Here is a 72,089-nt window from a genome sequence, read left to right on the forward strand (position 1 = left end):
ACATGCTGGAGGAAACTTAATGGTTTTAGTTCACTGAGGCCAAACATATCTCCCCTCCAGCACTTTACCAGTGACTTTGTCACAGTGTTTAATACAGAACGAAGAATCCATAGGAATATTGTAAACATCAAATGGAGAATTTGTAGTACTTGCGATTCATGGCATATCAATTTACTGCATTTCAAATTGTAAGGAAAAATTTAGCAAAGCTGGTGAATGTGAGTTTCAAAAGATTTCAACATTTCCACATAAGACATAATCAATATCCTCTAATTGCTGGTTCTGCACTGAGTCATGCATAATGATATACATATAAGGATATACAATATACAGTTTTTTCATTGCCCAAGATACATTGACACAAATTGATGAAATCCCATATATATTATTTTTTCAGCACATTTGAGCCCTGTAACATCCATAGAATAAAGTAGGTAACATAAAGGACACCGGTGTTATTTCTGCATAAGAACGAGAGGTCAATACAAAGATTTGCCTAATGAGCTTTACACACATATAACTGTGAAGGTGACAAGGAACATTCTGATAAGAAGGAAGACAGAAGCCGCACAGATGAGGATAGTCAGATTATCAGTGAAGAACTTTCATGTAAGAAATTGTATGACCATCACTAAATAGTAATATTTATTTATCCCCTTAACGACGATACGCATTAAAATGACGGCCGCTAAGGGGGTTTAATCCCTTGAGAATAAGGGTATGGCACCCACCAGAGTCCAACAACACGATCAGGGGTTTTTTTTTTACTGGTCCCCGATAACATGATCGCTGTTATTCATTGAATAACATAAAAACAAGTATGATCCATTATTAAAATAATTTCTCTTTCTTCTGACATTCTGACATGATATAACATGTCGGAGGAGAGAGAAATGGTGTCCCCGAGCCCCCCACGGTACCTCTGCCATCCCTTGGCCCTCTTGCATCATCCCGCGACCCTACGCCTCGTCCTCATGAAGAAAAATGGCAGGTGAATGAACAGGGATTTCAATGCGCAGGCACGAGATTACAGTGCCGCAACAGGACACTGTGACATGCCGGGGAGTGGGTACTATCATAATAAAGAGACGAGGCGGGGATTCCTTATGGGCCTAGGGCCTGGAACAACCATTACCATAAAGGTATAATATAAGATTTCAAAACATCAAAACTATTAATATGAGGCACACAGGTATGAATAGATTTACATTTCTAGCACCTGTATGCCCATATTAATAGTTAGTTACGTTCCAGGGGGTGACAGATTCCATTCAACCTTTGTGTTGGGCTTAGGGTTAAGGGTTGGGCTTAGGGTTGTTTTTTTTTTAAAAGTTAAAAAAAAAATGATGACGATATGATGACATATTCAATATGACGACCTAGTGTTATCAAATTCTGTGTAGTACCTTTGGGCTCAAAATGCTCACTGTACCCCTTGATAAAATCCTTGAGGGGTGTAGTTTCCAAAATGGGATCAGTGGTGGGGGATTTCGGCAGTTTGGGCACCTTAGGGGCCCAGCTAATTTGTGTTCCAAAATTCAAATATTGCCATTTGTCCAAACAGAACTTTTTGACTACATGTGGGGTATCGCTGTGCTCAAAAGAAAGTGGGTAATAAACTGTAGGGTCTACTTTTTGGTGTTACCTCATGCAAAAGTGAAAAAAATTGAGGCTAAATCAAAGTTTTAGAGGTAAAATGTATTTATTTTTTTCATTCTACTTTGCATTAATTCTTGTGTAGCCAGTGAAGGGTTAAACAATTTCCTGACAGCAGTTTTGAAGTATTTGAGGGGTGCGTTTTTTTTAAAGGGCATCACTTTTGAGGAGTTTCCAATATATAGGCCAATAAAATCTGAATAGAAACATGTTTTATAAATTTGTTGAAAAAAATGAGAAATTGCTGCTCAACTTTTTTACAGCTCTAACATCCTAACATAATAAAATGACATTTAAAAAGTATGCATCACTCTATCCTTACCTGAGAGTGAGATACCACACCTCTGGGTGAGATGCAGTACCTCTGTGGCGACTGAACCCGCAGGGGCACCACAGAATCTACTCGAAAAAGGCGTTGCGTGGACATACACTAAACCCACTGGTGGGAAACAAAAACTCCTCCAAAATCTCTTCAAAACAGGGATGTTTCCTGAACTGTTCCTGAACTTACCATGAAAAAATCACTGTGAGCATAGCCTTAGATAACTCAATTCTATAACTCTAACAACAATAACAAAAACTATGTTAAAACCTTACAACCCCTGAATTGTAGTGAATGTGGATTACTTTGCAGAATTCTCTTTCCACTTTGACAGGAAAAGTTGATGTAGAAAAATAAACCTAAGCAAATGCATTGTGTTTTATTTGTCTTTTTTTTACAGCAAAACATGTCCGGAAAGAGGAGATGGTGAATACTTCTTATGGGGCATGTATTTTCCAAAGATATGTACTTACAGATCATATTTTATGTTATAAATAGAGATGAGCGTTGTTCTACTCGAACTGTTCGCCAATCTCAAATTCGAGCTGTTTTGGGCGGTGTTCGAGCCGTTCGGCGAACACGAACAATTTGAGAAAAATTCGGCAGTTCGAGGTTATGTTCGATAACTGTTAGTGCACCAAAATCATAACTGGATTTTTTCTCAGTAATGATGAAAATTAATGTTAATACGCAGTTTGAGTGTACAGCGGGGTGGGGGGAGGGGCAGGGGATGGATCTCTGCAGGAACAATGAAGATCTCCATTTTTTTTTCTCTTTCCTGCATTTACAGTGGGGAGGTGCAATCTGTCAGCCTATCAGCAGCGCACACACGGAGCGAAGTGCTTTTTTTCACACAAGCAAGGGCATGTGTCATTGGCAGTGTATGTCACATGTCCTTGCCCTATAAGACCAAGCCATTTTCCCCGTCGCCACCATTTTCTCACTGCTGCAGCTGCGTGTTAGACGGCACCGCTGTTGCTGTGTGCGCTATACCTTGTTAATTTCAAGCCAATTTTCGCACAAATATACAGATAGCTTGGGAGTAGGGAATAGTTGTGATTGCAGTCCTTTTAAGGACTAGGTTACAGCATTTCCTAAGACTTTTATCAGGCAGGTCTGTGCTCTTAAATAGATAGGTTGTGGGAGTAAAGACTAATTGTAATTGGAGTCCTTTTCAGGACTAGGTTACATCAGTTCCTATCAGTTTTTGCCAGGCAGGTCTGTGCCAGTGCTGTGCAAGTTTGTTTCACAGCATTTGGCTGAATCTAGCAAAGCTAATCCTTTTTGGCCTATTGCAGAGTGTGTTAGTCAGTGGAGTAGCCTATCTGTGTTGCAAGATATACCACCTGTGTATAGAATACCATTTTTTTTACTGCACCTAGTGAAGTAAAATCTTTTGGGCATAGCATCATTCTATTAGTCCATCTATACTGACCTCCATCAGGTTGCAAACTGAATCTAATTTTTTTCTGCATCTAGATCTGAAAAAATATTGGGCTTCTAGCTGTGTGTGGGTCTTGTTCTATTAATCCATCTATACTGACCTCCATCAGGTTGCAAACTGAATATAATTTTTTTCTGCATCTAGCTCTGAAAAAATATTGGGCTTCTAGCTGTGTGTGGGTCTTGTTCTATTAATCCATCTATACTGACCTCCATCAGGTTGCAAACTGAATATAATTTTTTTCTGCATCTAGCTCTGAAAAAATATTGGGCTTCTAGCTGTGTGTGGGTCTTGTTCTATTAATCCATCTATACTGACCTCCATCAGGTTGCAAACTGAATATAATTTTTTTCTGCATCTAGCTCTGAAAAAATATTGGGCCTTCTAGCTGTGTGTGGGACTTGTTCTATTAGTCCACCTATACTGACCTCCATCAGGTTGCAAACTGAATATATTTTTTTCTGCATCTACCTCTGAAAAAATATTGGGCTTCTAGCTGTGTGTGGGACTTGTTGTATTAGTCCATCTATACTGACCTCCATCAGGTTGCAAACTGAATATAATTTTTTTCTGCATCTAGCTCTGAAAAAATATTGGGCTTCTAGCTGTGTGTGGGTCTTGTTCTATTAATCCATCTATACTGACCTCCATCAGGTTGCAAACTGAATATAATTTTTTTCTGCATCTAGCTCTGAAAAAATATTGGGCTTCTAGCTGTGTGTGGGTCTTGTTCTATTAATCCATCTATACTGACCTCCATCAGGTTGCAAACTGAATATAATTTTTTTCTGCATCTAGCTCTGAAAAAATATTGGGCCTTCTAGCAGTGTGTGGGACTTGTTCTATTAGTCCACCTATACTGACCTCCATCAGGTTGCAAACTGAATATATTTTTTTCTGCATCTACCTCTGAAAAAATATTGGGCTTCTAGCTGTGTGTGGGACTTGTTGTATTAGTCCATCTATACTGACCTCCATCAGGTTGCAAACTGAATATAATTTTTTTCTGCATCTAGCTCTGAAAAAATATTGGGCCTTCTAGCAGTGTGTGGGACTTGTTCTATTAGTCCACCTATACTGACCTCCATCAGGTTGCAAACTGAATATATTTTTTTCTGCATCTACCTCTGAAAAAATATTGGGCTTCTAGCTGTGTGTGGGACTTGTTGTATTAGTCCATCTATACTGACCTCCATCAGGTTGCAAACTGAATATAATTTTTTTCTGCATCTAGCTCTGAAAAAATATTGGGCCTTCTAGCAGTGTGTGGGACTTGTTCTATTAGTACACCTATACTGACCTCCATCAGGTTGCAAACTGAATATATTTTTTTCTGCATCTACCTCTGAAAAAATATTGGGCTTCTAGCTGTGTGTGGGACTTGTTGTATTAGTCCATCTATACTGACCTCCATCAGGTTGCAAATTGAATATAATTTTTTTCTGCATCTAACCCAGCCAATAGTTTTGGCCTAATACCACAGTTTGGCCACTCAGCTCTGCTCGGTTACCATCCATTGTTTTTTTGTGAAAACAACTCCAGAGTTGTGAATTAGTTAACCACCAAAATGAGTGGAAAAAGGCCTGCTGCTGGTGGAAAGGGGAATAGGCGTGTTGGGAAGGGGAAAAAAGGTTGTGTCTGTGGGGTAGGTGTTAAAGCAACAGTAACATCTGCAGAAGAAAGACCATCTTCCAGCCAAACTAAAATGTCTACTTCTTTTAGCGGACAATGTGATAAGATCCCTTTCTTACGGCCACGCCAATCGCTACAAATTCCAGATGAGGCACAAAAACAGCAGGTGCTTCAACGGATATCAAGTGCTCCTTTAAGTGGGCTCTCCTCCACATCAACTTCAACATCACAAATACTCCAGTTCTCAAGGGTGTCACCCAAATCGCACTTGCTTCCTCACAGCTCCCAAATCTCCAGCTGCCCGTCTGAGTATGAGGTAGAACAGATGGTTGAGTCTGCAGAGCTGTTTACTCATACTATAGCCTGGGAATCAGAGGTCGACTCCAGCGCTTCTGTGAATCCAGACGAGGAAATGATCTGCACTGATGCCCAGAATCTTTATGAGTCGGATCCAGGACCAGACGCAGAAGGTTCTGACCATAATGTAGACCCTCATTCCCAAACTGTAACTCCTGTTGGTGGAGACAATGAGGAAGACGATGATAAGACTCAAATACCTGATTGGAGCGACAACTTTAGTTTTTTGTCAGGGCAGGAACAGGTTGGCTCTGAGGACGACGGGTGTGATAACACACAGGGTGATGATGATGAGGTTGGAGATCCCACTTACTGTCAACCCACAGTCAGCCAAGAGATGAGGTCAGCAGAGGAGGTGGAGGAAGATGCTAGTGACGACGAGGTCAGGTTGCGCCTTCCTGGACAGAGACGTAGTACTGGAAGCACGTCAACAACTGCATCCTCAAACACAACTCTGCCTCTCACCACAAGTCGTGGTGGCTCTTCAGGTCGCATGGGTGCTAAGCCTTGCATAGCCTGGGCATTTTTTCAGATCGATAAAGATGACCCAACTCGTGTTATCTGTAACATTTGTCAGCAAAAGCTAAGTAGAGGCCAAAAAATACAGAGTTTGAGTACTTCATGCATGAACCGGCACATGGACATGAAGCATAAGTTGCAGTGGGAAGCTCAGTGTGCTACAATGCGGCCTAGCCGGCCGGGCCAACCACCGTCTGCCATAACTTGTGCATCCGCGGCCTCTTCATCCTCTGTGACTGGGGGGACAGCAGTCACACCTGTTTTGGGGCGCAGACCTGCCACCTCTTTACCCGCAACAGCCAGCGTGATTGGCAGGTCATCATTTTCTTTGGAGGTGGTAACACCAGCTGGTCTTGAGCGCTGTCCGACATCGATAGCACCACCTTTGGATCAAGGCAACCTAACATGTCCGCCTGCATCTTCCTCACAGACCGGCAGTTTGCCGGGGACACCCTTATCAACCCCGTCTAAGCACAATAGCCAGCCCTCGGTCCCTCAGATGTGTACAAGTAAAAGACCATTTCCTCCTAGCCATGAGAAAGCTAAGAGGTTGAATTTCACCATCTGCAAGCTCTTGGCTACAGAAATGCTGCCTTTCCGCCTGGTGGACACAGAGGATTTTCGAGACCTTATGTCCGTCGCAGTGCCCCAGTACCAGATGCCCAGTCGGCACTACTTCTCAAAGAAAGGTGTGCCTGCGCTCCACCAGCATGTCGCACACAACATCACCGCTTCTTTGAGAAACTCTGTGTGTGACAGGGTGCATTTCACCACAGACACTTGGACGAGTAGGCATGGACAGGGGCGTTACATGTCGCTGACTGGGCACTGGGTAACTATGGTGACAGCAGGACAAGGGGCTGCTGTCCAAGTCTTGCCGTCCCCACGAGTTGTGCGTCAATCCTCTTTATGTCAAAGTTCCTCCACTGCTTCTGCCTCCTCAACCTCCTCTCGGTCTTCCACCTGCACCCAAAGCCTGTCTGGTCATGCCACAAGCTTTCTAACTGCGCAGAAGGGATCCTGCACACCTCCTTACTATGCTGGCAGTAGGGCTCAACGTCATCAGGCGGTTTTTACATTGAAATGTCTGGGAAATGTGAGTCACACAGCTGAGGAGTTGTGGTCAGCTCTGGAGAACCAATTTCATGAATGGTTGTCTCCACTGGACCTGAAACCAGGGAAGGCCGTGTGCGACAATGCTGCAAACCTGAGTGCGGCCCTTCGCCGGGGCAATGTCACACACGTGCCTTGTATGGCTCACGTGTTGAACCTGGTTGTCCAGCAATTTTTAGCCCACTATCCCAGACTAGATGGCCTTCTGCAGAGGGCACGGTCGCTGTGTGCTCACTTCCGCCGTTCGCATCCCGCAGCTCAGCGACTTACATCTCTACAGAAGTCGTTGGGCCTGCCACTTCACCGGCTAAAATGCGATGTGCCTACCCGGTGGAATTCAACTCTGCACATGTTGCAGCGACTGTGGCAGCACCGACAAGCCCTGGTGCAATACGTTCTGACGTATAGCCTGGGCCAACGAGATTCAGAGGTGGGGCAAATCACGCTGGAGGAGTGGTCTCAGATCAGGGACCTATGCACCCTTCTGCACAGTTTTGAAATGGCGACGAAGATGTTTAGTGCTGACGATGCCATTATCAGCATGACTATTCCGGTGATTTACATGCTGGAGCACATGTTAAACAGAATTCGGAGTCAGGTGGTGGCACAAGAGGAGGTGGAGGAAGTAGAGGAGGAGGAGTTGTATGCGGAAGGGCTAACATCTGCAAGGTCCAGACGGTCGGCAGCACCAAGGTGGCAGGCATGTGAGGGTGGGGGAGATGGTTTTACCAGGGTGCATGGTAGCAGCCAAACTAGTGAGGAAGGTGCAGAAGCCCAGGAAGAAGTGGAGGACGAACTGATGGAAGACTCATCAGATGAGGGAGACCTTGATCACATTTCTGTTGTGTGAGGTTGGGGGGAGAGGACAGAGGAAGGAAGCATGATTGTTACCTCGCCACCAACACAACAGGGACTTGGTGCTCCTGGATGCGCAACACACATGAGTGCCTTCTTGCTGCACTACCTGCAACATGACCCTCGAATTGTGAGAATTAGAAATAATCCTGACTACTGGGTTGCCACACTGTTAGATCCCCGGTACAAAAGTAAATTTGCAGAAATTATTCCTGCCATAGAAAGGGATGCACGCATGCAGGAGTATCAGCAGAGACTGTTGCAGAATCTTACATGTGCTTTTCCACAAAATACCAGTGGTGCACGTAGTGAATCTCACAGTTCCAACTTGCCAACCGTGGGACCGTCAAGTGTTCAGCACTCAAACCGTAACAGAACCACAGTATCTGCTGGTAACATCAATTTTGCGGAATAATTTCACCACTTTTTTAGCCCATCCTTTGCAAGGCCACAGGAGACAAGAAGTCTGACACATAGTCAACGCCTAGAGACGATGGTACAGGAGTATCTCCAAGTAAACATTGAAGCCACGACTGTGTCACTGGACCCATGCTCTTTTTGGACTTCCAATCTGGATAAATGGCCGGAGCTAGCCACTTACGCCTTGGAGATCTTGTCATGCCCCGCAGCCAGCGTTCTGTCTGAACGTGTGTTCAGCGCTGCTGGTGGTGTGCTGACAGATAAGCGCACGCGGCTCTCCACTGATAATGTAGACAGACTCACGTTCATAAAGATGAACAAATCATGGATCCGAAACGACTTTTCTACCCCTGTGTCATCCTGGGGAGAGTAAAAGCTTGATGATTGGTTAAAATCACCCTACCAACCGTTTTAAGCTTTCAAATTACTAATCATGTTTATCTGTATCCTGACTGGAAAATAATTTGGGCTTTGTAGCAGTGTGCAGCACTGATCCTATTAGGCCATCTATACTAAAGCTTCACCAGATTTAAAATTAAAAATAATTTTTAGCTGCATCTAGCCCGGAAAATAATTTTGGGGCTCCGAGATGCGCAAGACACATAAGTGCCTTCTTGCTGCACTACCTGCAGCATGACCCTCATATTGTCAGAATTCGAAGTAATCATGACTACTGGGTTGCCACACTCTTAGATCCCCCAAACTTTTCGATCAACATTTTCATTTTAATAAAGACCAAAAAAATGGTCATTTTTGAAATTATAAGCATTAGCAGGTTGTTAGAAACTGAAATCAAACAGTTTTCAACTCAAAACTTTATTCTAGGTGATGTTACATTTTCACATAGGACCCCTTGTTCGAAAGGAGCTTCTGAACTCTCTCGTCCATTGAATTTGTCAGGTTTTGGATGGTTTCTGCTTCAATTGTTTTGCATGAGGACAGAATACCCTCCCAGAGCTGTTGCTTAGATGTGAACTGCCTCCCGCCATCATAGACACTCCTTTTAATGATGCTCCAAAGGTTCTGAATGGGGTAGAGGTCAGGGGAGCATGGGGGTCACACCATAAGTTTGTCCCCTTTTATGCCCATATCAGCCAGAGATGCAGATGTTTTATGTGCAGCATGAGATGGTGCATTATCATGCAGAAAAATGATCTTGCTGTGAAATACACGGTTCTTCTTCTTGAACCATGGCAGGAAGTGCTGTTTGAGAAAATCCACATACATTATGGAGTTCATCTTTAGCGCCTTCAGGGATCCTAAAGGGGCCAACAATCTCTCTCCCCATGATTCCAGCCCAAAACATTACTCCACCTCCTCCTTGTTGGCGCTGTAGCCGTGTTTGCGTGGGGTGTCCATCAACCAGCCATCCTCCACTCCATCCATCTGGACCATCGAGCGCTGCACGGCACTCATCCGTGAACAAAACTGTTTTGAAATCAGTCTTCATGTAATGTTTGGCCCACTGGAGCCGTTTCTGCTTGTGTGAAGTGGATAGAGGAGGTCGACAGGATGGCGTATGCACAGCTGCAAACCTCTGAAGGACCCTGCATCTTGTTGTTCGGGGGACGTTGGAGGCACAAGCAGCTTCAAAAACTTGTCTGCTGCTATGACAAGGCTTTTTGGCCGCTGCTCTTTCAACCTGACGTAATTGCCTGTAGGAAAGAGTCCTCAATTTGCCCTTATCAGCATGCACACGTGTGTACTGTGAATCAGCTACATACTTCTTGATTGCCAAGACACTTCATCCTGATCATCGCACAATGTTGATTGTAGTCATGCCTTGACCTAAACACTCCACAATTTGTTGCTTCTCAGCAGCCGACACATCCTTTTTCTTTCCCATTTTGGCAGAAAATGTAGGCTGCTTAATAATGTGACAGAGCCTTCTTAAGTAGTCTTGCCTTTCATTGGACACACCTGCCAAACTAATTAGCACAGGTGTCTGCAATTGCTTACAGTGATATAAAGAGCCCTGACACACATCACCATCAATGAGTTTAACTGACAAACAAACAAATTCTTCCCTTATCACTCCTAAACACTTTTTGCATAATAATTTGGAACGCAGTGTACATGTGCTTTTCCACAAAACACCAGCGGTTCACGTAGTGAATCTTACAGTTCTAACTTGCCAACCGTGGTCTGTATGGAGTTGTTCAATAAAGGGGACAGAGGACATCCCTGCCTTGTCCCATTGGTGATTGTGAAAGGTGATGAAAATGTTCTGACGCACCCCCTGGGCCTTGGGACACCCGGAGCCGGACCCTTTTTGGTGGATGCTGGTGGTTGTAGTCTTCGTGGCGGCGACCCGGTTCCGTGGCTCAGGGCGGAACTATTTATGTGGTTTTGATGTTTAAATGTCCGACTACGCCACCCGTGGATTGCGGTCAGAGTGAACCGCTGCTACAGGGCAGACCGCTGAGGCTGGTGTTGTGGGTGCAGCAGAGCGTAGCATAACTCCCCACGGGAGGAGTATAGCCTCAGGGCAGTGTATGCGGAGGATGGGGGTGATGGTGCAGGGCAGCAGCAGTAACGACACGGAGTCAGTGATGCAGTTCAGGGCCTTTACTCACAGTTCTTATTATCCAGACCACGTCTGCAGGTAACGGCTGCCCACGTCGTACTGTGCTCACCAGGTGAGGGGCTCAGACAACTCCCAGATAACTTTGGAGCACTTCACAGGACCCCCTTTGTGTGTCCTTTGTCTGGCCTTTCTTACCAACACTTCTGTCCGGCTGCCTCGGGCCTCCTCTTGGTAAACTTGGCGCTAGTTTCCCTGACCCTATGTGGTGCCTTCCTAGCGGGTGTAGCGAGGGGCTGCGCCACATAAAATGTCAGAGCCTCCGGTTTCTAGCTGAGGGTCGTTTCCTGCCTCCACTAGTTCGGGGACCGGTCTCCCCCTTTGGCCTGACCCCTCCACGCAGGTGGATTCGGGCGTGCGGTGGCGACTCGCCCGTCCGCACCCCTGGGATCCCTTCATTCCTCGTTCCTGGAGCCTTCTCCGCTCCTCTTCCTTCCTTCTCCCTCTTCCAGGCCTGGGCCTCTGTTACTAGGCCCGCCTCCGGAGCAGAGCTCATGCAGAGCCCCTGCTCCCTGCCACTTCTGCTCAGACTTCTCTGCACTGAACTAAGATGGTGCCCACCTTTTATACTCCCTTCTCAATGCACCCAGGAACTGCTTCCTCCCTGCTCCTGCACTACAGGGTTCCCCTTCCTCAGTGTTCCCTCCCCCCACTCCAGCCAGGGACAGGGACTGTCGTGCCCATCTCAGGGGCATATTGGTCGCCCTGCCCCACGGCAATGTGGTGTAATGCATGCAGGTGTCGGGTCCTGATCCACACTCCATCCTTACCTGAGAGTGAGATATCACACCTCTGGGTGAGGTGCAATACGTCTGTAGCAACCGAGCCCTCAGGGTGCTACAGTTCCATTTATCTTCAGCCTAGGTGACGTATTGCGATACAGGGCCGTGATTTTGGCTATAAAAGGGTCCCCTAGACCCCTACCCCAAGCTTTTTAAGAGAATCATATATGGCGTGCCAGGAGACTCTATGGAATGCTTTCTCAGCATCCAACGAGAGTATCTAATTACAAATTTTTAACTGCATCTAGCCCAGGAAATACTTTGTGCCTAGTAGCAGTGTCTGCTAGTCAGCGGATTATCCCGGCTGTTAAGCAAGCTGCACCACCTGTAGTTTAGACACTTAATTTTTTCAAAGGAAATGCTTCGGGACCATGGGATACTTAGTGAAGAGCATCAGGAGGCACCCCAAGGCATAGGGGCTGGGACTGGCAGTAGGATGCCTTGCGGTGGACAGCCGAGCTCGATCCTTATAAAAGCTTTTTAACTGCAGCAGCTTTAGTGGACGCTACTGGAGCTGGAATTACCGCGGCTGCTGGCATGAGACTTGCCCTCCAATAGATCCTTGTAAATGGATTTAAAGTGTATTCATTCAAATTAGAGAGACAATTTAAATTAAAAAGCTTAGAGCTGCCTCCACCACAGGGGGGCTCGCTCGACTCACCAGCGGACAGGCACCAGTATTGGGAGAGGGGGGCTGGCCGTCAGGGTTCACCGCGGCTCTGGCACAAACCCGGCGACACGGAGGTGGCACGGGCAGGAGCGGACTGGCCGTGTCGGCTTCTCACTTTTTGGATTTTAGAAGGGCATGACATGCCTATAACTGTGTCTCCCCCTCCTTTTACTCCTCCACCTCTTTTATTTTCGCATGACTATATGTACTTGTCACTTTTCCATGTGTTAGTTATGTCTTCTGAGCAGTTTGTCAGCTTTTGGACACCTTTGAAGGTGTTTTCTATGTGTTTCTTTGTGTTTTTGTTTGCCTGCCATTGGTTTTAACGGTGTTCGAAGGTGTTCGACGAACAGTTCGACGAACAGTTCGGCGAACACACGGGTGTTCGACGAACCGAACCGAACTCGAACACTACGGGGGTGGCTCAACACTAGTTATAAACCACATTGAGGAAACTTGCAATGAGATGAAATGTTCAAGGTTAAAAATGCTACAGCAGAGCAATGATACAAAAAAATTTGTGCACAGCTTGGCTGAATGTTTTGTTACATATTCACTCCCCCGCATACGCCCCCACAAGGTCACTGGTTAGGAAATGCCATTCTTTCCTCCAGAGTCTTTGTCTACACTGTATGAATCCTTCCCCCGATATGCCTGGATCTTAAAAACTTGCTAAAAGATTAACTCACCTACAGTAATGCTTTCATGTAATATTTTCTTTAAAAATATGTAGTAAACCTCTCCATTACCGCTTAACCATAGAAAGAACGTGATGAAGGAATCTCTCGGAATATCTGTACAATATGGTAATTGTTCTGCAGGCAGGAAAATGTCTGAAGGCAAAAAAAAATCCGTGCAATTTAAATATGTAATTGGCTCTTCTTTTACATTATAAAGTGCAGCAAAATGCAGCTTATTTGCTATTTATAAGATTTTTGGAGAGGGAAAAAAAACAAGGACATAAGCTGAGAAATATTGCAGAAGCTCTTTGAAAATATTAAGTTAAAAGGATTATTCATGGAATTGATGAAAGATTTTCCTCCTCCCCTCTCACAGCAGGAGTCTAACCACTGAGTGAGACATAGGAACTGAAGCTTCATCCCCCTCCTCTCCTCCTCCCCTCTCACAACATGAGTCTAACAACAGAGTAAAACATAAGATCTGTAGATTCACCCTCTTCCTCTCCTCTCACAGCATGGCCTACCCATACAGTGAGACACAGGGACTGAAGCTTCATCCCCCTCCTCTCCTTATCCCCTCTCACAGCAGGAGCTACCCACAGAGTAAGACCACAGCCCCACTATCAGTATTTGATCACTATTCGGACAGTATTTTTTCTCAGGAGTGGGAGCCAAAACCAGAAGTGGGTGATAAATGCAGAATTGGTGACTTGTTTCTATTATACCTTTTCTCTGATTGTTCCTCACCTGGTTTTGGCTCCCACTCCTGAGAAAAAATACTGACCAAATACTGATAGTGGGGCCATGGCCCAAGACATAGGATCTGCAGCTTCAACCTTCTCCTCCCCTCTCACAGCACAAGATACCCACAGAGTAAGACATGGGGTCTGAAGCTTCAACCTCTTCCTCCCCTCTCACAGCAGAAACTACCCACAGAGTAAGACATGGGCTCTGAAGCTTCAACCTCTTCCTCCCCTCTCACAGCAGAAACTACCCACAGAGTAAGACATGGGGTCTGAAGCTTCATCCTCCTCTCCTCTCATAGCTTAAGTCTAACAACAGAGTAAGACATAGGGATTGAAGTCTCTGCCTCCTCCCCTCTCACAGCATGAGTCTACCCAGAGAGTAATTGAATAAATGAAAACTACCTCACTCCTGGCGTGATGGTGGTGCCCAGGTAGGGTTACAAGCCCGTAATCATGTAGAGAAGTAACCTGGCACTCAGAAGATTCATGGGTTCTTTTATAATTTTTAATAAAGAAGTGTATAAAATAAACAACAGACGTTTCGGTCACATTAGACCTTCATCGGTGTACTACAAAAATAAAAATGGCAGTAAGTATCATATAGACATAAACAATACAGATGTGACCAAACATGATCAAATCAAACCAAATTGTCATGCGAAAGTGCTCAAAGGGAATACAACATGGGAAGGACAGGATGGGAAGGGAAGGAGGATGAGGAGGGGGAATGGTGGCAGAGCCTGAAATCTTGTAGAAAGGAACCTACCAGTTTGCAGAAATGAATATATTAAAGCAGTAGCCTATTAGGTTCTGTAAGCTGTGGGGATAAAAATAAAAATAAAGGCATGAATGCCATGGACTAAGGCTATTGCTAAAGTGGAGAGTAAAGGGATGGTCCCTGTGAAATTACCTGTAGATGTGTGGTAGCCGGACACGGTGTTTTATTAAAGATTATGCACCCTTGGAAATACTCCAAGAGATCCGCTATAAATGTTTTGTACTTCCTCAATAAATTAGAACAACTTCTGCATTTGGTCTAGCTTGACCCAAGTGTCTGTTGTTCTCTATGCATGCATATACAGTACATTTGATAATTAATTTGGCAGCAGCGTTTAAGAAGGATTTGCGTGTACCCATCGTGGTCAAAGCAACCAAATCACCAGGAACTTCAAGTTACATCTTTGCCAATAACTACATACCCTAACCAATGGAGGATGAATGGCTTTTTGGCCAGGATACATACTAAGTGTTCTCCTGCAAACAGTATATCTATACAGCCCACAATTCATTGTCATACTACAATTGATCAAAAAAGCAATTTGGAAAAAATGGGCTTGAGCATCCTCAAAGATAAAAAGAAAACAATGCTTCAATTAAATAACTAATGAAATTATTTCTCCAGACAATTGCACCATATATGGTAACACTTCAGGTATTAATCATAGAATCATAGAATCATAGAATGTAGAGTTGGAAGGGACCTCCTGGGTCATCTGGTCCAACCCCCTGCTCAAAGCAGGATTCACTAAATCATCTCAAACAGATGTCTGTCCAGCCTCTGTTTCAAGACGTCCATTAAAGGGGAACTCACCACCTCTCGTGGCAGCCTGTTCCACTCATTGATCACCCTCACTGTCAAAAAGTTTTTTCTAATATCTAATCTGTGTCTCCTCCCATTTAGTTTCATCCCATTGCTTCTAGTCTTTCCTTGTGCAAATGAGAATAAAGATGATCCTTCTACAATGTGACAGCCCTTGACATATTTGTAGACAGCTATTAAGTCTCCTCTCAGTCTTCTTTTTTGCAAGCTAAACATTCCCAAATCCTGCAACCGTTCCTCATAGGACATGGTTTGCAGACCAGTCACCATTCTGGTCGCTCTTCTCTGAACTTGCTCCAGTTTGTCTATGTCTTTTTTAAAATGTGGTGCCCAAAACTGTACACAGTATTCCAGATGAGGTCTGACCAAAGAGGAGTAAAGTCCAATAATGACTTCACGTGATCTAGACTGTATGCTTCTGTTAATACATCCCAGAATTGTATTTGCCTTTTTTGCTGCTGCATCACACTGTTGACTCATGTTCAGTCTATGATCTATTAGTATACCTAAGTCTTTTTCACATGTACTGTTGCTTAGCTCTATTCCTCCCATTCTGTATATGCTTTTTTCATTTTTATTGCCCAGATGTAGTACTTTGCATTTTTCCCTGTTAAAAACCATTCTGTTGTTTGCTGCCCACTGCTCCAGTTTATTTAGGTCTTTTTGAATCCTCTCTCTCTCTTCTCTAGTATTAGCTATCCCTCCTAGCTTTGTGTCATCAGCAAATTTAATCAGTTTATCCTCAATTCCTTCATCTAAATCATTGATAAAGATGTTGAACAATACAGGTCCCAGGACGGAGCCCTGTGGTACCCCACTTGAGACATTCATCCAGCTGGATGTGAAGCCATTTTTTCAATAAGGATGGTGTGAGATACTTTGTCAAATGCTTTGCTGAAGTCAAGATATACTATATCTACAGCATTTCCCTGATCCACCCAGTCAGTGATTCTGTCATAGAAGGAAATTAAGTTAGTCTGACATGACTTGTTAGTTACAAACCCATGCTGACTCTGGTTAATCACTTCATTCTTATCCATGTACTTACATACATGTTGTTTAATAATTTGTTCAAAGATCTTTCCTGGTATAGAAGTCAGACTCACCGGCCTATAGTTCCATGGGTCCAACTTCTTTCCCTTTTTGAAGATAGGAACAACATTTGCTCTTCTCCAGTCTTCTGGGACTTCTCCTGTTCTCCAAGAATTTTCAAAGATTATGGAGAGTGGTTCTAAAATTTCTTCTACGATCTCCTTCAGTACTCTGGGGTGTAATTCATCTGGACCTGGAGACTTGAACTCATTTATGTTAGCTAAATATTCCCTCACAATCTTTCTGTTTACAGATAACTTGGATTCTTCTATTCCTTTAAAACGACAGTGAAGATCAGTTGATGATACATTTTCTTTCTGAGAGAAAACAGATGCAAAATAGGAATTAAAAAGTTCGGCCTTCTCAACATCCTCTCTTACCATTTCTCCATTTTCATCCTGTAAAAATCCTATAGCATCTTTGACTTTTCTTTTACTTTTGACATACCCCCAAAATCCTTTTTTGTTGCTTTTGACATCTCTTGCAAGCCTTAATTCATTGTCAGCTTTAGCTAACCTGATACGTGCCCTACAGGATCTGCAGACTGCATTATAATCTTCTTTAGATATGCCTCCCTCTTTCCATTTAATAAACATTTCTTTCTTTCTTTTTAGCATGTGTTTAAGTTCTGTGTTCATCCATCCTGGTTTCCTTAAAGGCTTCCCATTCTTCCTACTTTTCGGGATTGTTAACGATTGTGCTTTGAGAATCTCATTTTTAAAAATTTCCCATCCTTCCTGGACATTTTTGTCCTTAAGGACATCCAGCCATTGGATCCCTCCTATTCTCTTTCTGAGTCTCTTAAAATCTGCCTTTCTAAAGTCTAACCTTGAAGTTTGAGTCTTCACATGTCTTCCTCCTCTAGTTATCGAAAATTCTATAATAGCATGATCGCTGCCTCCTAGGGTCCCAGCCACCTTTACCTCCTCAACCATTTCATCCCTGTTTATAAGGATTAGATCCAAAGTAGCAGATCCCCTTGTTTTCTCCCCTACCTTTTGGAAGATAAAGTTGTCAGCAAGAGAGGATAAGAATTTGCTTGACCTGTTAGTTTTACTTGAGAGAGATTCCCAACAAATGTCTGGATAGTTGAAATCTCCCATGACCACTACGTCATATTTTTTTGAGAACTTGGTCATTTGATACATAAAGAGTTCATCCATATCTTCAGCTTGCCCAGGTGGCCTGTAGTAAATGCCTACAATGGTGTCCTTTCCGTTGTTCTCTCCTTGTATTCTTACCCAAACAGTTTCCACAGAACTCCCAATCTCTGAAGCTTCAATCTCTGTGCAGATATACGCTTTTCTAACATACAATGCGACACCTCCTCCTCGTTTATCATGTCTGTTTCTTGCAAATAAGTTGTATTACTTGGTAACGATGAAGCTCTAAACCACATGAAGCTGCCTGCAACATATTTTGCTTAAGAAGCTTTTTATCTAAAATCAGGAGAGACAACTTGGCAAGTTTGACTCAGCTCTTCGCATCTTTTTCTACTTTGATCATTGGTGTTATGTGTATTTTTCTCTCGTTGAGCACAATGAAGGATGTAACATATACTAGTGCATGCCCTCATCATCTCCCGCCTTGACTACTGCAACCTCCTGCTCTGTGGCCTCCCTTCCAACACTCTCGCACCCCTCCAATCTATCCTAAACTCTGCTGCCCGACTAATCCACCTGTCCTCCCGCTATTCTCCGGCCTCTCCTCTCTGTCAATGTCTTCACTGGCTCCCCATTGCTCAGAGACTCCAGTTCAAAACCCTAACCATGGCATATAAAGCCATACACAACCTGTCTCCTCCATACATCTGTGATCTAGTCTCTCGTTACATACCCACACGCAACCTCCGATCCTCACAAGATCTCCTTCTCTACTCCCCTCTTATCTCCTCCTCCCACAATCGCATACAAGATTTCTCCCGTGCATCCCCCCTACTCTGGAACTCTGTACCCCAACACATCAGACTCTCGCCTACCGTGGAAACCTTCAAAAGGAGGCTGAAGACCCACCTCTTCCAAGAAGCCTACAACCTGCAGTAACCACCGCTGCACGACCATCTCTCCCTCACGTACTGTATCCTCACCCATCCCTTGTAGATTGTGAGCCCTCGCGGGCAGGGTCCTCACTCTCCTGTACCAGTCGCCGTCACATTGTGTTCAAGATTATTGTAATTGTTCTTGTATGTATACCCCCTTTCTCACATGTAAAGCGCCATGAAATAAATGGCGCTATAATAATAACTAGTAATAAATAATAAATATCCCGTGCACTGCAAATATTAATCTCCTATTGTTAAATCTGCATATTCCACTGCAATAAACAACATCAAAAACAGTAATAGTAATAATAAAGGGTGTTGGTAATGAATAGACTGATGGACAAGATTTATTTGTTTGCCTCTTAGAGAAAAAAAATGGCAAATGAAAAAAACTATGTCCCTTTACAACTCATTGATGAAATTATCAGCAGTCGATTACTCAGTTATTGCATGTTCTATACAACTGTTTGTAAAGAGCTGAAATGACTCATAGCAATTTTCCCTATTACTCGTTCATCTGCTGGTGAATTATGGATTTATGTTTTAGCTTAAATAAAAAAAATGTAACAATATGAGCATTACTACCGCACATTATTAATCTGTGTTTTAAAAATATAATTAGTAGAGATCACAAATCTTTTAAAACTCAGATTTAACAGCTTCAGCAAATGCAAAAGAAAAAGTCACAGGTACTCAGATTGCCCTGAAAAGACATGTGTAAGGCTCTGAGGTCTCCTAGGGCTGTATCTAACCCCTTTTAATCTCTTTAATGCACACACAACCTTAGCAATTTTAAAATTTACAGTGGCATGTAAAAGTCTGGGCACCCCTGGTCAAAATATCTTCTTATAGCCTTCTGCTTTGTGGCCCTCCACCGTTTTCATTCTCAGAGTGGTAGGCAGCTGCTTAGAAGAACACATGGCTGCTGTGTTTTGGCACAAGATTAGAGGAGGCTGGGTTTTTATAAAGCTGGGAGATTTGCATCACCTGGCCTTTCCTAACGATAATGGTGAACAAGCCATAACCCTAATAGGCTAATTAAGGTCTGAAACCTTGGTCAAAGTTATCTGAGCACACAAATCTCCAAGGGTGCCCATACTTTTGCATCGGCCCATTTTCCTTTTTTGTAATTTTCAAAATGTAAAAGATGAAAATATATATTTTTTCCCTAAAATACAAAGGAAATGTGTCATCTTTAACTTTAGGCCTTTTAAAGATCATTTCATCTTCAATTCGCTTAACTGTTCACAATAACAGTAATTTTGACCAGGGGTACCCAGACTTTTACATGCCACTGTAATAATACAGTGTGCTGACAGACTTTTCAGTTTTTTTTAAATATAAAAAAGGTCCAAAAATGTTCAGTTAGTTATTTTTGATCAGGCAGGCTGTTCTGTGGACAACATTGACTCAAGCTGACGATGTCACAGTCAGAGGTAACATCACCATGCTGTGACTGAGACAAGTGATGTACCATATATTCCACTATGCTCCCTGCTTCTTCATAAGGCTAGATTCACACACAGGTTTTACATGAGCTTACTGCAGGGTGTCCTGACATGAACTCAGCAGCCTCAAAGACTTATACAAGGTTGTGCTGAGTTCAGAACAGGAGACCTGTGGCTACTCCGTGCATCACAGTCTATACTCGGACACCCAGACAAGTAAGTCTAGCCTTACTAATATATTTGCTGGGGGCAAAGGAGGCCAGTTTTGTCCTACATTTGGTAGTACAGTGGTACTACTGGACGGCTAGTGGTAGTGGTGGCAAAATGTGGCATCAGGCCACAGTATAGGTGTGCAATGTATATGTGGCGCCCCTGAGGGTTCGACCGCCACAGGGATGCTGCACTTCTCCAATGGAGTGTAGTGTTCCTCCTCTGAGGTAAGAACAGTGTGATGGTCAGGACCCTACCTCCACATCCAACACCACACTCCTCCCACCAGAGGGGGCTAATAGGCACCAGGTGCTGCCCCTACTGGCATTCAGGAGACTGGGGAACCCAAAAGAGATAGGAACCAGTTAGTGGGTGAGGGTGGGGGACTCACATTATAGTGACACCTTAAATTTCATATTTAATACACTGCCATCTTGGTTCTGGGTCTCTTGTATCGTGATCTCCCTCCCTGAGAGTGGATCCTGTGTGGACCTGCAGAGGATGGAGACACGGCCCTCGTCCCCAGGCCTTGGGATGAGGGGCAGGCTGGAGATGAGGAATGTCTCAGCCAAGTCAAGGACCATTACCAAGAAGGCCCGGAGCTTAAGAGTGGAGCTCCACCGCAAATGGGTCTCGGGGAGGATGCAGACGGAGCGATGTACGCCACCTGTCCTCGCCTACCTGATCTCTTCAGAGGGATTCCGGCTGCAAGAGAGGTACCAGCCCCCGACACCTGACCTTGCTACTCTACGTCCCGGTCAGGAAAGCCCAGAAGGCGCTGAGGATCCCACCGGGTAACGGAAGGAATGGCGCTGCCACCCGTACCCTTGTTCTGAGTGAAGTTCAGAGGGAGACCTGGCCTATTCACACACACACAGACAGGAAAGGACTAGGTCTAATGTCTAGGAACACTCTGGTGCGGGGTACTGATTTAACGCTGGACTTACTCGGAGGTTGTCGGACCCCCCTCGTCTCTGGTGACCACAGAACTCCGCGAGGAGCAGGGAGTCACCTTCCTACTGCCATCTCTATCGTGAGTAAAACCCTGGAAGTTCACCCCTATGGCCTCCGGACTCTTTATTCTGCACTACACCGCACTACGCAGCACCAGACCTCCTGGACTACTACCCCCTCCATCCTGTCCCTCTGCCCTGAGGCCCTGCTCTGCCTGTGGGGAGTAGTAACAACGACGGCTGCGATAACACCCCTGCCTCAGCGGACTACAGCAGCGCTGGTGGCCTTCACCAGGTGCCACAGGTGGCGTAGTCGAGATCAGCCACTCAACCCGGATAAGCCCGTACCATCCTTTTTTTTAATGTGACAACCCTGGGCACGGAGCGGGTCCGGGCCACGGCTGCACCCCATCTACAACATCGGGACCCGCCTCCGAGTCCCCCATCTCCCAGGGTAGGGTTTTTCGAACGTCGAGGCGTCACATAACTTGGCGTAGTCGGCAGGATCGCGTGCCCGCAGCAAAGGAAGGAATTACCCATTGCTACCGGGTACTATGTGCCTTACACCTTGGACTGTCGTTTTCCACTTAAAATGGCACCCGCCCAAGAAGAACAGGCGCCATAGTGCTGTGAAAAGACGGTCTCCTAACACCTCCTATCGTGGGCCAGGCTCCCAAATGGTGCCAAAAATGTGGTCTGCCCCTTCCATCAGAGACTGTCCGCAGGGTAATGCCAGTCAAAATGGATGGGCTGAACGAAGGTGTGCCTGTTAGCATACCGCCCTGGAGAAGCCCCAAAGAGAGGAGGGCATGGAAAGCAACAAGGTGCGGCCATTGCAGTTGGAGTTTGGCGACCTTAAGGAGCAGACGTGGACGCTGCTGGAGCACAACAAACGGAGCCTTCCAACCCCGGCCCAGGTTCTTCACCCGACAGGGAGCGAAGCGGCACAGTTCTTACAGCGGGAGATATTGAATTTCTCCACCAGGACGCCCCGGGTCTTGTACGGAGACTGGATGAGGCCCAGAAGGCGGCATCTGCTGCATGGCGGGAAGAAATGCTGCTGTGCATCCGGACCCGCCGCCAAGGAGCTGAAGCTCAGGGGGAAGCGATGACAGAGGTCGCGAGTGGCCCAGCGGCGGGTAAGTGTACTGCCCCTGCCCCGGCTGCTGAACCTACTGTGCCCATACTGGACCTCATGACGGAGTATCTCCTAACCGGCGCGGTCATCTGGGAGCAGGTCTTTGCTCCAGAGCTGCAAGCTTTGGCTATAGGCGGAGATCTGCAGTGCCACCCAACTCCCGTATCGGAAGCACCTGAGGCTGCTGGGGTATCCGCCGACCCCAACCCGGGCTGGTTTCTATTCTTAGAGGACCCACAGCAACCCTTGCTGACACCGCTGCCCGCACCGACAGTCACCTGGCCGGTGGCTGAGGAGTGGGCCTGGGACAACCGGGGGGGGGACCTGATGGGCTTCCCCCGGGAGACCCGGGCTGAAGCGCAGAAGAGGAGTGAGCTGTGCCGTGAACAGATTCTCCAACTCACTCGGGAGCAACGCCAGAGGGAGGTCCGCTGCGAGCACCTCGAGGTGCGCGCCAAGGCTGCGAAGTCCCGAGCCCGCCAGGAGGAATTAACCCGTCCAAGCCCCCGTGTGGAAGGGCAAGTAGTCCGCTTCCACCATGAGGCGGGGTGGGGGTTCATAAGAAGTCCCCAATATCAGGACGAGGTCTGTGTCAGCCGGCGGGATGTCGAGCCGCGACTGAAGAAGGGACACCCTGGCCAGAACCTCTTCCCGGGTGACATAGTCACATACACTCGCCACCACGGGGTGCGGAGGTGGTACACCCTGGATGTCCACAAGGTGTCCGGGAGTGATGCCCCCTCGCGCTCGGTCTTAGAGGACCGGTCAGCCTCCGTCGGGAGGAATGAGCCTTTTCCCAGGAGGGAACCCGAGATTTAAGCAGCCCCGGCGGCTGTAACTTGTTTAAAGTTGTATTGTTTATGTTTTAACTTGTTTATCCCTGGTTTCTAGAGACATTGGTCCCTGCGGACTTGTAGCAGACAGACTCCTTTATTGTAAATAGTTTGCATCTCTTTAGGTGCTCCTTATTGGTTTTATGTGAAACCGTGTCTATTTCTACCTCAGACCTCAGAAGAAAAATCTGTCTGGAGTGGCTCTCTTGGAGGTCCAACTCGGGATCTTCATGCCCTGCAGCCACCCCATGGCCCACGTTGGGGGTTTGGGACAGGTCCCTCGTGCTTCTGAACTGCTTTTTAGTCCTTGCACTTTAACCCATCTGTCTGTGCATAAATGTCTCTGGATGATTATTGTACTTTAATATTTTTATATTTTTGTACTTTTATATTGTATTATGTTTGAAATGTTTAAGAAGATGTGCCTCCCATAAAAGGAAGATGGTTTACAGTTTATATAAAAGAAAACTGTACCAGGTATTGTTCTTTTGCAGCCCGCGGATGTGCTGTGTTTCACCATGGGGGAATGTGGCACCCCTGAGGGTTCGACCGCCACAGGGATGCTGCACTTTTCCAATGGAGTGTAGTGTTCCTCCTCTGAGGTAAGAACAGTGTGATGGTCAGGACCCTACCTCCACATCCAACACCACACTCCTCCCACCAGAGGGGGCTAATAGGCACCAGGTGCTGCCCCTACTGGCATTCGGGAGACTGGGGAACCCAAAAGAGATAGGAACCAGTTAGTGGGTGAGGGTGGATGACTCACATTATAGTGACACTTTAAATTTCATATTTAATACACTGCCATCTTGGTTCTGGGTCTCTTGTATCGTGATCTCCCTCCTTGAGAGTGGATCCTGTGTGGACCTGCAGAGGATGGAGACACGGCCCTCGTCCCCAGGCCTTGGGTTGAGGGGCAGGCTGGAGATGAGGAATGTCTCAGCCCGGTCAAGGACCATTACCAAGAAGGCCCGGAGCTTAAGACTGGAGCTCCACCGCAAATGGGTCCCGGGGAGGATGCAGACCGAGTGGTGTACGCCACCTGTCCTCGCCTACCTGATCTATTCAGAGGGATTCCGGCTGCAAGAGGGGTACCGGCCCCTGACACCTGACCTTGCTACTCTACGTCCCAGTCAGGAAAGCCCGGTAGGCCCTGAGGATCCCACCGGGTAACGTAAGGAATGACACTGCCACCCGTACCCTTGTTCTGAGTGAAGTTCAGAGGGAGACCCGGCCTATTCACACACACACGGACAGGAAAGGACTAGGTCTAATGTCTAGGAACACTCTGGTGCGGGGTCCTGATTTAACGCTGGACTTACTCGGAGGTTGTCGGACCCCCCTCGTCTCTGGTGACCGCAGAACTCCGCGAGGAGCAGGGAGTCGCCTTCCTACTGCCATCTCTATCGTGAGTAAAACCCTGGAAGTTCACCCCTATGGCCTCCGGACTCTTTATTCTGCACTACACCGCACTACGCAGCACCAGACCTCCTGGACTACTACCCCCTCCATCCTGTCCCTCTGCCCTGAGGCCCTGCTCCGCCTGTGGGGAGTAGTAACAATGACGGCTGCGATAACACCCCTGCCTCAGCGGACTGCAGCAGCGCTGGTGGCCTTCACCAGGTGCCACAGGTGGCATAGTCGAGATCAGCCACTCAACCCGGATAAGCCCGTACCATCCTTTTTTTTAATGTGATGACCTTGGGCACGGAGCGGGTCCGGGCCACGGCTGCACCCCATCTACAACATCGGGACCCGCCTCCGAGTCCCCCATCTCCCAGGGTAGGGCTTTTCTAACGTCGAGGCGTCACATATACAGTTATCAATTGGACTATTGAAACAGGTGTGCAAAAACAAACATGCACAGTTACATGTCATTTTTTTTTTCTTTTTTTCCCCAACAAGATTTAACTCTCTTCACAAATTTGACAAAATAAGAAATACTAGGTCGATACAAGTCCAAATAGCCAGTACCTGCAACAGGGCACTGTATTGATATGCAAACTTTTTCAAGTAGACAGTTGCATATAAATTCCTGAATTTTGAATGATTTTATTTCTATTTTTCTTTTTAAAATTGTTACCCCCTTTCACAAAAACAATTGCACAATAAATTCGAAAACTCAGCACTGCTGCCTGTAACAAGGAAAAGGACACTATCAGAAACTGAAATTATTTTTTTTCTGTAAAGACTATTCTGCTGACTTGCTTCTGCTTTCTAATGCATTAAGAATGAGGAAAAAAATGTGTATTGTAATTCAAATGCAGTAGCACATACGCCAGCTGCCAATGATCAATCACGCTAAGTCTGGCACTGCTGCTGGCACCACTTCCTTCTCTTTCTCTCCCCCTATCAACTGAATCTCTTTATTATTCACTACACTTATCTTCTTACTGCAGCAATTATATAACTGTCTGGAATATTTATAAAATGTTTTAGGTCTTCTCTTCCAATGTCTATTACTAAACTGTGAGCTTAGTAATCTCGTTATCCTAAAATCACCCTAAAATAGCTGCTAGGTTCCCTGCCTAGTTTTTCACACAAGCTATAATGGTCCCCTCTGATTAATAGTTGCAAGGCATCATGAGAAAGGAGGCATGGTAGTGCCGAAGATCATGTCAGTCTTCTTGTTCTAATGCAATCTTCTATAATATGTAAAATATGGTGGTGGGCAGTTTTTTGATGATTTGCACAAATCAAAACACACATTTTTCTAATTCTCCGGGACCTGCAATTTTCATAACATTACACTCATATTTGATACACTCATCTATAGTACATACACACACAGTGCTCAGCATAAATGAGTACACCCCCTTTGAAAAGTAAGATTTTAATCAATATCTTACTGAACACAAGAACGGTTTCCAAAATTTTGACAAGACTTCATAGAACATTTTTTTAACCCATAACATGTAGGTAAGGTTACTAATATAACTTTCATTATATAATCATCAGTTTTACTCAAATTAATTGATGCAAAAATGAATACACCCTACATCAAAACTACTACATCTAGAAGTTTGTATGACCTCCATGGTTTTTAAGGACAGGACCATGTTTTCTAAGCATGGAACAAACAAGTTTGTGACATATTGCAACATCAATCTTTTTCCATTCTTCAAAAATGACCTCTTTTAGAGTCTGACTGCTGGATGGTGAGTGATAACAACTTGTCTCTTTGGTACTCCCCATAGGTGTTCATTTGGGTTCCGATCAGGAGAAACTTGGCCACTGAATCATTTTCACCCTGTTCTTCTTCAGAAATGCAACAGACGTGTGTTTTGGATCATTGTCATATTGAAAAAGTGCACGTCTACCAAGGGGATAGTGGTGGCAGCATCTTCTCTTTCCTATAGAGCAGTATACCTGTGAATACCATCAATGAAATGTAGTCCCCCAACATAATCAGCACTCATGCAACCCCCCCAAATAATATCACTGTCACCACCATGTTTCACTGTAGACACTATTAATTTAGAAAAATGAATTTAGAAAAATGCATAGTGCCTACAGTGAAACATGGTGGTGGCAGTGTCCTTATGTGGGGCTGCATGAATGCTGCCGGTGTTGAAGAACTACATTTCATTGATTTCATGGTATCATGAAGTGTTTATGCTATGTGTGTCTATATGTGGCCTCTCAGTGTATTATATGTTGTGAGTTTCACTCTGATGAGGGTTTTCTTAACATGTCAATAATATATGGCATTTGAATTTATGGGAATTTGGAGTTGTTAATGATACTTGTGGAAATGTAATGGTGGACAAATCTGTATGTCAGCGAAAACAGATTAGGGGCACTAGTAAATACACACAGTGGGCCTGCAGCGAGTAGTAAGGGGAACCATAAACCCAGTAATAAGGTAAAAAGGTAAAACACTAAAATAATATCCACCGCACTGGTCCACTGGGGTCGAAGAATTCGAACACAGGAGGAGGTAGAGGTAAAGACTGTTTATTTAGATCATATATAAAATGTTTCCCAGAGGCAAAGTAAAATACAGTATTAAAACGGGGATGGTCCGGTATTTGTGACACAGTTGTCTTTATAGGAGAAATTACGAGATTTCTAAGGGGTCCAGAGCCAGTAGATGCCTGTAAGAAGTATATAGTAACCTAATTGTGGGTGGAATAAGTAGGGTTTACTAATTAAAGATAATAATCAGTATGTACCTGATATGGTAATAAAAAGAGGAGAGGACTAATCCTCCCTGATGAAGGATACCGAAGTATCACAAACGCGTAGGATTCTAATCTTGGTCCTCTCTGCCATCCGTCCACACCGTTGTCACGTGACCGCAAAGGATCTGATGCCACACAGGTCCTTGTGCGCAGGTCCTTGTATCTGAAGTGCGCTTTTCGGACAGCACGCTGCGGTGTCTGAGTCTCCGGCCGGGACTCCGGCACCTACCTCCGTTCTCTCTTGTTCCCCTGACGTCATCACTACTTTGCACCGTGCCCCACATGGCGGCTGCAGATCTCCTCTACTGGAAACAGAGCGCAGGACACGGCATCTTCCCGCTGACGGCACGGGGCTCCAGCCGAATCGTCACATGTTGTGGATTGCATTTCATGAATTTCTAATGGAACTTTAATTGTTTGATTAAAAATCATATCTCATACCATTGAATGAGTGTTGGATTCTATATTCGTAATACTTAGGAGTGCTTTCCTTTCCATGCACCGTAACCTATCCGGAGTGACGTATATCTGAACTTTACCAGCTCAATCTAAAGGTACCCTCTGTATCACCAACGTTAGCTCCTGCAGAGCTCTAAATAGATTGACTAATAAGTGTCTGATTACGTGGATATTATCCAGCATTTAACATGCAGAACCTCCTGGTTCTTCTTCTGGTATATTAGCCTCATCAACCTCTAAAAACTGGGCTGATAACCAAGGATGACTATAAGTCTTGCATCTGAGTAACCTATATATCACCATTACTCAAGAAGTGCTAAACTAAGGGTCAAATTACGCAAGATATCTAGGGTTCTAATACCCAAGACATTAAGCCGTAATCGCCAAATGGTAATTTTGAGCAATTGTATCTAACTTGTGTTCCTATGATTATTCCTTTTTATCCCATGCACCCTTATTAATCTAGTATCTAATTATAACTAACTATTTATCCTAGTTCCCACAGGACCACACTCTACGAGTCCCCACTGCAAGTGCCACATCTAGGACATCGGGACCACAAATAGGAAACATCAAACAAGTAAACCAGGTAAATTTGCCATATGACTTAGCCTTAGCAGTGAAGCATAAAATTATCCCCAAGTTCTTACTCCTTATACCCTTGTTCCCTACTCTATAGTCACTTTTAATTTAGCCCATACAATCTAACACTCTACAAGTCCTCACACCACATCTGGTACAATTTGGACGTCTGGACCACAGATAATAAACATCCAAATCAATCAATGCGGTAAATACCTATATAACCTAGGCTCTATCAAATCAGTGGACCAAATCCCTTCACTTATTAATTTTACTTCCAGCCACCCTGGAACCGCTTCTTGTTAAGAAGAACTTTTGACCGTTCAGTCCTCTCCTCTTTTTATTACCATATCAGGTACATACTGATTATTATCTATAAGTAGGAAACCCTACTTTTTCCACCCACAATTAGGCTATTAATATCTCTATATACTTCTTACAGGCATCTACTGGCTCTGGACCCCTTAGAAATCTCGTAATTTCTCCTATAAAGAGTCAAGACCACTGTGTCACAAATACCGGACCATCCACATTTTAATACTGTATTTTACTTTACCTCTGAGAAACATTTTATATATGATCAAAATAACAACTTTTTAACAACACTACCTCCTCCCATGTTCGAATTCTTCGACCCTAGTGGACCAGTGCGGTGGATATTATTTTAGTAAATCTGTATGTCACTCAAGTCCTAAAAGAACCTTTGTCCTTACATTAGTTTAAAAAAAATATATTTATGGAAAATTGCAGATCTTCTTTAAGAATGAAGCTGAATAAATAAGATGCCAATTTCTTAGCTTCATGGATGACTAAATTCTTTAAGATCTCACCTGATAACTTCTATTATACGCATATCTAAATCTGGGTAGTAATCTTGCCATATTTAGAAAAAGAAAAACTTAAAATAAACCAAATACATCATTAACAACCCAGATCATAAACCGCTGGCTAAAAATAACACTATTTTCTTATTAGCCGACTTCTCACATTACTCTGTGAAATATCACCATAATTAAAGAGTTAACACTACAAATAGTGCACGTGCGTACTGTAATGAGCGCGTCTGTGCGTCAGTTCATTGAGACGAGCGTATCGGCACGTCTCAAGTGTTTATTAGGCTGAGTAGAAATGTGTTAATATTAGTGATGAGCGAGCACTAAAATGCTCGGGTACTCATTGTTCGGGTCGAGCAAATTGGAATACTCGGGTACTCGACCCGAGCAACGAGCCCAATGTAAGTCTATGGGAAACTCAAGCATTTTTCAGGCGGCTCCCCCCGGCGGTCGGCAGAGGGCCTAAAAATTGCCCAAATCGATGGGAACAGTGCTCAAATGACATGGGGATAGCATGGGGAAGACCCCTGGAAGCATCTCTGATTCCCAGATCACTGCTGTCAACAACTTTGTCAGAGTATTACACCACTTTTACGGACTCACAATAAAACATACAAAAACAAACCCAAAATGGATTTTCCTGGGAAATATGTTAAGGAACATCCTTTCCAGGGTAATGACTTGTATATAAGGCAAAATAAATAACCAAAAACAAATATACTCCTCCACACCTTGGGCTATGTTCACACGTAGCGTTTTTGATGCGTTTTTGCACTTTTGCATTGCTTTCAACCAAGACAAATGCATTCACCAGGAAATTTCATTTTAACATTTTACAATCTTATCTGGCCATGTGGTGTGTGACACATCATCAGATACATGTGTATGACTCGCCCAGGGGGATATGGGGGACTCGGTACCCAGGCCTTTACCTTCTTGGGATGTCACGGCAGTCGCCTCCCGGGCCTGTACCCTGGGGTCACTCTTAAAAAAGAGGTTTGTTACTTGATGGGATGAATAACAGTTTTGTCTCGTAGCACCACCTGTGGTTCCTGGTAATGGGTACCAGCGCTGCTGCAGACCTCCGGGGGTGATGGGATGGCAGCTGGGATGTATCGGCTGCCCACAGGCGGAGCGGGCCCCCAGGGCAGGGTTGATGGAAGGGATGCAGGTGAGAGGTGGCCCGGTCGGGTCAGGAGGAATGATGGACACGCACACAGGGGATTCGCTTCAGTACCTTTACTGGTGTAACGGCAGGTAGGGTCCAGGGTACTCAGTAGGAAGGGTGCACTTCTGGACTCTCCCCAGTGAGCGTGTAGTAGGCCTCCTGATCCGTTTCTTCCTCTCTCTAAAGCTCCTGGCCAGCCTGGAACTAGGCCTAGCTTCTGTACTGTTTCACTCTCTCAACTGTCTGCTTGGTAGTAGAACTTTTCTCTGGCAACCACTATCCCTGGACGCTGGGGCCTTCGTGTTTCCTAGTTCTGTAAATCATTATAGCTTCAGGTTGACCTGGGGTCTGTAATCCTCCTGGTATGCCGATTATCCCTACTGGGTGTAGAGGACCCTGTAGGCGTGGACCCGGTGTCCGGCTTGTGTTCTGGGGTGAGCTTAAGGTGCTCCTCTGCCCCCTTAACTCCTCTCTCCTCTCCTTGCCTCGGCCACGCTCTAGGCCCTCAGGCTTCAGCACATGCTTTGGGCCCTGGCTTGCCCTCAGCACAGCAGTACAACAGGTGCTGCCTCTTCACTGATCTCTAGTGCCAGCACATTCTGACTCTAACTCCACCTTCCAGTCTATATATATCCCTAACAGGGCTCCCTCTGGTGGTATGAGGTGGAAGTGACTCGCCCCCTGGGCCGTGGGGCACTCGGAGCCGGGCAATAGTGAGACGATAGGGGTAGTAGTGGCAACCCGGTCCGTGGCTCAGGGTCGTCAGACCAGTGGCAGTCCTTTTATAAGTTTTAAGTGATGTCCGACTACACCACCCGTGGATTGTGGTCAGGGATAACCGCCGCTGCAGTGCAGACCGCTGGGGCTGATAGTGTGTGCAGCTGAGACTGTATAACTCCCCACGGGAGGAGTGTAACCTCAGGGCAGTGCAGTGGATGGTGGGAGTGATGGTGTAGGGCGTCCCAGCGCTGTTAGTGCTGTAGGAGCAAGGAGCACGCAGACAACAGGTTGCAGTCCAGGGTCTTTACTAGAACAGGTGAACTGAACCACAAACAGGCCCGGCTAGGAGGGGGGGGCCTGGACGTCTGAGAGCAAGCGGGAAATTGGCCCTGGTCAGGGTGAGGGTGTAGGCCTACCGTGCTCCCTGCGCTCCTTCTGGCTATTTCCTCCTTATAGGGGAACAGCCCACGTTCCCGAGCTCACCGTGTCTTCTCGCCCGTATGGCCTGAAGCTTGGGTCCCTTTCTATTCCCAGCCTGGTACGGCTTTGCTGGTCCCTTCTGGTGTGGCGGAACCTCCGGGCTTCTTAGGCCAAGGAACATACAGTCCCCTGCAGACTGGTTATCTGCTGTCTGGTAAATTGGGTTCTTCGTCTGCCAGGACAGGCGCACTTCACCTCTTGTCCCTGGCTTGTGGCTCTCCTACTGCCACACGTCCTCTTAGGGTGCAATACAACTGTCCCTCTCTGCTCTGGGACACCTCTCAATCCAGAGACAGGTCGTCCAGTTCTCCCTAACCCTGCCCCCAGTTCCAGTTTTATAGGGGCAGCCTGCTCCCCCTACTGGCCTGAGACAGGAGGTATTGCATGCTAATGTTCCCCTGACCAGAGAACCTCCCCCTTGCTCTCAGACACAGCTTTATTATATTTGTGGCATCCAGGCCAGGGTGACACAGAAGGGCGGAGGTGTCTGTGTGTAGTAAGGGCCTCTTGTGGAGAAGTCCGTCCATGCACCCTTTTTGGGTCCTGTGGTACCTGTAGTAGCAGGGTGCCACACATACAGTGCTGAAAAGTCATGGGAACAGCATGGGAAAGACCTCTGGAAGCATCTCTGACTCCCAGGTCACTGCCTAAAAGTGTGCCCATCATAAGTGATCTTTGGCGCATGCGAAGATGCCTCCCGCCATGCACCAGTCGTTGCATACTTGCAACAATCACCGTCCACGTCCTTGTCCCAGTGCAGCGTTCAGTTGTCCCTACCCCATTCCTTGGAATGCAAGCGCAAGTATGCAGCCAGCCAGCCACCCACCCACAGGCTGCAATACTATACTGCCAAATTTTTGACAGCTGCTTGCACTTAAAATGTGGTCTTTTAGGCTCGTGGAGGCGGAAGCTTTTCACAACCTCATGCCGGCGGCAGCCGGGTGTCCATACTCGGTCCCCAGCCGCCACTATATTTCCCGGTATCGCTTCCGCCTTCCACAAGCACGGGTCCCACAACATTACCCGTGCCCTCCCCAGTGCACTTACTGGGAAGGACCGCCTAACCACAAACACGTGGACAGGTGAATGTGGCCAGGGATGGAACGGAGCCGGTCCACATCTTTTTTTGCTGACAGTTGTATTTAGCTCGGTGAAAGGACTGGCATAGAGGGAAACCGTATCTACCCTGCATGTCATTTCTCCCAGGAAGTCCTGTAATGCAGCTTGTTGCAGAAGCAATGGCAGCCCATCCATCATCAACTTGCACTTGTCGGTGGTGCTTTGACACACACACATCTTTCTTTGCGCATTTAATTTCTTGAATACAGAGTTGGAAAATGGCCTGATCTGTAATGCGGTTTGAGAAATAACATGCATAAGCATGGCCGATCCACATTAAAAAAGCAGCCATAGAGAGTCCGGGAACCTTCCCCCACACTTTTCTTAGCCAGGGCTGCTTTTTGGCAGGGTTGGACGGGCTCACCAGAGAACCGGAGACTCTTCCGGAGGGCCCTGGCTTTTCCTTCAGGAGAGTTCATAGTGCCGAGATGAGGCCATGATGATGATAGAGGCCACCATCTGCTTAGTTTTCGGTTACTTGGAACAATCACCGTCCACGTCCTTGTCCCAGTGCAGCGTTCAGTTGTCCCTACCCCATTCCTTGGAATGCAAGTGCAAGTATGCAGCCAGCCACCCAACCACCCACAGGCCGCAACACTAAACTGCCAGATTTCTGGGCAGCTTTTTGCACATGAAATATGGCCTTTTAAGCTTGTGGAGGCGGAAGCTTTTCACAACCTCATGCCGGCGGTGGCCGGGTGTCCATACTCGGTCCCCAGCCGCCACTATGTTTCCCGGTATCGCCTCCGCCTTCCACAAGCACGGGTCCCACAACATTACCAGTGCCCTCCCCAGTGCACTTACTGGGAAGGACCACCTAACCACAAACACGTGGACAGTTGAATTTGCCCAGGGACGGTACAGAGCAAGTCCACAACTTTTTTTGCTGACAGTTGTATTTAGCTTGGTGAAAGGACTGGCATAGAGGGAAACCCTATCTACCCTGCGTGTCATTTCTCACAGGAAGTCCTGTAAAGCTTCTTTCACTTGAAATGTAAGACAAAAAAGGGGGTGGGATGGAAAAGCGCAGTGCTTGTGTGAACCTGTATGGAAGTGGAATATACGTGCAGATACAGTGGTCTGCTCACCTGAGTGGGTTGTGCAGACCGCACAACCCAGGTTAAACAGCTACTGGCGCTGATAGCGCTGCCACGATGCCTTCAGTGTCTCCTCTGGATTAGCAAATGGAGCTTCCAATCATGTGATTCCGGGTGGGGTCACATGGGTGATGACATCATCGCAGGTCCTACAGGTCCTGCAGCTGAAATTGTATCCAGTTCTCTGCAGCCTCCAGCCACAACTCCCAAGGGAAAAGTGAACAGTGTGCAATTTGAAGTGGTCAGTGGGGCGCTAGAAACTGGATAATGTGCTGGAAAAGGATAAAACAAACCTCTTTATTGAAGTTCTAATGCCCACAACGCATTTCTGCAGCGGTCTGCTGCCTTCATCAGGTGGAGTTATGGGAAAATGGCAGAAACAGGCACTTTTATACATAAAGCAAAGGAACTCAATGGGAGGTACCAAGGGAGAATTTGGTACTTAACCCCTTAATCACCATTAAAAAAGACAATTACAATTTAATAACAAAGGGGACTTAAAAAAGCATTACGGGTCAATAACTACACATTATAAACTTACTATGACGATGCAAGATGCAGACATTAACGGCAATGCTTTAAAAATACATACATATAAAAATGCATATATAAATGAGGGTAAATAAGCATATTACACAAAAATTGGTGAGGCATATCCTGAGTATACCCCTCAACCAGTTTTTATCCCCCCAAAAATATCTAAATATTAATAATTCATCTGCACACATTATCAATCGCTAAATTCAAACCTTCCGGATATAATGTACCCAATTTAAAAATCCAAAAATTCTCTCTCTTCATAAGATAATTAAGCCGATTTGTTACATTATCAGGTACTTGTTCTGTTTATGCTGTAGTAACATTAATCATGGGGCAGTATATGCATTTTCATATGTATGTATTTTTAAAGCATTGCCGTTAATGTCTGCATCTTGCATCGTCATAGTAAGTTTATAATGTGTAGTTATTGACCCGTAATGCTTTTTTAAGTCCCTTTTGTTATTAAATTGTAATTGTTTTTTTTAATGGTGATTAAGGGGTTAAGTACCAAATTCTCCCTTGCTACCTCCCATTGAGTTCCTTTGCTTTATGTATGAAAGTGCCTGTTTCTGCCATTTTCCCATAACTCCACCTGATGAAGGCAGCAGACCGCTGCAGAAACGCGTTGTGGGCATTAGAACTTCAATAAAGAGGTTTGTTTTATCCTTTTCCAGCGCCTTATCCAGTTTCTAGCGCCCCACTAACCACTTCAATTTGCACACTGTTCACTTGAAATGTGGCCTTTTAGGCTCGTGGAGGCGGAAGCTTTTCACATCCACATGCCTCATGACTCGTGTCCATACTCGGTCCCCAGCCGTCACTATTTCTCCCGGTGTTGTCTCCGTCTTCTACAAGTGCGGGTCCATGAACTTTACTGCTGATACTTTTCTGTGGGAATTTGCTTGCCTCCTACCAGCCTGGAATATTTCCAGCAAACTATGGTATGACACCATGGTTTTAGCACTGCCCCCAGTACCAGTAGCGAAGCCATCCCCAATTTCCTTCTCAGGAATTTTATTTGGTAGACTGAGTGGCTGCCCAAATACATTTTCTCACAAAGGAGCTGAAGATAGAGTGGCAGTAGGTGCAAGTTTCTCCAGCCTGTTAGATATTAGAGGGTGAACGGCAGCACATTGGATCAGTGGTTAGCACTGAAGCCTTGCAGCGCTGGGATCCTGGGTTCAAATCCCAGCAAGGACAACATCTGCAAGGACTTTGTATGTTCTCCCCATGTTTGTGTGTGTTTCCTCCTCAGTAAAAAAGCAGCCATAGAGCGTCCGGGAACCTTTCCACACACTTTTCTTATCCAGTACTGCTTCTTGGCAGGGTTGGACAGTCCCACCAGAGAATCCTCTGGTGTGCCTTGGCTTCTACCTCAGGAGAGTTCATGATAGCGGTAACTTTGCAGCTGCTATGGGGCTCTAGAGCGGGGGAGAAAGGTTAGCCCTCAGAATCAAATCTTCTGGTGGGCACAATGTTTTTCAATCTGAAACAGCTTATCAGTGGGAGTTGTATTTCACCACAGCCATATTCTTTAGCTCGGTGAAAGGACTGGCATAGAGGGAAACCGTATATACCCCGGCTGTCATTTCTCCGTCACCAGGTTCCGCCCATTGTCACACACGACCATGCCTGGCTGTATGTTCAGCGGTGAGAGCCACAGATCAGGCTGCTGTGTTACAGCTTTCAACAACTCTGCAGCGCTGGGCGGTTTGTCAATTAAGCATTAAGCATGTTATCTTCAGCACAGCCTGTTGCCGCTTGGCCAAGGCAGTGCTGCAGTGCTGTCAGCTTGTGACTGACGTGGTCATTTCAGAGATGGAGGAGGAGGTGCATGAGCTGAGCAATGTGATTACATTGTTGTTAAATTGGTGACACTGTTTTTTTACGTTTTTTTTTTTAAGGCAAATACATTCACCGGGAAATGTCATTTTAACATTTTACAACCTTATCTGGCAATGTGGTGTGTGACACATCATCAGACACATCCTGTTTTATTTATGATGGAGGGACTCTGAAAGTCATAAAGCCTATTTTTATAGGGACATCAGACCGCCCTTACTATTCTTAAATGGCCAGCAGTCGGCCGTAGCTATTGTTGGAGAGCCGGCTATGCTTTGTTGTTCCCATTATTAACAAGTGGGTCTCCTATACTGTTATTGCGTATCCAGTGACTGCAAGGGCTGCCAAAAATTTGGACGCAACCCAATACCCCTTTGAAGAGACATAGAGGAGGGTCTCAGTAAAAAAAATGTTCCCATTATAAAGGAGCGGGTCTCCTATAGTGGTAATGCCCATGCTGTGACTGCAAGGGCTGCCAAAATTTGGTTAAAACCCCACTAAGAATTTAAAGACACATAGAGCAGGGCCACAGTAACAAGGTACGACATGTTCCCATTAGAAAGGAGAGGGTCTGCTATACAGTTATAGGGTATGCAGTGACTCCAACGGCTGACAATTTTAGGAAAAACCCCACTAAGAATTTAAAGACACACAGAGCAGGACCACAGTAACAAGGTACGACATGTTCCCATTAGAAAGGATAGAGTCTGCTATACAGTTATAGGATATGCAGTGAGTCCAAGGTACGACATGTTCCCATTAGAAAGGAGAGAGTCTGCTATACAGTTATAGGGTATGCAGTAAGTCCAACGGCTGACAATTTTAGGAAAAACCCCACTAAGAATTTAAAGACACATAGAGCAGGGCCACAGTAACAAGTACGACATGTTCCCATTAGAAAGGAGAGGGTCTGCTATACAGTTATAGGGTATGCAGTGAGTCCAACGGCTGACAATTTTAGGAAAAACCTCACTAAGAATTTAAAGACACACAGAGCAGGGCCACAGTAACCAGGTACGACATGTTCCCATTAGAAAGGAGAGAGTCTGCTATACAGTTATAGGGTATGCAGTGAGTCCAACGGCTGACCATTTTTAGTAAAAACACCACTAAGAATTTAAAGACACATGGAGCAGGGCCACAGTAACAAGTACGAAATGTTCCCATTAGAAAGGAGAGAGTCTGCTATACAGTTATAGGGTATGCAGTGAGTCCAACGGCTGACAATTTTAGGAAAAACCCCACTAAGAATTTAAAGACACACAGAGCAGGGCCACAGTAACAAGGTCCGACATGTTCCCATTAGAAAGGAGAGAGTCTGCTATGCAGTTATAGGGTATGCAGTTAGTCCAACGGCTGACCATTTTTAGTAAAAACACCACTAAGAATTTAAAGACACATGGAGCAGGGCCACAGTAACAAGTACGACATGTTCCCATTAGAAAGGAGAGAGTCTGCTATACAGTTATAGGGTAAGCAGTGAGTCCAACGGCTGACCAATTTTAGTAAAAACCCCACTAAGAATTTAAAGACACACAGAGCAGGGCCACAGTAACAACGTACGACATGTTCCCATTAGAAAGGAGAGAGTCTGCTATACAGTAATAGGGTATGCAGTGAGTCCAACGGCTGACCAATTTTAGTAAAAGCACCACTAAGAATTTAAAGACACACAGAGCAGGGCCACAGTAGCAAGGTACGACATGTTCCCATTAGAAAGGAGAGAGTCTGCTATACAGTTATAGGGTATGCAGTGAGTCCAATGGCTGACCAATTTTAGTAAAAACCCCACTAAGAATGTAAAGACACACAGAGCAGGGCCACAGTAATGACAAATTCCCTTTAGAAAGGAGAGAGTCTCCCATAGTGTTGGCCTATGCAGTGAATGCAAGTGCTGCCAAAAATTTGAAGGCACTTCAATGCCCCTTGGAAGAGACGTGGAGGAGGGCCTCATAAAAAAATGTTCCCATTAGAAAGGAGCAGGCCTCCTATACTTGTAATGCCCATGCACTAATTGTATGGGCTGACAAACATTCACCCCTGGGGGGTATACATGAACATACTGTATAAAAAATTTTTTTTTACGGGCATCATAAATACCCTTTAAAAAAATTAGGTGGGTGTTGCATCACGGACCACGGTCACCCTGGTGATATGGTGGTGGAGGATGAGGAGAAGGAGGAGGACAAGGGCAAATAGCCAAAATCAGGAAGCGTATACCCATGTGTGGGTGTGAAAAGGTGCATGGGAATACACCTCCCAAGAAAAGACACAGGATTGGAGTTTATGTTACGCTGCTATCATTCGGTGGTGTTGAGAAGTCTGGCCCAATCCAGCCCTTGTTCATTTTTATGAGAGTCAGCCTGTCAGCATTTTCAGTTGACAGGCGGATGCGCTTATCAGTTATAATTTCATCAGTGGCACTAAAAACCCGCTCTGATAAAACGCTGGCGGCAGGGCAGGCCAGGACCTCCAAGGCATAGAGAGCCAGTTCATTCCACGCATCCAGCTTGGATACCCAATAATTATAAGGCACATCGGAATCGCGGAGGACGTTGGTACGGTCAGCAAGATACTCCCTCAGCATCTTCCCAAACTTTGCACTCCTTGTGAGAGTACCCCATGCCTCAGGGCTTGTGCGATGGGAGGGGCTGAGAAAATTCTCCCAGAACTTTGACAGTGTTCCCCTTCCTCTGCTGGATTGAAGTTGTGTCTCTCTTGCCTGTTCTCCTTGGTTGTCCAACGAAGTGTGCCTTCTGCCGCCAGCGTTTTCAAATGGGAATTTTTTTAATAGTTCCGCAACAAGGGCCTTCTGGTACAGACCCATTTTTGTAGACCTGTCCGCCTCAGGAATAAGAGATATAAAGTTCTCCTTGTAGCTTGGGTCTAGAAGTGTCACCAACAAGTAATAACTGTCACCCAAAATTTTGAGAATGCGAGGGTCTGGGAAAGGCAGCCTAACATAAACTCGGCCATGCGTGCCAGACTACTAACAAGCAAGACTTCCGTGTCCTCACCAAGAGGATGACTGACCATGCTCTCCTCCTCCTCCTCTCTGTCCTCTGGCCATCCATGCTGAACAAACGGTATGACAGCTGTGCAGGTAGTACCATCTATAGTGCATGAAACTAGCTCCTGTCCTTCCTCCTCCTCCTCCTCTTCCTCATTGTCACCCAATCCATGTTGGGATGAGATGAGGCTTGGCTGTGTGTAATCACCCTGTATGGTTCCTTGCTCCATCTCATCGTACTCCGCCTGCAATGCATCCTCTTTGATTGTGAGCAGAGAGCGTTTCAGAAGACAGAGAAGCGGGATGGTGATGCTAATTATGGCGTCAACGCCGCTCACCATCTTGGTGGAGTCCTCAAAGTTTTGGAGGATGGTACATATGTCTGACATCCATGTCCACTCCTGAGGTCTTATGTGTGGAGTCTGAACTGAATAGTGACGGCCTTGTTGATGCTGGTACTCAACAACTGCTCTCTTCAGCTCTGAAATCCTTCCCAACATCTGCAGTGTAGAGTTCCAATGCATGGGGACATCACACACCAGTCTGTGAGCCAGAAGCTGCAAACGCTGCTGAAACACGGCAAGGGCGGCAGAAGCTGTAGCAGACTTTCTAAAATGGGCACACAGGTGGCGTACTTTAACAAGCAGATCCGGCAGCTCCGAGTAGGATTTGAGAAACCGCTGAACCATGAGGTTAAGCACATGGGCCAGGCATGGTACGTGTGTGAGCTCGCCTCGCCTCAGAGCCGCCACCAGGTTCCGGCCATTGTCACACACAACCATGCCTGGCTGTAGGTTCAGCTGTGTGAGCCACAGATCTGCCTGCTCTTTCAGAGCTGTCCACAACTCTTCAGCATTGTGCAGTTTTTCACCTAAGCATATTAGCTTCAGCACAGCCTGTTGCCGCTTGGCCGAGGCAGTGCTGCAGTGCTTCCAGCTTGTGACTGATGTGGTCATTTCGGAGTTGGAGGCTGAGGAGGATGAGGTACAGGAGCAGTAGACTGTGGGGGCAACCCTGATTGACTTAGGGCCCGCAATAATTGGCGTCGGGAGGACGTGTTCCGTCCCAAGGTCTGACTGGGTCCCGGCTTCCACTATGTTAACCCAGTGTGCCGTCAGCGAGTCCCTGCCCACAAGCACTTGTCCAAGTGTCCGTGGTTAGGTGGACTTTACCCGTAACTGTGTTGTTGAGAGCACGGCTAATGTTTTGGGATATGTGCTTGTGTAATGCGGGGACGGCACACCGGGAGAAATAGTGGCGGCTGTGGACCAAGTACCGAGGGACGGCCGCCGCCATCAGGTCGCGGAATGCTTCCATCTCCACGAGCCTAAAAGGCCACATTTCGAGCGCAAGCAGTCGTGAAATGTGAGAATTTAGTAGTGTGGCCTGTGGGGGATTGGCTGCATATTTGCGCTTGCGTTCCAAGGACTGGGGTATGGACAACTGAACGCTGCGCTGGGACAAGGACATGGACGTGCTTCCTGATGCTGCTACTTGAGAGTGTGCAACGACAGGTGCAGGGCTGGAGGCGTCTTCGCATGCACCATGGACAGGGGATTGGCTAGCATGCACAACAGTAGAGATGAGCGTTGTTCTACTCGAACTGTTCGCCAATCTCAAATTCGAGCTGTTTTGGGCGGTGTTCGAGCCGTTCGGCAAACACGAACAATTTGAGAAAAATTCGGCTGTTCGAGGTTATGTTCGATAACTGTTCGTGCACCAAAATCATAACTGGATTTTTTCTCAGTAATGATGAAAATTAATGTTAATACGCAGTTTGAGTGTACAGCGGGGTGGGGGGAGGGGCAGGGGATGGATTTCTGCAGGAACAATGAAGATCTCCATTTTTTTTTCTCTTTCCCGCATTTACAGTGGGGAGGTGCAATCTGTCAGCCTATCAGCAGCGCACACACGGAGCGAAGTGCTTTTTTTCACACAAGCAAGGGCATGTGTCATTGGCAGTGTATGTCACATGTCCTTGCCCTATAAGACCAAGCCATTTTCCCCGTCGCCACCATTTTCTCACTGCTGCAGCTGCGTGTTAGACGGCACCGCTGTTGCTGTGTGCGCTATACCTTGTTAATTTCAAGCCAATTTTCGCACAAATCTACAGATAGCTTGGGAGTAGGGAATAGTTGTGATTGCAGTCCTTTTAAGGACTAGGTTACAGCATTTCCTACGACTTTTATCAGGCAGGTCTGTGCTCTTAAATAGATAGGTTGTGGGAGTAAAGACTAATTGTAATTGGAGTCCTTTTCAGGACTAGGTTACATCAGTTCCTATCAGTTTTTGCCAGGCAGGTCTGTGCCAGTGCTGTGCAAGTTTTTTTCACAGCATTTGGCTGAATCTAGCAAAGCTAATCCTTTTTGGCCTATTGCAGAGTGTGTTAGTCAGTGGAGTAGCCTATCTGTGTTGCAAGATATACCACCTGTGTATAGAATACCAATTTTTTTACTGCACCTAGTGAAGTAAAATCTTTTGGGCATAGCATCATTCTATTAGTCCATCTATACTGACCTCCATCAGGTTGCAAACTGAATCTAATTTTTTTCTGCATCTAGCTCTGAAAAAATATTGGGCTTCTAGCTGTGTGTGGGTCTTGTTCTATTAATCCATCTATACTGACCTCCATCAGGTTGCAAACTGAATATATTTTTTTGCTGCATCTAGCTCTGAAAAAATATTGGGCTTCTAGCTGTGTGTGGGTCTTGTTCTATTAATCCATCTATACTGACCTCCATCAGGTTGCAAACTGAATAAAAAAATTTTCTGCATCTAGCTCTGAAAAAATATTTGGCCTTCTAGCAGTGTGTGGGACTTGTTCTATTAGTCCACCTATACTGACCTCCATCAGGTTGCAAACTGAATATATTTTTTTCTGCATCTACCTCTGAAAAAATATTGGGCTTCTAGCTGTGTGTGGGACTTGTTGTATTAGTCCATCTATACTGACCTCCATCAGGTTGCAAACTGAATATATTTTTTTCTGCATCTACCTCTGAAAAAATATTGGGCTTCTAGCTGTGTGTGGGTCTTGTTCTATTAATCCATCTATACTGACCTCCAACAGGTTGCAAACTGAATCTAATTTTTTTCTGCATCTAGCTCTGAAAAAATATTGGGCTTCTAGCTGTGTGTGGGTCTTGTTCTATTAATCCATCTATACTGACCTCCATCAGGTTGCAAACTGAATATAATTTTTTTCTGCATCTAGCTCTGAAAAAATATTGGGCTTCTAGCTGTGTGTGGGTCTTGTTCTATTAATCCATCTATACTGACCTCCATCAGGTTGCAAACTGAATATAATTTTTTTCTGCATCTAGCTCTGAAAAAATATTGGGCTTCTAGCTGTGTGTGGGTCTTGTTCTATTAATCCATCTATACTGACCTCCATCAGGTTGCAAACTGAATAAAAAATTTTTCTGCATCTAGCTCTGAAAAAATATTTGGCCTTCTAGCAGTGTGTGGGACTTGTTCTATTAGTCCACCTATACTGACCTCCATCAGGTTGCAAACTGAATATATTTTTTTCTGCATCTAGCTCTGAAAAAATATTGGGCTTCTAGCTGTGTGTGGGACTTGTTGTATTAGTCCATCTATACTGACCTCCATCAGGTTGCAAACTGAATATATTTTTTTCTGCATCTACCTCTGAAAAAATATTGGGCTTCTAGCTGTGTGTGGGACTTGTTGTATTAGTCCATCTATACTGACCTCCATCAGGTTGCAAATTGAATATAATTTTTTTCTGCATCTAACCCAGCCAATAGTTTTGGCCTAATACCACAGTTTGGCCACTCAGCTCTGCTCGGTTACCATCCATTGTTTTTTTGTGCAAACAACTCCAGAGTTGTGAATTAGTTAACCACCAAAATGAGTGGAAAAAGGCCTGCTGCTGGTGGAAAGGGGAATAGGCGTGTTGGGAAGGGGAAAAAAGGTTGTGTCCGTGGGGTAGGTGTTAAAGCAACAGTAACATCTGCAGAAGAAAGACCATCTTCCAGCCAAACTAAAATGTCTACTTCTTTTAGCGGACAATGTGATAAGATCCCTTTCTTACGGCCACGCCAATCGCTACAAATTCCAGATGAGGCACAAAAACAGCAGGTGCTTCAACGGATATCAAGTGCTCCTTTAAGTGGGCTCTCCTCCACATCAACTTCAACATCACAAATACTCCAGTCCTCAAAGGTGTCACCCAAATCGCACTTGCTTCCTCACAGCTCCCAAATCTCTAGCTGCCCGTCTGAGTATGAGGTAGAACAGATGGTTGAGTCTGCAGAGCTGTTTACTCATACTATAGCCTGGGAATCAGAGGTCGACTCCAGCGCTTCTGTGAATCCAGACGAGGAAATGATCTGCACTGATGCCCAGAATCTTTATGAGTCGGATCCAGGACCAGACGCAGAAGGTTCTGACCATAATGTAGACCCTCATTCCCAAACTGTAACTCCTGTTGGTGGAGACAATGAGGAAGACGATGATGAGACTCAAATACCTGATTGGAGCGACAACTTTAGTTTTTTGTCAGGGCAGGAACAGGTTGGCTCTGAGGACGACGGGTGTGATAACACACAGGGTGATGATGATGAGGTTGGAGATCCCACTTACTGTCAACCCACAGTCAGCCAAGAGATGAGGTCAGCAGAGGAGGTGGAGGAAGATGCTAGTGACGACGAGGTCAGGTTGCGCCTTCCTGGACAGAGACGTAGTACTGGAAGCACGTCAACAACTGCATCCTCAAACACAACTCTGCCTCTCACCACAAGTCGTGGTGGCTCTTCAGGTCGCATGGGTGCTAAGCCTTGCATAGCCTGGGCATTTTTTCAGATCGATAAAGATGACCCAACTCGTGTTATCTGTAACATTTGTCAGCAAAAGCTAAGTAGAGGCCAAAAAATACATAGTTTGAGTACTTCATGCATGAACCGGCACATGGACATGAAGCATAAGTTGCAGTGGGAAGCTCAGTGTGCTACAATGCGGCCTAGCCGGCCGGGCCAACCACCGTCTGCCATATCTTGTGCATCCGCGGCCTCTTCATCCTCTGTGACTGGGGGGACAGCAGTCACACCTGTTTTGGGGCGCAGACCTGCCACCTCTTTACCCGCAACAGCCAGCGTGATTGGCAGGTCATCATTTTCTTTGGAGGTGGGAACACCAGCTGGTGTTGAGCGCTGTCCGACATCGATAGCACCACCTTTGGATCAAGGCAACCTAACATGTCCGCCTGCATCTTCCTCACAGACCGGCAGTTTGCCGGGGACACCCTTATCAACCCCGTCTAAGCACAATAGCCAGCCCTCGGTCCCTCAGATGTGGACAAGTAAAAGACCATTTCCTCCTAGCCATGAGAAAGCTAAGAGGTTGAACTTCACCATCTGCAAGCTCTTGGCTACAGAAATGCTGCCTTTCCGCCTGGTGGACACAGAGGATTTTCGAGACCTTGTGTCCGTCGCAGTGCCCCAGTACCAGATGCCCAGTCGGCACTACTTCTCAAAGAAAGGTGTGCCTGCGCTCCACCAGCATGTCGCACACAACATCACCGCTTCTTTGAGAAACTCTGTGTGTGACAGGGTGCATTTCACCACAGACACTTGGACGAGTAGGCATGGACAGGGGCGTTACATGTCGCTGACTGGGCACTGGGTAACTATGGTGACAGCAGGACAAGGGGCTGCTGTCCAAGTCTTGCCGTCCCCACGAGTTGTGCGTCAATCCTCTTTATGTCAAAGTTCCTCCACTGCTTCTGCCTCCTCAACCTCCTCTCGGTCTTCCACCTGCACCCAAAGCCTGTCTGGTCATGCCACAAGCTTTCTAACTGCGCAGAAGGGATCCTGCACACCTCCTTACTATGCTGGCAGTAGGGCTCAACGTCATCAGGCGGTTTTTACATTGAAATGTCTGGGAAATGTGAGTCACACAGCTGAGGAGTTGTGGTCAGCTCTGGAGAACCAATTTCATGAATGGTTGTCTCCACTGGACCTGAAACCAGGGAAGGCCGTGTGCGACAATGCTGCAAACCTGGGTGCGGCCCTTCGCCGGGGCAATGTCACACACGTGCCTTGTATGGCTCACGTGTTGAACCTGGTTGTCCAGCAATTTTTAGCCCACTATCCCAGACTAGATGGCCTTCTGCAGAGGGCACGGTCGCTGTGTGCTCACTTCCGCCGTTCGCATCCCGCAGCTCAGCGACTTACATCTCTACAGAAGTCGTTGGGCCTGCCACTTCACCGGCTAAAATGCAATGTGCCTACCCGGTGGAATTCAACTCTGCACATGTTGCAGCGACTGTGGCAGCACCGACAAGCCCTGGTGCAATACGTTCTGACGTATAGCCTGGGCCAACGAGATTCAGAGGTGGGGCAAATCACACTGGAGGAGTGGTCTCAGATCAGGGACCTATGCACCCTTCTGCACAGTTTTGAAATGGCGACGAAGATGTTTAGTGCTGACGATGCCATTATCAGCATGACTATTCCGGTGATTTACATGCTGGAGCACATGTTAAACAGAATTCGGAGTCAGGTGGTGGCACAAGAGGAGGTGGAGGAAGTAGAGGAGTAGGAGTTGTATGCGGAAGGGCTAACATCTGCAAGGTCCAGACGGTCGGCAGCACCAAGGCGGCAGGCATGTGAGGGTGGGGGAGATGGTTTTACCAGGGCGCATGGTAGCAGCCAAACTAGTGAGGAAGGTGCAGGAGCCCAGGAAGAAGTGGAGGACGAACTGATGGAAGACTCATCAGATGAGGGAGACCTTGATCACATTTCTGTTGTGCGAGGTTGGGGGGAGAGGACAGAGGAAGGAAGCATGATTGTTACCTCGCCACCAACACAACAGGGACTTGGTGCTCCTGGATGCGCAACACACATGAGTGCCTTCTTGCTGCACTACCTGCAACATGACCCTCGAATTGTGAGAATTAGAAATAATCCTGACTACTGGGTTGCCACACTGTTAGATCCCCGGTACAAAAGTAAATTTGCAGAAATTATTCCTGCCATAGAAAGGGATGCACGCATGCAGGAGTATCAGCAGAGACTGTTGCAGAATCTTACATGTGCTTTTCCACAAAATACCAGTGGTGCACGTAGTGAATCTCACAGTTCCAACTTGCCAACCGTGGGACCGTCAAGTGTTCAGCACTCAAACCGTAACAGAACCACAGTATCTGCTGGTAACATCAATTTTGCGGAATCATTTCACCACTTTTTTAGCCCATCCTTTGCAAGGCCACAGGAGACAAGAAGTCTGACACATAGTCAACGCCTAGAGACGATGGTACAGGAGTATCTCCAAGTAAACATTGAAGCCACGACTGTGTCACTGGACCCTTGCTCTTTTTGGGCTTCCAATCTGGATAAATGGCCGGAGCTAGCCACTTACGCCTTGGAGATCTTGTCATGCCCCGCAGCCAGCGTTCTGTCTGAACGTGTGTTCAGCGCTGCTGGTGGTGTGCTGACAGATAAGCGCACGCGGCTCTCCACTGATAATGTAGACAGACTCACGTTCATAAAGATGAACAAATCATGGATCCGAAACGACTTTTCTACCCCTGTGTCATCCTGGGGAGAGTAAAAGCTTGATGATTGGTTAAAATCACCCTACCAACCGTTTTAAGCTTTCAAATTACTAATCATGTTTATCTGTATCTTGACTGGAAAATAATTTGGGCTTTGTAGCAGTGTGCAGCACTGATCCTATTAGGCCATCTATAATAAGCTTCACCAGATTTAAAATTAAAAATAATTTTTAGCTGCATCTAGCCCGGAAAATAATTTTGGGGCTCCGAGATGCGCAAGACACATAAGTGTCTTCTTGCTGCACTACCTGCAGCATGACCCTCATATTGTCAGAATTCGAAGTAATCATGACTACTGGGTTGCCACACTCTTAGATCCCCCAAACTTTTCGATCAACCTTTTCATTTTAATAAAGACCAAAAAAATGGTCATTTTTGAAATTATAAGCATTAGCAGGTTGTTAGAAACTGAAATCAAACAGTTTTCAACTCAAAACTTTATTCTAGGTGATGTTACATTTTCACATAGGACCCCTTGTTCGAAAGGAGTTTCTGAACTCTCTCGTCCATTGAATTTGTCAGGTTTTGGATGGTTTCTGCTTCAATTGTTTTGCATGAGGACAGAATACCCTCCCAGAGCTGTTGCTTAGATGTGAACTGCCTCCCGCCATCATAGACACTCCTTTTAATGATGCTCCATAGGTTCTGAATGGGGTAGAGGTCAGGGGAGCATGGGGGTCACACCATAAGTTTGTCCCCTTTTATGCCCATATCAGCCAGAGATGCAGATGTTTTATGTGCAGCATGAGATGGTGCATTATCATGCAGAAAAATGATCTTGCTGTGAAATACACGGTTCTTCTTCTTGAACCATGGCAGGAAGTGCTGTTTGAGAAAATCCACATACATTATGGAGTTCATCTTTAGCGCCTTCAGGGATCCTAAAGGGGCCGACAATCTCTCTCCCCATGATTCCAGCCCAAAACATTACTCCACCTCCTCCTTGTTGGCGCTGTAGCCATGTTTGCGTGGGGTGTCCATCAACCAGCCATCCTCCACTCCATCCATCTGGACCATCGAGCGCTGCACGGCACTCATCCGTGAACAAAACTGTTTTGAAATCAGTCTTCATGTAATGTTTGGCCCACTGGAGCCGTTTCTGCTTGTGTGAAGTGGATAGAGGAGGTCGACAGGATGGCGTATGTGACGCGCCCCTGGGCCTGAGTCGCGCAGCGTTGCGCACGCGGGAGCCTACCCGGAGCCGGATCAGATGGGGGGTAGTAGTCTCGTGGCAGTGACCCGGTCCGTGCCCAGGGAGTCAGACTAAGTGGCAGTCTATTAGCAGTGGATGGTGGATGACTACGCCACCCGTTGAATGCAGCTATGGAGCTGCCGCTGCAGGGCAGACCGCTGAGGCCGGTGGAAGGATGGTGCAGCGTGGATGGTATAACCCCCAACGGGAGGGGTATGGCCTCAGGGCAGCCGACGTGGATTATGGGGGTAGCAGGAACCACTCAGAGACGATGCGGTGTGGTTCAGGGTCTTTACTGGTGACAAAGATAGACCCTCCCGGAGTACTTGCTAGCAATCGGGGCCTGGTCAGTCCTTGAGCAGATGGGATCTCCCCTGGCCAGGCGGAGTTGTAGGCCTTCCCAACTAACTGTACTCTTCTGGCTACCTTGCTAGAGGCGGGTAAAAGTAGCCCACGTCCCTGAGTGTACCGTGTGGTGCTCACCCGTATGGCCGGTGACTCGGGGCCTTCTAATGGCTTCCGCTCCACGATGACGGTGCTGGTCCCACGCATGTGACCGTGCCTTCGGGTTCTGGGCCAGAGGACCTGCAATCCCCTGCCGGTCGGTTTCTGCTGCTGGGTAGAGATTAGTCCCCACAGCCTCGGACTCCGGGTCCGGTGATACTTCTCAGTCAGGGCGAGCTCTGCAGCTGCCAGCCCCTGACTCCTTGTAGCACTGTTCCCACAGAGCTCCTGATGTTCTTTTCCTATATCTGCTTCTCTGTCTTTACTTCTTCTCTACTCACTAACCCTGCCTCAGCCCTAGGTTTATATAGGGGAAGTTCTTCCCCTCCCAGGACTGGGCAGGAGGTGTGGCATGCATAGGATCCCTGACCAAGAGACCTCCCACCTGCTCTCAGACGTAATATCTCTATCACTGTGGCAACCAGACCCCTGGGGTGTCACATTTTCCCCTAGTGAAATTTAGTACTCCGGGACTAAACATATTTTTGGAAAAACATAACAAGGTATAAACAATAATAGTACAATAAGAAAAACATATAAAGATGGTCACGGCGTGTCCGCAACCGGGTGCAGTTTTTGAAGAAAAGCAAGGTGTCCATTTCACCAAAACAGGGAGACGTAACCATGTAGGGGTCTGTCCTGCCCCGAGTCCTTAACAGTCTTTAGTCCGTCCTGGGTTACGCTCCAACTATGTACACAGGATTCCCGGTAAATCCACCAAAGACTCCTATAAACAACTAGAAACACATAATTATACACAAGCAACAAGAAAAACAGGTAACCACAAATAAAACAATTTATACACTTCAAATCCTCCAACGTGCGGGTAACTGGCCTCTAGTGGCCCTAGTGGACCTACGGAGCTGACTGTCTAGCCCTGAACTACAGGGTGTAGGAGCTGTCAAGGGTAAACTGGGAAGCTGTCTACCGGCTCCTTGGCTCACTAGGGGTACGGCAGGCTCACTATAAGCAGAGGGTTGATCCTCCTGTTCTGCTTGTGTGGAGTCTTCTGCCTCCTGGACCGGCTGCTCTTCCAGCTCTACCTGTCGCTCCGTAGGTGCTTGGGATGCTGGTTGGAGGAAAGTGAGTACGGGTACCACAACTGCGCCATTGACTTGAGTCCAAGACCGAGGGAAGTCTCCGAGCACAGTACTAACCATGTCTTCCCTTTCCTCTACGGGTCGAGGGTCTTCTTGTTCCTCTTCAGAGTTCCGTAGCTGTTCGGGACACTTCTTCAGGTGATCCCGGGATACAATGGTCGTGGTTTCCCCTCCGTCTTTACTGATGGTACAGACCTTTGGGTTGTCGTGGCTTGAGGGCAGTACGGTGTACGGGTCCTTCTCCCACTGGTCGTCCAACTTGTGGAGCCGTCTTTTTCTCTTCAAGACCTGCTCTCCGGGTACCAGGGGAACAGCGGGAGCATACTGGTTGTAAGTTTTCTCTTGTCTTTCCCTAGCCTGACAGAGACTTCGCTCCACACTTTCCTGTACTCTCCGGTACTGCTGCTGCCTCTCTGTGTCCCAGTCTGCTTCTGGTGAAGTGTCCTCGGGTGTCAGGACTCCCATTTCCAGGTCAACAGGTAACTTACCAGGTCTCGCCCTCATTAGGTAAGCCGGGGTACAGTTGGTGGAACCTACCGGGATGTGGTTGTATAGGTCCACCAGATCGGGCAGCTTCTCAGGCCACAGACTGCGTTCTTCCAGGGGCAACGTTTTCAGAAGATCCATTACCACCTGGTTCATTTTCTCACAAAGTCCATTAGTTTGCGGATGATAGGGTGTTGTCCTTATCTTCCGGCAGCCATACAGAGTGCAGAATTCTTGGAAGACCTCCGCTTCAAAGGCAGGTCCCTGGTCTGTCAACACTTGGTCCGGGTACCCGTGTGGACGGCAGAAATGCTGCTGGAAGGCTCTAGCTGCTGTTCGAGCTGTTAAGTCCTTGACAGGGACGACAACCAAGAACCGGGAGTAGTGATCCACGATGGTTAGTGCGTAGACGTAGCCACTTCGACTTGGGGTCAGTTTTACATGATCCAAGGCTACCAGTTCCAACGGCTGCCGGGTGACGATGGACTGCAGGGGAGTCTTCTGGCTGGCACGGTCCTTCCTTCTTAGGTTGCACGGGCCACAGTCTCTGCACCACCTCTCGATGGTTCCCCTCATGCCTACCCAGTGAAACCGCTCGCGCAGCAGGAACTCCAGCTTCTTCCATCCGAAGTGTCCAGCCCCGTCGTGGTATGCCTCCATCACCATGGCTGCGTCTCTTCGTGGCACCACTACTTGCCAGATTAGTTCATGCGTCCGGGAGTTAACCATTCTGCGGCACAACTTCCCCTTGTAAAGGAACAGTCGACTCTTCTCAGCCCATAGTTGCTTGGCTTCCTCCGGAGCGTCTGGGTCAAGGCGAGCCTCTGGCCGAGTCAGCATCTCCTTCACCAGTCGGACGGCAGGGTCACTGTCTTGCGTTTCCTCCCAGTTGTAGTGAGGCAAGGGGTTAAACGTAGCGGCTTGCTTACTCTTTACCCGATGGGAATACTGGATAGTCCCATGACGGTGGAACGCGGGGAGTTCAACTTCTTCCAGTCCCTCTGGATCTTCTCCTACGTCCGGTAGGTTTGGCATCCTGGACAGGGCGTCCGCGTTGGTATTGGAGCGTCCTGCCCGGTATTTGATTGTGAACTCGTAGTTGGACAGACGGGCCATCCATCTCTGCTCTAGGGCACCGAGTCTTGCCGTGTCCAGGTGTGTCAACGGGTTGTTATCCGTGTACACGATGAACCGGGAAGAAGCGATGTAGTGCTTAAAGCGTTCGGTGACTGCCCACACCACTGCCAGGAACTCTAGCTTAAATGAGCTGTAATTCTCAGGGTTTCTCTCGGTGGGTCGCAGTTTTCGGCTGGCGTAAGCGATTACTCGTTCTTTTCCCTGCTGGATCTGGGACAGCACGGCTCCTAGCCCGATGTTACTTGCGTCGGTGTAGAGGATAAAGGGCTGGCTGTAATCAGGGTACGCCAGGATTTCATCCCCCGTGAGGGCCATCTTCAGCTGGCGGAAGGACTCTTCTTCTAACTTCTCCCATCTGAAGGGTGGCTTCTGGTTCTTGGCCTTCCGGGACTGGCCTATCAGGAGGTCCTGCATAGGAGCTGCCTTTTTGGTGAAACCGTGGATGAATCTGCGGTAATAGCCTACCAACCCGAGGAACTGCCGCACTTCTTTTACACTGGAGGGACTTGGCCATTCCTTAATTGCGGTGATCTTATCAGGGTCGGGAGCCACTCCGTCAGCGCTCACCACGTGTCCCAGGTACTGCACCTTTGGTTTCAGGAGGTGACACTTGGAGGGTTTCACCTTTAGGCCGTAGCTTGCCAGAGCTTCGAACACTTCCGCCAGGTGTTTCAGGTGGTCCTCATATGTCTTGGAATATACGATGACATCGTCCAGGTACAACAAGACCGTCTCGAAGTTTCTGTGGCCCAGACAGCACTCCATTAATCGTTGGAAGGTTCCTGGTGCGTTGCAGAGTCCGAACGGCATGCAGGTAAACTCGCTAAGTCCCATCGGGGTGGTGAATGCGGTCTTCTCCCGGTCCGCCTCTGCTACAGGAACCTGCCAGTACCCACTAGTGAGATCCAAGGTAGAGAAGAAGTTAGCAGATCTTAAAGCAGCCAAAGACTCCTCTATCCTTGGTAAGGGGTACGCATCCTTGTGTGTGATACGGTTGATTTTCCGGTAATCTACACACATCCTCATGGTGTTGTCTTTCTTTTTGACTAAGACTAGTGGAGCTGCCCAGGGGCTACAGCTATCCCTGATCACCCCAGCCTCCTTCATGTCTCTAAGCATCCCCTTGGCGTGTTGGTAGTGTGCAGGGAGTACGGGTCGATACCTCTCTTTTATGGGAGGATGGTCTCCCGTGGGGATGTGGTGTTCTACCCCCTTGACTCGCCCGAAGTCTAACGGGTGTTTACTAAACACTCTCTCGTACTCTTGAACCACCCGATAGACTCCCTGTTTCTGGTGTGAGGGAGTGGAGTCAGTACCCAAATGTAGTTGCTGACACCAGTCCTCCATCGTTTTCTTAGAGCCGTTAACTTCCTCCGGGGAAGATGGAGGCAAGGGTTCTACGGACTGTATGGAATCTTGATTGATGGTATACAATTTGGCTAGCGTGGCATACTGGGGCAGGTACACTTCCCTCTTCCCGATATTTATTATGCGAACGGGCACCCTCCCATGGCGTACATTGACCACCCCCCGTGCTGTCAAAATGGTGGGCCTACTGTCTGAGTAAACTGGTTCTACCATTGCCTGGTAATCTCTACCTCTCAGACCAATAGCTGCCCGGCACCAAATCATCATTTCACTTTTTGGGGGCATGGCAATAGGGAAAGGGTCACACATTCGCACGCTACCAATCTCACCACCGGAGAGTTCTAGCTGTTGCCGTCGCATCAGTGCCCGGATCTCTTTCTGGAGCACTCGCTGCTGGCCGGAGCTGGCGTTCTTGGCAACCTGCTGTAAAAGGAAAATCACCTCTGCAAGACAATTTTCAATTACATTAGTTCCTAGAGTTATCTTTGAGTGACTCTCGTGTTTGTCAATGTCTACAATGATCAGTCCCTGTGCCGCCAATTCGACTCTACCGATTTTAATGGTCACCTCTTTAAATCCAATCTGTGGCACGGGCTGACCATTGCTGGCGATGATACTCAAGTCGTCGTCAGGGTAGCGGGTGATATCCGAGTCATTCCAGTACTGCTTGAAGAGCACGTACGGGATGGTGGTGACCTGTGACCCGGTGTCCAGCAGGGCACTCATAGGAATGCCATCCAGTACCACGGGTAAGACTGGACGTCCTCCCACATATTTGTCGCGCCAGTTCGATGGGCCTGGTGATCTTTTTCCTGGGGGTTGGCCCTCTACCCCAGGTTGTGCCAGTTTAAAGGACAGTACCTTGCCATATGTCCGGGTTGATTGCAGCGGCGGCAGATGAGTCGTCCGTCCTCGTTGTATCGGTCGCTGGGTCTTCCTCTGGCCGGTGGGGTCCTCCTTGGTCGACGCCACGGGATGTCCTCCGGTCCGGATGCCAGCTGGATCTTCCCTGGAGTGGAAACCTGTAAAGACTGCACAGTTCGGGTTAGCGCAGCAATGATTTAGCTAGCTCTTGGACCTGATGGTGCAGGTCTAGAGCCGGGTCATTGTTCAAAGCCTGCGCATCAGCTCCCACAGGCCCTGCCGACAAGGGCGCCGCCTCCTGGTGGTAAGTGGTAGTGGGGCGTCTGTGGGTCACAACGCCACCGGGTGCCGGTTCTCGAAGCACCCGGATGGCTCTGTCCTTGAACTGTGCAAATCCCAGATGAGGGTCCTGTAAGGCCATTGCCCGCAACTGGGTTCGGTGGGCATTGCAATATAAACCCTCTATAAATTGTTCAGTCAACAGCCTGTCCTCGTCTCCCACGCCGTCAGGGTCGGTCTGCTTAATGGCTCTCAGGGCCTCTTGTAGGTTCAGGGCATAGTCCCTTATACTCTCATGTGCCCGCTGTTTGCACCCGTAGAATCTAAGCTTGATCTCGGCTGAGGTGCGGGTATCAAAGGTGTCCCTCAGCCGGGTTAGTATCCCCGCGACAGTCCTCCCCCCAGGTGGCTAGGACTTTACCTCCCTTTGGGCTGCCCCGGTTAGTTGGGCCACCAGGATGCTCACTTTTTGCTCCTCTGTGAGGGGGTACACCTGGAAGAGGCTATCCAGCTTTTCTCTAAAGTCATGCAGGGTATGGGACTCCCCTGAGTACTGGGGTAGCCAGGCTGCCCCCGGGATATAGGGCATGGTGAAAGGCATGACCGCAACAGCGGTGGCGCTGGCGGGGGTTGAAGCGGTGAAGCTCTCCTCCGTATCCGACATCCTTCTCCCCCCTAGTGGACCGTGGCCTACCTTGCGATGATGCTCTTCCGTAGGCCGCGGCTCCGCAGTGGATCGTCAGGGTTGAGGACCTTCCGTCGCGCTCCTATGACGTCGGCGTCTGCTGGGCTCCTTCCAGGACCTTACGCAACGTCCGGACGTGAGGCGGGGCTTCAGTTCTCGCGCGCTTTCGGAGTCCACGCCCCTCTTCTTCCCGCGCGGCGTCTTCAAGATGGCGGCCAACGGCGGGAAAACTCCACGGATGGCGGGAAGAAGGCTGAAGATGGCGCCGGATGGCGGGAAAACCGCACAGATGGCGGGAAGAAGGCTGAAGATGGCGCCGGATGGCGGGAATCTTCACGGATGGTAAGTTTTAAAAGTCTCTTTTTCAGGCACGCAGTACCCGGTGGTTGCGGGCACGAAATCCTGCCGACTACGCCAAAAGTTGACGCGCCCCTGGGCCTGAGTCGCGCAGCGTTGCGCACGCGGGAGCCTACCCGGAGCCGGATCAGATGGGGGGTAGTAGTCTCGTGGCGGTGACCCGGTCCGTGCCCAGGGAGTCAGACTAAGTGGCAGTCTATTAGCAGTGGATGGTGGATGACTACGCCACCCGTTGAATGCAGCTATGGAGCTGCCGCTGCAGGGCAGACCGCTGAGGCCGGTGGAAGGATGGTGCAGCGTGGATGGTATAACCCCCAACGGGAGGGGTATGGCCTCAGGGCAGCCGACGTGGATTATGGGGGTAGCAGGAACCACTCAGAGACGATGCGGTGTGGTTCAGGGTCTTTACTGGTGACAAAGATAGACCCTCCCGGAGTACTTGCTAGCAATCGGGGCCTGGTCAGTCTTTGAGCAGATGGGATCTCCCCTGGCCAGGCGGAGTTGTAGGCCTTCCCAACTAACTGTACTCTTCTCGCTACCTTGCTAGAGGCGGGTAAAAGTAGCCCACGTCCCTGAGTGTACCGTGTGGTGCTCACCCGTATGGCCGGTGACTCGGGGCCTTCTAATGGCTTCCGCTCCACGATGGCGGTGCTGGTCCCACGCATGTGACCGTGCCTTCGGGTTCTGGGCCAGAGGACCTGCAATCCCCTGCCGGTCGGTTTCTGCTGCTGGGTAGAGATTAGTCCCCACAGCCTCGGACTCCGGGTCCGGTGATACTTCTCAGTCAGGGCGAGCTCTGCAGCTGCCAGCCCCTGACTCCTTGTAGCACTGTTCCCACAGAGCTCCTGATGTTCTTTTCCTATATCTGCTTCTCTGTCTTTACTTCTTCTCTACTCACTAACCCTGCCTCAGCCCTAGGTTTATATAGGGGAAGTTCTTCCCCTCCCAGGACTGGGCAGGAGGTGTGGCATGCATAGGATCCCTGACCAAGAGACCTCCCACCTGCTCTCAGACGTAATATCTCTATCACTGTGGCAACCAGACCCCTGGGGTGTCAGATATGCACAGCTGCAAACCTCTGAAGGACCCTGTATCTTGTTGCTCGGGGGACGTTGGAGGCACAAGCAGCTTCAAAAACTTGTCTGCTGCTATGACAAGGCTTTTTGGCCGCTGCTCTTTCAACCTGACGTAATTGCCTGTAGGAAAGAGTCCTCAATTTGCCCTTATCAGCACTCACACGTGTGTACTGTGAATCAGCTACATACTTCTTGATTGCCAAGACACTTCATCCTGATCATCGCACAATGTTGATTGTAGTCATGCCTTGACGTAAACACTCCACAATTTGTTGCTTCTCAGCAGCCGACACATCCTTTTTTCTTTCCCATTTTGGCAGAAAATGTAGGCTGCTTAATAATGTGAGAGAGCCTTCTTAAGTAGTCTTGCCTTTCATTGGACACACCTGCCAAACTAATTAGCACAGGTGTCTGCAATTGCTTACAGTGATATAAAGAGCCCTGACACACATCACCATCAATGAGTTTAACTGACAAACAAACAAATTCTTCCCTTATCACTCCTAAACACTTTTTGCATAATAATTTGGAACGCAGTGTACATGTGCTTTTCCACAAAACACCAGCGGTTCACGTAGTGAATCTTACAGTTCTAACTTGCCAACCGTGGTCTGTATGGAGTTGTTCAATAAAGGGCCCAAAATTAAGATAACATAGATGGGAGAGGTCTCTATGAATAGGAATTCCTAAGTATTTGATACCCTGTGAGGGACAGGCAAAGGGAAAGTTGGACTGGATGGAATCCTATATGGATTTGGGGAGGGAGACATCGAGGGCCTCAGACTTCGCTGCATTGATTTTAAAATTTGACCATGTAACAAAGTGATCTATTTCAGCCATAACAGCAGGGATGGATATATGTGATTGAGTGATATATACTAGGACATCATCAGCAAATAGAGAGCACTTGTACTCGGTGCCTCCCACCTCAATCCACCTAATATTGGGGTCATGGCGAATTGATGAGAGCAGGTGCTCCGTCACTAGGATGTATAAGAGAGGGGACAGAGAACATCCCTGCCTTGTCCCATTGGTGATTGTGAAAGGTGATGAAAATGTTCTGACGCGCCCCCTGGGCCTTGGGACACCCGGAGCCGGACCCTTTTTGGTGGATGCTGGTGGTTGTAGTCTCCGTGGCGGCAACCCGGTTCCGTGGCTCAGGGCGGTCAAACCAGTGGCGGAACTATTTATGTGGTTTTGATGTTTAAATGTCCGACTACGCCACCCGTGGATTGCGGTCAGAGTGAACCGCCGCTCCAGGGCAGACCGCTGAGGCTGGTGTTGTGGGTGCAGCAGAGCCTAGCATAACTCCCCACGGGAGGAGTATAGCCTCAGGGCAGTGTATGCGGAGGATGGGGGTGATGGTGCAGGGCAGCAGCAGTAACGACACGGAGTCAGTGATGCAGTCCAGGGCCTTTACTCACAGTTCTTATTATCCAGACCACGTCTGCAGGTAACGGCTGCCCACGTCGTACTGTGCTCACCAGGTGAGGGGCTCAGACAACTCCCAGATAACTTTGGAGCACTTCACAGGACCCCCTTTGTGTGTCCTTTGTCTGGCCTTTCTTACCAACACTTCTGTCCGGCTGCCTCGGGCCTCCTCTTGGTAAACTTGGCGCCAGTTTCCCTGACCCTATGTGGTGCCTTCCTAGCGGGTGTAGCGAGGGGCTGCGCCACATAAAATGTCAGAGCCTCCGGTTTCTAGCTGAGGGTCGTTTCCTGCCTCCACTAGTTCGGGGACCGGTCTCCCCCTTTGGCCTGACCCCTCCACGCAGGTGGATTCGGGCGTGCGGTGGCGACTCGCCCGTCCGCACCCCTGGGATCCCTTCATTCCTCGTTCCTGGAGCCTTCTCCGCTCCTCTTCCTTCCTTCTCCCTCTTCCAGGCCTGGGCCTCTGTTACTAGGCCCGCCTCCGGAGCAGAGCTCATGCAGAGCCCCTGCTCCCTGCCACTTCTGCTCAGACTTCTCTGCACTGAACTAAGATGGTGCCCACCTTTTATACTCCCTTCTCAATGCACCCAGGAACTGCTTCCTCCCTACTCCTGCACTACAGGGTTCCCCTTCCTCAGTGTTCCCTCCCCCCACTCCAGCCAGGGACAGGGACTGTCGTGCCCATCTCAGGGGCATATTGGTCTCCCTGCCCCACGACAATGTGGTGTAATGCATGCAGGTGTCCGGTCCTGATCCACACTCCATCCTTACCTGAGAGTGAGATATCACACCTCTGGGTGAGGTGCAATATGTCTGTAGCAACCGAGCCCTCAGGGTGCTACAGTTCCATTTATCTTCAGCCTAGGTGACGTATTGCGATACAGGGCCGTGATTTTGGCTATAAAAGGGTCCCCTAGACCCCTACCCCAAGCTTTTTAAGAGAATCATATATGGCGTGACAGGAGACTCTATGGAATGCTTTCTCAGCATCCAACGAGAGTATCTAATTACAAATTTTTAACTGCATCTAGCCCAGGAAATACTTTGTGCCTAGTAGCAGTGTCTGCTAGTCAGCGGATTATCCCGGCTGTTAAGCAAGCTACACCACCTGTAGTTTAGACACTTAATTTTTTCAAAGGAAATGATTCGGGACCATGGGATACTTAGTGAAGAGCATCAGGAGGCACCCCAAGGCATAGGGGCTGGGACTGGCATTAGGATGCCTTGCGGTGGACAGCCGAGCTCGATCCTTATAAAAGCTTTTTAACTGCAGCAGCTTTAGTGGACGCTACTGGAGCTGGAATTACGCGGCTGCTGGCATGAGACTTGCCCTCCAATAGATCCTTGTAAATGGATTTAAAGTGTATTCATTCAAATTAGAGAGACAATTTAAATTAAAAAGCTTAGAGCTGCCTCCACCACAGGGGGGCTCGCTCGACCCACCAGCGGACAGGCACCAGTATTGGGAGAGGGGGGCTGGCCGTCAGGGTTCACCGCGGCTCTGGCACAAACCCGGCGACACGGAGGTGGCACGGGCAGGAGCGGACTGGCCCTGTCGGCTTCGCACTTTTTCGGTTTTAGAAGGGCATGACATGCCTATATCTGTGTCTCCCCCTCCTTTTACACCTCCACCTCTTTTATTTTCGCATGACTATATGTACTTGTCACTTTTCCATGTGTTAGTTATGTCTTCTGAGCAGTTTGTCAGCTTTTGGACACCTTTGAAGGTGTTTTCTATGTGTTTCTATGTGTTTTTGTTTGCCTGCCATTGTTTTTAACGGTGTTCGAAGGTGTTCGACGAACAGTTCGGCGAACACACGGGTGTTCGACGAACCGAACCGAACTCGAACACTACGGGGGTGGCTCAACACTACACAACAGCAGAAGAAGCAATGGTGCCACCCGCAGACACTGTATCTGGACCCTGGGGTTCGGCCCACAAAGTCGGGTGCTTTGCTGCCATTTGCCTGATCATGGTGGTCATGCTGGTCGTTTTGCCACCCCTGCTGATGCTGGTCTGGCAGGTGTTGCAAATGGCCTTTTTAGGGTTATCGGCAGAGTCTTTAAAAAACAACCTGACTCGGGAAGACCTAACAGTTGTACTGGCAACTTCCTTCGTGTTGGTGTTACGGGGAACGGTTGCCTGCCTTCTGTCTGCGGCCACCACACTGCTTCTTCTTGCCTGTTGGGGTGCTCTGCCTCCCTCCCCCTGTGTGCTGCTGTCCTCGCTCTGCATGTCCTCCTGCCAAGTTGGGTCAGTTACTATATCATCCACCACCTCGTCTTCCACTTCCGCACCCTGGTCCTCCTCCTGACTTTCTGGCAATTGTGTCTCATCATCGTCCACCTCTTGTGACACTTTCCCACCGTCGCCTTCGTGTGACCGTGGCTGCTCAAATATTTGGGCATCGCTACACGTGATCTCTTCTTGCCCCGCTTCAAGTGGACCGGGTTAGAGGCCCGAATCTATAAATGGAAAAGTGAATAGCTCTTCCGAATGTCCAAGTGTGGGATCAGTTGTCTCTGGTTACTCGGCATGGTGGGAGGAAGGAGGATCAGGGTGAGGAATATGCGGTCCAGACTCACGGCTACTGCGACTTGACAGTGTGGAAGACAGGGTGGTGGTGGTGGTGGCTAAGTGACTGGAAGCATTATCCGCTATCCAACCAACAACCTTTTGACACTGCTCTGGGTTCAATAGTGGTGTGCTGCGGTCCCCTAGAAATTGGGACAGGAAGGTGAAGCGAGAAGATGTGGGTGTTTGTTGTGGCACAATTTCGGCTTGCCCAAGGCCTTGTCCTCGGCCTCTGCATGCACCATTACCATCATGTCCAGTTCCCCGTCCCTTGCCACTTGCCTTGCCCATTTTAAATGGAGGACAGTATCTACCTCGCTCACTACAAATGACTGAGTTATATGTGATCTGTGTGGCAGAGAAAACAGAGTTTTAAATACCTGGCCTGTAGGTAACTATTTTGAACAGCAATCTGGTGTCAATTGCTTCACTGACACACTGAAATTTTTTTTTAATGGAGGCCAGAAATGGCAGTATTTTCTGAAAACGTATATGTGATCCGTGTGACGGAGAAAACACAGTTTTAATTAGATGGATTTTTAGCGCTGTAATATGGAAAGGACCTGGCTGTATTCTGCAGTGCCAACAAGCAAATGGCGCAGAAAAAACGTGTTCTCTGAATTGCTTTTTAAGCAAATAATGAGGATTAAGATGCAAAAAAAATTATTCCTGGCCCCTGAGACCTGGGCCTATTTCCAGAAATATCTAACAGCAGCAGCCGACAGAACTGGACTGGAGCCTCTTGTGCTATATGCACTGCAGTCTGCTATATACACTGCCTGCCTGATATCTCTGCAGATGGATTAGTTAGTCCTCAGAAGGACTGTTTGTTAAGATGGATATGTGTAATGTACGTTTTTTCTCTCTACACTACCTAATACACAAGCAAATCTCTCCCTGACACAGCATCAGCTCTCCCTACACTGTCTGATCCGGAGTGATTGTGACGGGCATGGCGGCGCCAGGTCTGATATACATCCGATGACGCTGTGCGGCCAGCCAATCACTGTAATGCCCACAACCAACATGGCTACGGCATTACAGTGCATGGCAGGCAATCCCTGCATGTTCATTGGCTCTCTAAAGAGCGCCAAACATGCAGGGAGGGGACCCGAGTTCCCGCCCGAGCAACCCGGAAATACTTGCCGAGCTTGTCGAGCACCATGATACTCGGGCGAGTACCGAGTAGTGGCGCGCACATTCGCTTATCACTAGTTAATATATTTCCGCGCAGATAAAAAGAGGCTCTGATGAGCATCACACAGAGCACTCGAGAAAATGCCGCCCAATCAGTCCAAGCAACGGAAATCACAATCTCTATTCAGACTTGATTAAAACTCAAGGAATTCAGCATTGGGTGAAGATTTATTTTTGTCATCAGCACAACATATGGCTTTTCTGAACTAGATGCTCCTGACCTACTTTCTACAAGATTTTCTAATATCGTTATGGTTCCCCGGAAAAAGAAACACAAACAAAAAACAGAGAAGTATATTAATAATTACAGATAATAACAAAGTTATAAAGAACAATATACAGTATGTGTGTAATTGAGACAAGTTGGTGGGGCTATCACATGAAGCCAAGTTTAACTCATCTGTAAGATGGTAGAAGAACTTCCAGATGTCCTCACACACCAGTGAAGTAATTGGTATCAAAATATTAATATTTGCTAATCACTATTCAGCAAATTTTCATACACTCTTTGTAAATGCATTCAAATGAGGTTATGTACATTTCTGTGACCATAAGAGAACAGAATTTTACCATATCGCTAAATCATTAGCTCTAGATTTTAATATAGGAAATATGGGGCAATAAAATTAATGAAATACACAATTCATGGTTACAAATTGAAATTTACAAAAAACCTTCCACATATATTGAGAATTGTTATGATAAACTATCATTACATGGGCCAAAGAACATTATAAATAACTAAATAACTACACTTATTGCAATTTCAAGGTGGGCGCTTTCTCTTGGCCGACCATTTGTAGTGTAGCTCTGGAGCGTCTCTCTTGATTGTACGGCAGTAGTCTCCAAACATTGCTAGGCTCCATTTCCCTTCATAACCTTTTCTCAATGGCAGCAATGTCCTGATAGAATCTCTCGGATGTTCATCACTGACGGATCCACAGTTCTCTGGAAGAAGTCAAGGAGGGAATGGAGAAAGTGGATCTTCAGAGAAAGGTGTATCCCAAGCTTGTGGTAGCACATGAGTATCTACTCCACCAGCTCTTTCTAATTGGACGCATGCTTTTTTCCCAAAAATCCTGAACAAACACTCTTAAAACTCTTCCACATTGCCTTCTCGACAGTCTGAAGTACATCATCGAACTGAAGCTCCCTAATCTGTGGGCCAACAAACATACCCTCTTTCAACTTTGCATGATTTAATCGAGGAAATTTTGATGTCAAATACTTGAAACCTTCACTTTCTTGTTGCTCTTTACAAAGTTTTTCATTAGTTCTAGTTTGAGTGTAACGGGGGGAGTAAAATTTTCTTAGAATCAACCAATGGTTCATTTTGCACATTTTTTTGTACCAGACTGAAGTGTTTCCCTTTCCCGGATTAGGTTGCCAACTTAATTCAACCTAATATGAAAAAATGTCTTCTCTTCCATACATTTACTGCATTACAATTTTTCACGATCGACACTTGTAAAATAAAAACTAGAGCTAATTCTCAATTTTATCTGTCATTTTGATTTTTAGCAGCATCAAATCTATACGAATTAGCTACTTTTGTTCAATTTACTATTTTGTCGTTGAACAGTGTTATCTTTTTTACTGCATTTATATTAAATGGCAGTAGTCTTTAATAGCCAGATATCCTCCCTGACTTGTTTCTCTTGTTCAGCATCATCTGGGGTATGAGGCTAATTCTCAGCTTGGTGTCCATCAATGCTGATTATGACTTTCATTGTGATGCAAAATGCTTCAGTCCCTTCATCCATGGGTAAATTGTGTTCAAGCAGGAACATCCATAGAAATCCTTGAGCCATGTAGCAAAGGTCCGATTTGGCACCCTATTAGCCCCTTGTTGTCATTTCAACAACTTATCAGTCTTTCACATTGCAGTAACTCAATGGAGGTTAAATAGGAGGTGGTGCTAACTAATTAGATGCCATGGTCACTGTTCACTACAGCACTGAAGGGATTAAACTTTGGAGATCAGAGACAGGGCCAATTATAGCAGTTATCAGCAGGTGTCAGCTGTGTAATATAGTTGGCATCCACCAGGTAGGAAGCAGGATCAACATGGTAGTCCACTGCTCCCACTTTCTTCCATCTATAAATGGTGGTTATTGTAAGAAGTGGGCGAACATCAGACGTGGGTTGGGGTAATTCAACATTGAGCCTTTAAAGGTCACTTTGACTTGGTGATATGTCACTGCATTCAAAGTGTCTCCATTTTTGTTACGATCCTAAACGCATCACGTTAAAGTTCCAGCAAATCAGTTCAGTTAAAGAGTTCGTCATCAAGTGTTGAACAATGTCAAATACAAAAATTAAGATTTAAATTTTTATTTCAATTAAAAAAAATAGTGTGAAGATTGATGAAACTTTACATTTTTTTCTTCACAAAAAATTATAATTTTTTGTTATATTTCTTTGTGTATTCGTCATGAAAAAAAAGACTCAAGAATGACTCTAATAACAAGAGATGAGCGTTGTTCGACTCGAACTGTTCGCCAATCTCAAATTCGAGCTGTTTTGGGCGGTGTTCGAGCCGTTCGGCGAACACGAACGATTTGAGAAAAATTCGGCTGTTCGAGGTTATGTTCGATAACTGTTCGTGCACCAAAATCATAACTGGATTTTTTCTCAGTAATGATGAAAATTAATGTTAATACGCAGTTTGAGTGTACAGCGGGGTGGGGGGAGGGGCAGGGGATGGATCTCTGCAGGAATAATGAAGATCTCCATTTTTTTTTCTCTTTCCCGCATTTACAGTGGGGAGGTGCAATCTGTCAGCCTATCAGCAGCGCACACACGGAGCGAAGTGCTTTTTTTCACACAAGCAAGGGCATGTGTCATTGGCAATGTATGTCACATGTCCTTGCCCTATAAGACCAAGCCATTTTCCCCGTCGCCACCATTTTCTCACTGCTGCAGCTGCGTGTTAGACAGCACCGCTGTTGCTGTGTGCGCTATACCTTGTTAATTTCAAGCCAATTTTCGCACAAATCTACAGATAGCTTGGGAGTAGGGAATAGTTGTGATTGCAGTCCTTTTAAGGACTAGGTTACAGCATTTCCTACGACTTTTATCAGGCAGGTCTGTGCTCTTAAATAGATAGATTTTGGGAGTAAAGACTAATTGTAATTGCAGTCCTTTTCAGGACTAGGTTACATCAGTTCTTATCAGTTTTTGCCAGGCAGGTCTGTGCCAGTGCTGTGCAAGTTTTTTTCACAGCATTTGGCTGAATCTAGCAAAGCTAATCCTTTTTGGCCTATTGCAGAGTGTGTTAGTCAGTGGAGTAGCCTATCTGTGTTGCAAGATATACCACCTGTGTATAGAATACCAATTTTTTTACTGCACCTAGTGAAGTAAAATCTTTTGGGCATAGCATCATTCTATTAGTCCATCTATACTGACCTCCATCAGGTTGCAAATTGAATATAATTTTTTTCTGCATCTAGCTCTGAAAAAATATTTGGCCTTCTAGCAGTGTGTGGGACTTTCTCTATTAGTCCATCTATACTGACCTCCATCAGGTTGCAAATTAAAAATAATTTATATCTGCATCTAGCTCTGAAAAAATATTTGGCCTTCTAGCAGTGTGTGGGACTTTCTCTATTAGTCCATCTATACTGACCTCCATCAGGTTGCAAATTAAAAATAATTTTTTGTCTGCATCTAGCTCTGAAAAAATATTTGGCCTTCTAGCAGTGTGTGGGACTTTCTCTATTAGTCCATCTATACTGACCTCCATCAGGTTGCAAATTAAAAATAATTTATATCTGCATCTAGCTCTGAAAAAATATTTGGCCTTCTAGCAGTGTGTGGGACTTTCTCTATTAGTCCATCTATACTGACCTCCATCAGGTTGCAAATTAAAAATAATTTTTTGTCTGCATCTAGCTCTGAAAAAATATTTGGCATTCTAGCAGTGTGTGGGACTTTCTCTATTAGTCCATCTATACTGACCTCCATCAGGTTGCAAACTGAATATATTTTTTTTCTGAATCTACCTCTGAAAAAATATTGGGCTTCTAGCTGTGTGTGGGACTTGTTCTATTAATCCATCTATACAGACCTCCATCAGGTTGCAAACTGAATATAATTTTTTTATGCATCTACCTCTGAAAAAATATTTGGGCTTCTAGCTGTGTGTGGGACTTGTTCTATTAATCCATCTATACAGACCTCCATCAGGTTGCAAACTGAATATAATTTTTTTCTGCATCTACCTCTGAAAAAATATTTGGGCTTCTAGCTGTGTGTGGGACTTGTTCTATTAGTCCATCTATACTGACCTCCATCAGGTTGCAAACTGAATATAATTTTTTTCTGCATCTACCTCTGAAAAAATATTTGGGCTTCTAGCTGTGTGTGGGACTTGTTCTATTAGTCCATCTATACTGACCTCCATCAGGTTGCAAACTGAATATAATTTTTTTCTGCATCTAGCTCTGAAAAAATATTTGGCCTTCTAGCAGTGTGTGGGACTTTCTCTATTAGTCCATCTATACTGACCTCCATCAGGTTGCAAATTAAAAATAATTTATATCTGCATCTAGCTCTGAAAAAATATTTGGCCTTCTAGCAGTGTGTGGGACTTTCTCTATTAGTCCATCTATACTGACCTCCATCAGGTTGCAAATTAAAAATAATTTTTTGTCTGCATCTAGCTCTGAAAAAATATTTGGCCTTCTAGCAGTGTGTGGGACTTTCTCTATTAGTCCATCTATACTGACCTCCATCAGGTTGCAAACTGAATATATTTTTTTTCTGCATCTACCTCTGAAAAAATATTGGGCTTCTAGCTGTGTGTGGGACTTGTTCTATTAATCCATCTATACTGACCTCCATCAGGTTGCAAACTGAATATAATTTTTTTCTGCATCTACCTCTGAAAAAATATTTGGGCTTCTAGCTGTGTGTGGGACTTGTTCTATTAGTCCATCTATACTGACCTCCATCAGGTTGCAAACTGAATATAATTTTTTTCTGCATCTAGCTCTGAAAAAATATTTGGCCTTCTAGCAGTGTGTGGGACTTTCTCTATTAGTCCATCTATACTGACCTCCATCAGGTTGCAAATTAAAAATAATTTATATCTGCATCTAGCTCTGAAGAAATATTTGGCCTTCTAGCAGTGTGTGGGACTTTCTCTATTAGTCCATCTATACTGACCTCCAAATTAAAAATAATTTTTTGTCAGCATCTAGCTCTGAAAAAATATTTGGCCTTCTAGCAGTGTGTGGGACTTGTTCTATTAGTCCATCTATACTGACCTCCATCAGGTTGCAAACTGAATATATTTTTTTTCTGCATCTACCTCTGAAAAAATATTGGGATTCTAGCTGTGTGTGGGACTGGTTCTATTAATCCATCTATACAGACCTCCATCAGGTTGCAAACTGAATATAATTTTTTTCTGCATCTACCTCTGAAAAAATATTTGGGCTTCTAGCTGTGTGTGGGACTTGTTCTATTAATCCATCTATACAGACCTCCATCAGGTTGCAAACTGAATATAATTTTTTTCTGCATCTACCTCTGAAAAAATATTTGGGCTTCTAGCTGTGTGTGGGACTTGTTCTATTAGTCCATCTATACTGACCTCCATCAGGTTGCAAACTGAATATAATTTTTTTCTGCATCTAACTCTGAAAAAATATTTGGCCTTCTAGCAGTGTGTGGGACTTTCTCTATTAGTCCATCTATACTGACCTCCATCAGGTTGCAAATTAAAAATAATTTTTATCTGCATCTAGCTCTGAAAAAATATTTGGCCTTCTAGCAGTGTGTGGGACTTTCTCTATTAGTCCATCTATACTGACCTCCATCAGGTTGCAAATTAAAAATAATTTTTTGTCTGCATCTAGCTCTGAAAAAATATTTGGCCTTCTAGCAGTGTGTGGGACTTTCTCTATTAGTCCATCTATACTGACCTCCATCAGGTTGCAAATTCAAAATAATTTTTTGTCTGCATCTAGCTCTGAAAAAATATTTGGCCTTCTAGCAGTGTGTGGGACTTTCTCTATTAGTCCATCTATACTGACCTCCATCAGGCTGCAAATTAAAAATAATTTTTATCTGCATCTACCTCTGAAAAAATATTTGGCCTTCTAGCTGTGTGTGGGACTTGTTCTATTAGTCCATCTATACTGACCTCCATCAGGTTGCAAACTGAATATAATTTTTTTCTGCATCTAGCTCTGAAAAAATATTTGGCCTTCTAGCAGTGTGTGGGACTTTCTCTATTAGTCCATCTATACTGACCTCCATCAGGTTGCAAATTAAAAATAATTTTTTGTCTGCATCTAGCTCTGAAAAAATATTTGGCCTTCTAGCAGTGTGTGGGACTTTCTCTATTAGTCCATCTATACTGACCTCCATCAGGTTGCAAACTGAATATAATTTTTTTCTGCATCTAGCTCTGAAAAAATATTTGGCCTTCTAGCAGTGTGTGGGACTTTCTCTATTAGTCCATCTATACTGACCTCCATCAGGTTGCAAATTAAAAATAATTTTTTGTCTGCATCTAGCTCTGAAAAAATATTTGGCCTTCTAGCAGTGCGTGGGACTTTCTCTATTAGTCCATCTATACTGACCTCCATCAGGTTGCAAACTGAATATATTTTTTTTCTGCATCTACCTCTGAAAAAATATTTGGGCTTCTAGCTGTGTGTGGGACTTGTTCTATTAGTCCATCTATACTGACCTCCATCAGGTTGCAAACTGAATACAATTTTTTTCTGCATCTACCTCTGAAAAAATATTTGGGCTTCTAGCTGTGTGTGGGACTTGTTCTATTAGTCCATCTATACTGACCTCCATCAGGTTGCAAATTGAATATAATTTTTTTCTGCATCTAACCCAGCCAATAGTTTTGGCCTAATACCACAGTTTGGCCACTCAGCTCTGCTCGGTTCCCATCCATTGTTTTTTTGTGCAAACAACTCCAGAGTTGTGAATTAGTTAACCACCAAAATGAGTGGAAAAAGGCCTGCTGCTGGTGGAAAGGGGAATAGGCGTGTTGGGAAGGGGAAAAAAGGTTGTGTCCGTGGGGTAGGTGTTAAAGCAACAGTAACATCTGCAGAAGAAAGACCATCTTCCAGCCAAACTAAAATGTCTACTTCTTTTAGCGGACAATGTGATAAGATCCCTTTCTTACGGCCACGCCAATCGCTACAAATTCCAGATGAGGCACAAAAACAGCAGGTGCTTCAACGGATATCAAGTGCTCCTTTAAGTGGGCTCTCCTCCACATCAACTTCAACATCACAAATACTCCAGTCCTCAAAGGTGTCACCCCAATCGCACTTGCTTCCTAACAGCTCCCAAATCTCCAGCTGCCCGTCTGAGTATGAGGTAGAACAGATGGTTGAGTCTGCAGAGCTGTTTACTCATACTATAACCTGGGAATCAGAGGTCGACTCCAGCGCTTCTGTGAATCCAGACGAGGAAATGATCTGCACTGATGCCCAGAATCTTTATGAGTCGGATCCAGGACCAGACGCAGAAGGTTCTGACCATAATGTAGACCCTCATTCCCAAACTGTAACTCCTGTTGGAGACAATGAGGAAGACGATGATGAGACTCAAATACCTGATTGGAGCGACAACTTTAGTTTTTTGTCAGGGCAGGAACAGGTTGGCTCTGAGGACGACGGGTGTGATAACGCACAGGGTGATGATGATGAGGTTGGAGATCCCACTTACTGTCAACCCACAGTCAGCCAAGAAATGAGGTCAGCAGAGGAGGTGGAGGAAGTTGCTAGTGACGACGAGGTCAGGTTGCGCCTTCCTGGACAGAGACGTAGTACTGGAAGCACGTCAACAACTGCATCCTCAAACACAACTCTGCCTCTCACCACAAGTCGTGGTGGCTCTTCAGGTCGCATGGGTGCTAAGCCTTGCATAGCCTGGGCATTTTTTTAGATCGATAAAGATGACCCAACTCGTGTTATCTGTAACATTTGTCAGCAAAAGCTAAGTAGAGGCCAAAAAATACATAGTTTGAGTACTTCATGCATGAACCGGCACATGGACATGAAGCATAAGTTGCAGTGGGAAGCTCAGTGTGCTACAATGCGGCCTAGCCGGCCGGGCCAACCACCATCTGCCATATCTTGTGCATCCGCGGCCTCTTCATCCTCTGTGACTGGGGGGACAGCAGTCACACCTGTTTTGGGGCGCAGACCTGCCACCTCTTTACCCGCAACAGCCAGCATGATTGGCAGGTCATCATTTTCTTTGGAGGTGGTAACACCAGCTGGTGTTGAGCGCTGTCCGACATCGATAGCACCACCTTTGGATCAAGGCAACCTAACATGTCCGCCTGCATCTTCCTCACAGACCGGCAGTTTGCCGGGGACACCCTTATCAACCCCGTCTAAGCACAATAGCCAGCCCTCGGTCCCTCAGATGTGGACAAGTAAAAGACCATTTCTTCCTAGCCATGAGAAAGCTAAGAGGTTGAATTTCACCATCTGCAAGCTCTTGGCTACAGAAATGCTGCCTTTCCGCCTGGTGGACACAGAGGATTTTCGAGACCTTATGTCCGTCGCAGTGCCCCATTACCAGATGCCCAGTCGGCACTACTTCTCAAAGAAAGGTGTGCCTGCGCTCCACCAGCATGTCGCACACAACATCACCGCTTCTTTGAGAAACTCTGTGTGTGACAGGGTGCATTTCACCACAGACACTTGGACGAGTAGGCATGGACAGGGGCGTTACATGTCGCTGACTGGGCACTGGGTAACTATGGTGACAGCAGGACAAGGGGCTGCTGTCCAAGTCTTGCCGTCCCCACGAGTTGTGCGTCAATCCTCTTTATGTCAAAGTTCCTCCACTGCTTCTGCCTCCTCAACCTCCTCTCGGTCTTCCACCTGCACCCAAAGCCTGTCTGGTCATGCCACAAGCTTTCTAACTGAACAGAAGGGATCCTGCGCACCTCCTTACTATGCTGGCAGTAGGGCTCAATGTCATCAGGCGGTTTTTACTTTGAAATGTCTGGGAAATGTGAGTCACACAGCTGAGGAGTTGTGGTCAGCTCTGGAGAACCAATTTCATGAATGGTTGTCTCCACTGGACCTGAAACCAGGGAAGGCCGTGTGCGACAATGCTGCAAACCTGGGTGCGGCCCTTCGCCGGGGCAATGTCACACACGTGCCTTGTACGGCTCACGTGTTGAACCTGGTTGTCCAGCAATTTTTAGCCCACTATCCCAGACTAGATGGCCTTCTGCAGAGGGCACGATCGCTGTGTGCTCACTTCCGCCGTTCGCATCCCGCAGCTCAGCGACTTACATCTCTACAGAAGTCGTTGGGCCTGCCACTTCACCGGCTAAAATGCGATGTGCCTACCCGGTGGAATTCAACTCTGCACATGTTGCAGCGACTATGGCAGCACCGACAAGCCCTGGTGCAATACGTTCTGACGTATAGCCTGGGCCAACGAGATCCAGAGGTGGGGCAAATCACGCCGGAGGAGTGGTCTCAGATCAGGGACCTATGCACCCTTCTGCACAGTTTTGAAATGGCGACGAAGATGTTTAGTGCTGACGATGCCATTATCAGCATGACTATTCCGGTGATTTACATGCTGGAGCACATGTTAAACAGAATTCGGAGTCAGGTGGTGGCACAAGAGGAGGTGGAGGAAGTAGAGGAGGAGGAGTTGTATGCGGAAGGGCTAACATCTGCAAGGTCCAGACAGTCGGCAGCACCAAGGCGGCAGGCATGTGAGGGTGGGGGAGATGGTTTTACCAGGGCACATGGTAGCAGCCAAACTAGTGAGGAAGGTGCAGGAGCCCAGGAAGAAGTGGAGGACGAACTGATGGAAGACTCATCAGATGAGGGAGACCTTGATCACATTTCTGTTGTGCGAGGTTGGGGGGAGAGGACAGAGGAAGGAAGCATGATTGTTACCTCGCCACCAACACAACAGGGACTTGGTGCTCCTGGATGCGCAACACACATGAGTGCCTTCTTGCTGCACTACCTGCAACATGACCCTCGAATTGTGAGAATTAGAAATAATCCTGACTACTGGGTTGCCACACTGTTAGATCCCCGGTACAAAAGTAAATTTGCAGAAATTATTCCTGCCATAGAAAGGGATGCACGCATGCAGGAGTATCAGCAGAGACTGTTGCAGAATCTTACATGTGCTTTTCCACAAAACACGAGTGGTGCACGTAGTGAATCTCACAGTTCCAACTTGCCAACCGTGGGACCGTCAAGTGTTCAGCACTCAAACCGTAACAGAACCACAGTATCTGCTGGTAACATCAATTTTGCGGAATCATTTCACCACTTTTTTAGCCCATCCTTTGCAAGGCCACAGGAGACAAGAAGTCTGACACATAATCAACGCCTAGAGACGATGGTACAGGAGTATCTCCAAGTAAACATTGAAGCCATGACTGTGTCACTGGACCCTTGCTCTTTTTGGGCTTCCAATCTGGATAAATGGCCGGAGCTAGCCACTTACGCCTTGGAGATCTTGTCATGCCCCGCAGCCAGCGTTCTGTCTGAACGCGGCTCTCCACTGATAATGTAGACAGACTCACGTTCATAAAGATGAACAAATCATGGATCCGAAACGACTTTTCTACCCCTGTGTCATCCTGGGGAGAGTAAAAGCTTGATGATTGGTTAAAATCACCCTTCCAACCATTTTAAGCTTTCAAATTACTAATCATGTTTATCTGTATCTTGGCTGGAAAATAATTTGGGCTTTGTAGCAGTGTGCAGCACTGATTCTATTAGGCCATCTATAATAAGCTCCACCAGATTTAAAATTACTAATCATGTTTATCTGTATCTTGACTGGAAAATAATTTGGGCTTTGTAGCAGTGTGCAGCACTGATCCTATTAGGCCATCTATACTAAGCTCTACCAGATTTAAAATTAATAATAATTTTTAGCTGCATCTAGCCCGGAAAATAATTTTGGGGCTCCGAGATGCGCAAGACACATAAGTGCCTTCTTGCTGCACTACCTGCAACATGACCCTCATATTGTCAGAATTCGAAGTAATCATGACTACTGGGTTGCCACACTCTTAGATCCCCCAAACTTTTCGATCAACCTTTTCATTTTAATAAAGACCAAAAAAATGGTCATTTTTGAAATTATAAG

The sequence above is a fragment of the Phyllobates terribilis genome, unplaced genomic scaffold, assembly GCF_046119375.1.
Source record: "Phyllobates terribilis strain yellow unplaced genomic scaffold, ASM4611937v1 Scaffold_1__5_contigs__length_1240528914, whole genome shotgun sequence".
Lineage (NCBI taxonomy): Eukaryota > Metazoa > Chordata > Amphibia > Anura > Dendrobatidae > Phyllobates > Phyllobates terribilis.